Below are 66714 nucleotides of genomic sequence, written 5' to 3' on the forward strand. Positions count from 1 at the left end.
TTACATGGTTGTGTTTCTGTCGAGGTTGAACGTTTCATTTTAGGAGTGTGTAGTTTTATATCCAAACAGTAATGGAGCTGAAGATGGAGTTTAGAGGTGTAGGAAGAGTGTTCTTTGGTGAATAATGATTGTTCTTAGGAGCCTGCTGCCATGTTCTCTGGCAGCTGTCCAGTTGTGGGGAGGGGGGGTGGGAGGTGTTTTGTCTTTTGGTTTTAAGCTCTTGATGTTATGTACATACCCTAATTGCACACAGACCTCTATATCAGATGCTTTTTGCTTTTATTTTGAAACCGACACCTGGAGTCTCTGTAAAACTTTACCTGACAAACCTACCCTTATGATTATGGAGAATGGCTAATCCTTTGAATTTAACGAGCTGGAATGTCAAGGGCCTAAATCATCCTGTTAAAAGGAGGAAAGTGCTCTCACACATAAAACAATTCAAATCAGCAATTACTTTTTTGCAAGAAACACACATCCGTAGCTCAGATAACCTGCGCCTCATGTTGCGGTGGGCGGGGCAGCATTTCCACTCTACCTTTCCGGCTAAAGCCAGGGGAGTCTCTATTCTCATCAACCAAGATGTTCCCTTCGTGCACAACAGTGTGTTATCGGATACAAATGGTCGTTATGTCATTGTCTCAGGGAAGCTATATAACATGCCAGTAGTGCTGGCCAATGTATATGCCCCCAATGTGGATGACGCAGGTTTCTTTGAACGTTTTTTCTCTTCCTTACCGGATCTGACCTCGCATGCACTTATAATGGGCGGAGATTTTAACTGCTGGTTAGACCCTGTGTTGGATCGCTCCTCTTCCAACCCTGGCACAATGAGCAGATCAGCCTCTTTCATTCAGAACTTTCTATCCAAGTACGGAATTTCTGACGTATGGCGTGCCCTCAATCCACACAAAAGAGAATACTCCTTCTTCTCTCAGGTACACCATACGTTTTCGAGAATTGATTATTTTTTAATTGATAACCAATTGCTCCCATCTGTAGGTTCCTGTGACTATCAGAGCATAGTGATATCAGACCACGCCCCTGTCACAATGTCTCTATCTCTACCTGACCTACCTCGAACAAGGAGACACTGGCGTTTTAACTCGACCCTACTGTCTGATGCTGATTTTGTTAAATTTATGGAGAATCAGATAACCTTTTTCTTCAATATGAACACAACGCCTGAAACTTCCAGTCTGGTTGTTTGGGATGCACTCAAAGCGTACCTCAGAGGACAAATTATCTCATACACAGTGAATATGAAAAGGAAGGCTAACAGGGAGCGACAAGATCTCGCCAATCAGATAAAGGAAACTGATTTGCAATATTCTCAAAACAGTAGCTCCAATCTGTTTAAAAAGCGTGTGGAGCTCCAAACCAAATTTGATCTCCTCTCGACCCATCATATTGAATGGCAACTTCTAAAGAGTAAAACTCAATTTTACATCCATAGCGACAAAACTGGCAAAATGCTTTCCAATCAGCTAAAAGGGTTTAAAGCTAAACAGCTCATCACAAAAATTAAAATGGACGATGGCAATATTACATTTGATCATTCTAAGATTAATGACACATTCAGAAACTTCTACTCTCGCCTTTATACTTCTGAACTCCCCGAGGAAGTTTTTCAGATGGAACATTTTCTACACCGTTTAAACATTCCGGTGGTTCCCCCTGACAACAAAAGTAAACTGGACGAGCCTATATCCAAAGAGGAAGTAGCTGCAGCAATTTCTTCACTGCAATCGGGTAAATCCCCTGGTCCAGACGGGTTTCCTGTAGAATTTTTTAAAACATTCTCTGCGTTGCTTTCCCCTAGATTATGCTCACTGCTCTCGGATTCGTTTAAGCAAGGTAACCTTCCAGCATCATTCAACGAAGCCTGTATCACTGTTATCTTAAAGAAAGGTAAAGATCCTGATGAGTGTTCCTCCTACAGACCAATTTCCCTGTTGAATGTGGATGTCAAAATTTTGGCCAAAGTTCTGGCACGCAGATTGGAGTCCACTCTCCCATTAATTGTATCAGAGGATCAAACTGGCTTTGTTCGGCACCGTCACTCCTTCTTTAACACGCGTCGTCTATTCAATATTCTGTACTCGCCTTCAGGCTCACTCTCCGAGTGTGTTCTTTCTCTAGACGCAGAGAAGGCTTTCGACCGGGTCGAATGGAGGTATCTGTTTAAAGCCTTAGAGAAATTTGGTTTTGGCCCAACCTTTATTACGTGGATAAAGCTATTATACCGCTGCCCTTCGGCTTCGATCCGCACCAACTCTCAACTATCAGAACCTTTCATTCTTGAACGGGGCACACGTCAAGGGTGCCCTCTGAGCCCACTACTCTTTGACCTGGCCATAGAGCCGTTAGCAGTCGCACTCCGTAGTTGCAAGGCATTCTCTGGGATTGGGAGATCGGGGGTCGAACACAAAGTGTCTCTTTACGCAGATGACCTTTTGCTCTTTATAGAAAATCTTGACACCTCTTTGCCACCTATAATGTCACTACTCAAGCAGTTTGGTCAAATCTCTGGATATAAGTTGAACCTGCACAAAAGTGAACTTTTCCCTATAAATGAAGCTGCATTAGCACTAGACTATACAAACTTCCCATTCAGAATAGTGGAAAATCAATTTACCTACCTTGGCATTACAGTCACGAAGAAACACAAGTCTCTCTTTAGGGAAAACTTCCTCAGCCTGTTGGATCATGTGAAACAACACCTTACAAGGTGGTCGCCTCTCTCCACAACCCTAGTGGGCCGAATTAACTCTATCAAAATGACTATTCTCCCAAAGTTCCTTTATTTCTTTCAAACCATACCAACGTTTATCCCTAAATCCTTTTTTGACTCATTGGACTCACTTATAACATCCTATATATGGAAGGGCAAGAGACCTCGACTAGGTAAAGTTCATCTCCAAAAATCAAAATACGACGGAGGCCTGGGTCTGCCTAATTTTCGCTTTTATTATTGGGCAGCGAATATACGCTGTCTTACTGCCTGGTCTTACTTTCATTACCAACCTCGTTGCCCACTGGGGGTGGCTACGGAGCTGAAATCGGGCAAAAACATTTCCATCCTAGCTCTGCTTGGATCTTCTCTTCCTCTCTCTTCGAGTAAACCATTGGACAACCCAGTGGTCTGGCACTCCATAAGAGTGTGGGTCCAGTTCAGGAGATACTTTGGTTTTAATGACTTCTCTCTCTCGAGCCCCGTCTGGTCCAACCATCTTTTTCAACCTTCTCTACTTGATCCTGCGTTTCACGAGTGGCACAGACGGGGCATTAAACGTTTTAAGGACCTCTTCATAGAAAACAGTTTTGCTTCATTTGAGCAACTCTCTAAGAAATTTAGCCTACCGAGCACTCACTTCTTTAGATACCTGCAACTTCGTCACTTCCTCCGTAGTCAATTACCAAACTTCCCTGAGACACCTGACACGCATGTTGTTGATGCTCTCCTCAACCTGCATCCCTCACGAAAAGGGCTAATATCGATAATATATGACAGACTGGCAGCTATTAAACAGGCCCCCCTTGACAAAATCAAATCTTCCTGGGAACGGGATCTAAACCTGTCTATTTCGGATGACACTTGGAGTTCAATTTTTAAACTGGTCAATTCAACCTCCCTCTGTGCTCGTCATAGCCTGCTACAGTTCAAAGTAGTGCATAGGGCCCACATATCAAAGGCTAAATTATCCTGCTTCTATCCAGATGTTGATCCCTGTTGTGATAAGTGTAGGACTGCTGAGGCTTCTCTTATCCACATGTTCTGGTCGTGTCCCAGTCTGGAAAAATACTGGAGAGAAGTCTTTCAAACATTGTCTTCAGTCCTTCGTCTGAATTTGGAACCTAATCCTCTGCTGGCTATTTTTGGCACCACAGGAGACGACAACCATCTCACTCCCAGTAAGCGCCGCACAATCTCATTTGCGTCACTTTTGGCCAGGCGGGCCATTTTACTGAAGTGGAGGGATGCTGCTCCGCCCACCCACGCCCAGTGGCTTAGAGACCTTATGGCCTGTCTAAAGCTTGAAAAGATTCGCTATTCAGTCTGCAACTCAACTATTAAGTTTGAAAAGCTGTGGGGGCCCTTTCTGGAATACTTTAGGAACCATCAGTAAACCTAATTGTCCCAGATCTTGGTTATCTTACAATAAAAGCAGACTTGTTTACCTTTTTAGCTTTCCAATAACCTGGCTTCCAGCTCTGTAACTTTCTAACTTTCCGACTCGCTCCAGGCAAGAGACAGTGTGCGGTTTCTTTTTATTTTATTTTTGTTTTCGTTCTGTTTTTTTTTTTTTTTTTTTTTTTTTTTTTTTTTTTTTTTGGGGGGGGGGGGGTTTGTCTTGTTTTGTCTTTCATTGCTCTTTTTCAAAACTGTTTACGCCTTGATTCTACCGATTGAGGATTTGTGTGGGTACAGGAAGTGACCAGTAACTGTAGATGTGTGATGCGAATTATGTGGATCCTCTGTACGTTGGTACCTATATGTATAGTACAAATGATAAAGTGTACCTGTTTATTTCCGCTGATTTACAGTTTGCACACACCCGATGTCTACCTCTGAATACCTGTACTCCCTTGCTGGAAATGTGTAAAAAAACTCAATAAAAATATTCTTGAGAAAAAAAAAAAGACAGTAATTTTTGTGTGTGATATTAACAGGCCTCTGAGGACTGGAGCTGTGCTTGTATAACTGCACAGCCTGGGAACAGAGTCCCTTTTTTAATGCAGCTGCCCTTTAACAGAACTGCCCTCCTGTTTGCCTTGAAGCTCATATTTCTGACGCACGAGTCACTCGTTCAAATGCCACTAGTCGTGCAGAAGAATAACATGGTTGGGTACTAAAGCTGTCATGAAGCAGTAGAAAAAGAAAGGCCTTAAAATTATATGTTGAATATGTACAAAAAACAAAACAAAACAAAAAAAAACATGACAAGGCCCTAATATAGCTTTCTTTCTTTCCGTGAATTTTCAACTAAATATTCCCATGATAATGCCTACAAATAGGGATAACCTCATTTTACGGTTTGATAATCCTATTTTACACTTTTTGGGAGCACGAGGGCAGCATGACAGGCTTATCATTACCAGCAGATGGCTCTACTTCACATAATGGCACAAAAAGTTCAACCTTTTGCAAGTTTTTCTTCTTCCCCATATTCTTCTTCTTTAAATAATGATAGAAAATGTTATCATTGCACTGTAAATGTTTGCTATATGGGACTGACCTTCTGGAATTACATTTCCACCTAAAGTGTAGCTCCATAGAGGTTTATTGGAAAACACTATAAAATCATGTCTGTTTGACAAAAAAAATTGCATCTAACATGCACGTTTAAAACAAAAAAATAAAAAAATGAAATTTTGATAAGGTCAGTGTTAAGTTGTCATTTGAAACCCCCAGAGGACCACTAGGGGAATGTCACAGTTTGAAGCCTTTTTTTTTTATTTATGTAGGCTATTGAATAAACGTCACATGCGTAAATGCCAAGCGTGAAAACTAACAAATAATAATAAACACAAAAACAAAGAAAAAAACAAGAACATACCCCTTTACGCACTGTTCTGCCATTTTACCATCCAGTGATGCAGGAATGTGAAGTGATGCTGAGTGTCCACCTGATACACTGCTCTGCGCCCGGGGGAGGGGGTCTCCACTCTCCACTTTGGCTGCCATAACAGGATTCTCTCAGCTAGTGCATGCACACAGGCGGGCAGGCATCCTCGGAGAGATCTGCCGGCTAGTGCGTGATCATCAGGGGAATCTGAACGCGTTATCCAACCGGTCCTTGCGGTTTGTGTTATTCTCCAAAGGACATAACAAGAGGAAGAAGGCGGATCCGTGCAGGAAAGAGATATCGACACCATCAGCCGCTGCGCCGTGTGAGGCGAGGTCACCGCAAAGTAGCACGGTAAGATGCGGGGAAAACAACAGCATAGAAAAACCAGCCTGGCTACTTACCCATCTGTGTTAAATGCGTAATCAGCGCTGATTTCTGCCTTGAATTTAGCCTACCTCATTTTGAATCCCACTCCTTGCATGCTATGTGTCTTTGATGCTTATACTCTTAATTCGCTTACTATTAGATGAGCGACTGCTTTTCGCTTAACGCACAACATGCCACGACAAATCTCAAGGTTGGGGAAATGAATGCAAAGACGTGTCTGCTTCGTCTATGCAGCCATTCTTGAGCACAGAACAACATGGGCCACATACAGTAAATATGGGTTAGTGGAGCAAATCCATACGCCCTGCGACCACTATGATGCCATGGGATCCTTAGCTGCACCCAATAACGCTTTATAAATGGACTCTACAGCAATCACATACATTGCATCCCCTGTATTTGAAGGGGTATGTTGGGTATGCAGCATCCACTCTGGTCTAGACAGAACACGCGTGGGGGCGAGTACACGTAGTATTCATGTAGACAGGCCTGTGGGCTGCATGCTAAACACTGGATGTTGCACGAGCTTGCAGTGATGTAGGTTGTTTTTTTTAGAGAGTCATAACATGACAGTCATTCTTTGAGCATCTTTCATTCAAACAGATTTTAGCTCTCAAAATACTCTATAGACATCTGCAAAATACACAACAGTTCTTACACCACTTGCCCTGATTTGTACCGATTTAAAGAGGCACTGATAGCAAACCTCTTTAAGGGATTATTGCAGACTAATAGTAATGTGAGAGTGACATAAAGCGTTGCTATAATTGCTTCAGTATATGGGAAACTGGTGGAAAAGACATGTGTTCATGCATGAATTATAAATGCCGACATAACCTCATTCACAATAACTTCACCTTCAGCTCTATTCTGTTTAAATGGCCTCATAAAATCTGAAGTTAATTATAGAATTACCTCAGACTCCACATCTGTGAGCTGAATGTTTGGCCACATAACCCAGATCTCTTTCTCCTGGGGCATACACAAGCTATAGTTAGACACATGCTAATGCAAAGTCTAATTTCCTCATGATGACTCCAGGTCAGAATGATGCTCATCCACACTGGCCTGTTTCAAACTGTAGCTTAGCATGCTACCCTGCATTAACCCTAGCAACATGAATGCTGAACATTGATACCACAACAGCCTGGTTAGAAAAAAACATGAGTCACTGTTGAGTCAATGTGAGCCACTTCCCTTGGTTAAAATGATATCCATCTGCTCAGTGATAATTCTGAGGTTGCCATAGAGGAGCTATCAGATGACGGTCATAAAACATAATTCAGTGCTTCATTGGCGTCATCAGATTGGAGATCTTCTCTGTGTGAAGACATTCTACTGTATGTAGTGTTTAATTTATTTTCCATCCCAGAGTTTGTTTTGAAACAGTTTGGTGAGAGCTCAGTATAGTCACATCCAGTTTGTGACTATAAAACTATGTTGTTAAGAGTTTTTTTTTTTTCAAACAGATGAAGTTGTTTTTTAGAGAGTTATTGCTTCATGCTAAACACAGAGATTTACACAAATGCATACAATGTCATAAAACAAGTCTTTAATCCTTACTGATTCAAATATCATCTTGATTACTCTATTACATCGTGGCTGGCACATACAATAACATGTGGGCTAACCAGAGGTTAATTTAGCTTGGCACATTTTTCATTAGGGGCCTGAATACGTAATTAACCTTTCCTAATTCGCTGATTTTAATTGTCTGATTTCTGTCACTGCTGCCTTCTTCACGAGTTGTTTGTTGTCCTTTGTGCTGCAACGGTTCATGAGTGAAAAACACTGTCTTTCTGTGCAGTGTTGATTATAACAGAGCAGGAAGGATGAAAATGATTGTGTTGCTTGTTATACTGTATGTAGGCGGGCCTGGTCGGGGATGTTTAACACTTTTTTTAAAGTCGTTTTTGTCGCTGAAGAGAGACATGAACTGTTGCTATGAAAAAGCAGAACTTAAGCCTCACATTAGGCGTGCGAGATACAGCTATACTATCAGACGGCCCCATGGATGTTTAACTCTGCTATAGCCTCCAGGTATGTCCACTGCACCACCACAGCCAAGTTTGAAGAGTTTTGGGTTTTTTTTGCACCTTTTAACCTTGACTGGAGGCTAGCCTTCAGTGATATTGATTATAATAACACATCATGTGTTTTTGAAGCTTAGCTACTTGCCATTCCAGCTTGCTAGGTCGGTGTTTCATAAGTAAACCATGACTTGCAGTGTAACTTACTCTGAGGAGAAGCAGTTCTTGAGTTCTCGGGGGGGTAAGGGAAGATAATAGAGTGTTCATTTTGTATGAGAGCTGCAGCATCTAAAATCCAAGAGCTGCGTGAGTAAACACTAACACTGAACGACACAGAAAGCAGCATTCACAAACAGGTCAGACTGAAGTAACAACACTATTCAAACCTTTGCCACTAACACATTTTGAAATGTTCTGATTCTTTGTTTTCGTTTCCAGCACCGATTCTGGTCCCAAGACTTGCATATTGTCCAAAACCAAGTACCTCAACGGAAATAATGTAGATATAATAAAATATATGTAAATCTGATTTCGGTCCAATGTCCATGTTTTCCCATCAACCCTCACTGGATCTGATATTCATTGCTACTTGGTTAAATTGGCTAGCTAGGGTTAAACATCTGAAAAAATGTACACAGAGAATGTCATAACCATTCAGGATCAGCAAAGGAGAATATTTATTCTGGGCTTACAAATGATGACGTGAGATCAACACATAGAGTAATATAGTCCCTGAAATTGATTTAGGATGTATCGGAAGCTATTTCTGGTTCCAATATGAGTATCTGTACATCAAGTATTTTCAGTTTATGATAGATCTGATCTAGGACTGGATTCTACAGTTTAATCTCATTCTCACTGGACTCTAGTGAGAGAAACACTTCCTTCCCCCTTTTGCAGGAGAATGAGTGCTGAAACTGTAATTGCCATGATTAATATCTCTTGTCCCTGATTTCACCTTTTGCTGTGGCCCAGAAGTGTCATTTTCAGAGTCCTCAAACTTGAGGCTGGAGATTACTCTGCTCATCTCCTAATATGAAGGCGTTAAAATAATATTCCTCGGCTATTTCCCTGGGCGATGACCATTTATTTCACGGCATGAAGGTTCTGTCAAGCTCAGTAGACCAGTCAGTTTGGGTTCAGGACTCATGTGAGTAGAGAGTTAGCCTCTATGAAGTTTTAAATTGAACACCCACCAATTCCTCTTCATTTATTTAGCAGAAGACACACTTGTTTAACCTTTCAAGGACTATATTGTCTTTATCTTCTGCTTTAAAAATCCACATTTTGTCTTGTTGTCCAGAGAATTCCCCTGCATGAACCATCACTGATCAAAGAGAATCAAGACATACAGATAGTCGGCGCGTCTGAGCCTGTGTGAAACCAGATTTTCCAGCATGACTTACATAATTCAGTCCCAGTTTGCTCCCCAAATAAAGCATCATGGATGTAGGTTATACTGCGAGCATCTGTGCCAGTAGTTCACTCCATTTCAAATGAAACAGCACATTTGTCATCTCCGGAAACCATGTGCTTCTACTGGTAAGAGGCTCATCAATATTGGATTCATGCAGCAGGAAGTTGGCATGTGAATAGCATGAATAGCTAGCTTCAGCTTCATTGAATTCATGAGATATGAGGAGTATGCATGTAGCACCAATTCATGCAAATATATAAAAAAATATATGTTTAATTCTCATCAAAAGATTTGACTTCATCTCCTTGCAAAGCTAAGCTACAGTAATCAGTGTTGTCTGTTTTCTTATGAATTAATGAGCGAAGCACAGAGCGCTGGGTGATGACTGCACTCCCATAAATCGTTAATGGCCTGCATGATTCTGCTCTTAGTCAATGGACAGAGTGAGCGGCACAGGAAGGAAGCGATATTGCCTTCAATAATCGCATGTCATGAGGATGTTTCAATCTTCTGTGGGCTCACTGTGCAGGGCTGAGAAAAGAAAAATGCTCAGTGGGAATGTATGAAGATGATCTCATGAAATAACTCCAACGAGTTAAATTAATACACTACATTATGGATGCAAAATGATCTGTATGAATATTTTATGTTTTATCCTTTAAAGCCTCAGAGACAAAGTAAAAGTACTTTGAGAGAAAATCATATGCTTATTTTCCCTAAAGAATATTGACATTGATGCCTTAAACAAGTATTGATATTGACAACATTTTACGGTAAACTGTGTGTACAGTAAAAAGAACACAACTCGTATTCATAACCCATTCCTTCTTCCCCCTTCTGTCCCTTTTACAAGCCAGACTTTCATTCTGCTTTAGTTTAATACTTCGACTCTGGAGTACAAATTAGTCATGTGCTGGAAGTCAGGTTTGTATTTAGGTGTGAAAGATCAATACAAAGCAGAGGAAACATCTAAAATGAAGTGAAAACAGGGTGGGACGGGGGTAAATAAAACTTAACAAGAATAAAAACTAAGAACTCTGATCTTGCGGCTGGGAATGACACCACACCAGAGTTAACCACGTTCCAGTTGCAAGGTGAACAAGCAGCAGCGACGGCTCCAGGAGCACCATTGTATTTTTAGCTTAAACCTGACAATAACAACACAATATGTGATATTTTGTGCAAAAGTAACATGACAAGATGTCTACAGATAGGCCTTAAAAGATTGTTTCGGTGTGATTGATTTAATTACACAAAAAGAGGACTAATGAACACAGCTTAAACTTTACTGTCAATGCACATAGCAGCCATGTTGGATCGAATGGAACATACCATTCGCTCCATAGAGGGTGTGATTTCCTTAGTGTTGCACGTTATCTATCAATATATCATTAATATCTTTATATATCTGCCTAGTTAAAAACAATGAGCAGTGAGCTTAGCTGAAATGTGCTCACATCCGCTCAGGAACATTTCCTCCTGTGATTCATCTTTGATTGACACATCCAGTAACAAGATTAACGCTTAGCCAGCCAAAGGTCAAAGTCACACGACCTGGGTAGTAACTGTTTTTTTCCCCCAGTTTATGTCTTTTTCTTGACCTTCTTTGTGTCATCTATTCATTCATCAGTTCCACATATAAGTATAGCAGAGTGACACTTCATTATATTTCTGTTTTAATTACATTATTAACATTACAGTACACAGCCAGTGGAAGCAGTTGTATATTGGTTGTCTGTGGTTCAGCGCAGCCCTGCCTGAGAAAATCACAGAAATTACATCATTATGGTCTTCGTCTCTCACGGGTGTGGAGTTTGAAATACATAGGCGTTAACCTTGCAGATGTTCTGTCAGAGAGTTACATTAGAGTTGGTGGTGCTGGAACTGGTGTTTTTAAAATTGAACCTACACTACAGACTATAAGAACATGTCTGTTGCTGCTGTAGTGATTTATTATCCTTTTTTATGTGGATCTATGGGTCTGATATAAGGCATTACAGATTCAATGATGGTAAAAAAACAAACAAACAAACAAACAAACAAACAATAACATGATGTTGGTGGGGTGCCCATAGGCTAGCGTTTATGTTGCATGCTCCATGTATGGAGGATGTGATCCTCGTAGCAGCGGCTGAGGGTTCAGGTTCGACTGTCTCTCTTTGGCTGTCCTACTGTATCTAATAAAGGCAAATATCGCACAAAAAAAAAAAACACTTGATAATAATAAAAATAATGATGATATACTAATGACAGAAGAAATATGGAGCAGTAAACTGTCTTGAATATCATGGCAGTTAACAGGTTTTTAAAGTTCTTAGGTCAAAATTAAGAAAATATATTTCTAAAGAATAAACATATCTGATTTAAGGTCTTCAATCACACTATAAAATTTGATGTAGCTTTATTGGTAAATTGAACAAATTTTGAATTTGTGAAGTGTAGCGATCATGTCTGGCCCTGGGTCTTTTTTCCACTGTCTTTTATTCCAAGAAGAAGAAAAACTGTTTCCCAACTATGGAAGTGCAACACTACACTGCATAAAGCTGCACTTCTTGAGAGCCTTTAAAGCAGGTTTACAGTTCTGGGGTTATATTGGGGTGCTTTTAATGGCAAACATGTTTATGTTCAGATGCCAAAGACTTTGCATCATTTGGAAAAGTTGAGCATGAGCTCATACAGCTCGGCAGGGAAGGAGAGGTGTTTTCCATACCTTGTTCATTCATTCTCCTCAGACTGAGTGGGCTCGTCCAGCTGGGTCACAGTGACTAATGCACCTCTTCTTCTCCGCTTTCTGCTAAGCAGCGTCACAGCAGCCGAGAGTCTACAATATGGCTTTGTGTGTCACACCTGTGTGCCGGGGGACTCTGAGAGTAAAGGGGCAGAGAAGGCATGCTTTCTTTTTTCAGACTCAGACAAGGAAAAAGAAAAACACCACAGCTAAGTCTTTGTGTGAATATTGACAAATTACTTGTTACATATTTTATCCAACAGTATACAGTCATTCTCTCAGATAGATTTGATTTTCCATGCTGTTTGTGAAAAGCATTCTTCTGATTTACGTACATTACATTTAAAATAGATTACAGTCAAAATGTCTGAAACAGGTATGCAAACTTCTCATGTGTGAGAAGGTTAATTCGGATACCAATTGGTATGGAATTAGTTTTGGATGGCTGCAAATAAATAGCTTGATAATGTTTGTATCCTGCCACAGTGAGTCCTGTAAGTTGAAATGAATGGGTGTTTTTTTCTTTCTTTCTTTCTGCACATTAAAAAAAAACAGCATGCAAACATGTGGCGTGTTCTGAAACAGTCTTTCCATGTCGACACACAATCCGAGCAGTTAATTAAATGCAGTAGTCATTCTCTCAGACATATTGTGCACAGATGCAAACTCCCCCTCATTACTCTTCTCTTTTGTGTGTTCATGCATTTCGAGGGTGCATTCAAGTGAGCGCTACGTCACAGAAAATCTGCTGATCTGGTACTGTTTAATCATGTCACATGTAGAAAAAAAGCTTTTGATTTAAAAAAACACTAACTATTGCTTTATTTTCTAGGTTTCCATGATCCCGCCTCGCTAGATTCCAACCCAAAGCTCTCGGGCACCGTCGACCTTTGCCGCCTTTCCATCCAGTATGGTTTTCGATAACACAGAGAGGATGTAAGTAGAAGAAGAACTGAGGGTGGAAAAACCCCTAAATAAGTGACACAGAGAGAGGAACTAAGTCCACATGGCTGCTATGGACTGACCGGTCAACTGATACCAGATCACACCGGCTTTGCTTGGAAATGTAAGTCTTTAATCAACCCCTCTGACTTCAGACCAGGTCAGCTCTCTTTCAGGGAATGAATTTAAACTCATACAATTTCAAGGAAAATATTTCCTTAAAAAAAAAAAAAAAAAAAGGGATAAAAAAAAAAATATATATACATATATACAGTATATGCATTTGTCTGACAATAGCTATGCAAAGAACAGTGATTCACATGACTTATAATGTGAGATTAAAAATAATAATACATGTGTAGGAGGAGGTGTTTAAAGCTTGTGTATTTGAAGAAGGTAACGTTGCTGAAATCCAACAAACAGAGCAGAGACTTACCACAGACTGTACCGCTCCATTTTTCTTTTACTTTGTGTGCCGTGGATGTCTACCATTATGGCTGTTATCTCTGAACCCACAATCTAGACATTTATCTCCTGCAGCTCCTCTCCTCCTCTCTCCTCGTTTTTCCTCTCATCTCCTCTCTCATCTCTCCTCTCCTCTCTGCTGCCACACTTTACTGACATGTGTTTGTGCTCTCGTTCCATCCTTTTCTCTGGCACTTGAGAAATGGAAGAGATGGCTGTTTCTGGTTTTCTGTTCTTTTTTTTCTTTTTTTCTTTTTATGTTGTCCGCCTTTGTTTCTTCTCTCTCAAAGGAGAGGTTTCTTTATCTTTCTGTCTACAACGCATGCCATCCATTCTGTGCCAAGCTCCAAAATGTGGATCTGTCTTTGAGGCGGTATTGATCTGGGAAGAAACTGAGACATGATTGGAAACAGCTATCTATTTGATATATGTTGTTGTTGTTTGAGAAACCTCTATAACCTGAACATTCTTCACCTTTGTTATGAAGCCAGTTACCAGCCGACAGTACAAAAGGCATCCATGATTTATCTGTGGTTATTATGTCTCACTCGTGTTTAGAAATTAACAAACATGAAGCAATATGGCGCCCACTGTTCCCATCAAAAACACAGAGACATAGGCATTGAATCTGCAAAATGCCATGAAACACGGTGAGACATGGAAGTAAACCTTGTTATCCAGTATGTAAAAGGTTACTTCATGTAACGGTTAGGCTTCAAAATGTTGTAGCTGTACTGGAGGCTGCTTGCTTAACAATGAAAATGAAAAAGAAATCGGTATCTTGTTGTCAATCTTAAAAGGGAAGGTAGGAGAAGCTTGCACCATACCGCATGTCTTTACAAGCATGCATACCATTGTGTATTGCTCTCTTAATAGTGATACAATGGATGATTTATAAAAGAGCTTAACATTAAGGGTGATAGGATAATGCCTCAAGTAACTCTGAACACAATTTTGCGTGAACAGTTTTCCCAGCCTGTATATTGTCGGGTCTTAAATTCAGCTGCTTTTTATTATTTTGGCAAAGTGAAATCTCCCTGCAGGTCACATCTGTGATTTTCAATCTGTCATGATTTTTACTAAGCTTTAAAAGAAACTTCTTTCACCTGGATTAGTCCTGGTTTTTGTGTCTGGTTGGAAAGGGATAAAACATCCGCTTCCCCTGCACAGTTTGGTATAAATTAATGATAAAGATGAGTGAACAGGCTGCAGCTCTGGCAGGAGAAAAAGAGACATTTCTGTGGAGGGTGTTTCTATTTTTCCTCTCAGGTGTTCATGTGAGAGCCAAGGTGAAGGAGATGTTAAACTGAAGCAGAACAGATTCAGATTATCCTGCTGTGAGTCTGCGGTTTTTCAGAGACGTGCAGTTTATAACACCATTTTATTTTACTCCGGGTTTTTAAGCATGTAGTAGACTTACACGCAATGCACGATCATGTAAACAAGCTTATTTCTATCTCGACACACAAACACAAAAGCAAAGTTGATCAGTTTAATTATGCATGTTTGTGCGCAAAGTATTAACATTACCCTCAAGGGTCAAACAACATGTGATGCATTCTGACTTAGCTGTGTATCATGCATGGATGGTATGATTATCTCCCCCTCTCCCAACTTAAGTGAAGCAGAATAATGTAATTCTCTGGTAACAATTATGTCAAGCAGGTGCAGGAGGTTGAAGTCATCACGATGATGCCACTTCTTTCATTAATCAGACTGAAAAGCAGGGCTCTGAAAAGATGGAAGCAAACACTGGTTGGTATGGCAGGTTTATTTGACCAACGATTGTTTCTTTTGTTTAAAATGGGTTTTTACTCTGGATTGACTTTCATATGTGGGTCTGATGCTGTAATATGCTAATTAATCTATTAATATACACCCACTGCCAACTCATTTGGTACACTTTTACAATCCAGTGGGATCCAGGCTCTGCAGTTAGTTCTACTATAAAGGCTTCTATGTTGTAAATGTATGCTGACCCTGGTAATAATAACAGCCCACGCTTTGTTATTTATGTCAAATTGAGCGATGGTCTTCAAATGGGGCGGCTGTGGCATTGGGAATTGGAAGGTCAGGAGTTCGATCCCCAGCTCGTGCAGCCACATGTACAAGACACTTAACCAGAAGTTGCTTGTGCTGCTTCGTCAGCGGCGTTTGAATCTTTATAAATGGGACTAGTTACTTCTGATGGTCTTTAAAAGGAAGCCTCTGGTGTGTGACTGTGTGTAAATAGGTGGGTGTCAAAGCATTTTGAGTAGTCAGAAGATTAGAAAAATGCTTTACAAGCTCATATTGATTCACCAATTGTTTGCATTTTATTAAATATATTAAATAATTGTGTAAAACAAATTGACTGATCTGAACTATTGTTATAGTATATTTGGTTTGTGGTTGTCTGAATGTTAATAGTACAGAGAAAAAGAGTAAAAGATAACTTGATGATGTAGTTACATTTATACCTCTCTGTCAAATTTGATCAAAACCTCAAACAAAGTACAGTTAGGAGGATATTAATCTTAATCACTATTAGCAATATCCATAAATGTAGAATTTTTTATGTTAACATATGAACACAGTTATCACAGAAAGTTTAAATTAGAGACACGGTTCAAATCATTTGTTATCAGTGCCACCATGACTTTGCAGATTTGATCAAAGGACCTGACAGTGAGTGTCTTCAACCCATGAATAAACTTTACTTCACTACACGGGTGATGGTTGTAGTAAAGTTTCCGACTCCTCCATGTCTTAAGATGCTAATTGTTGCTTGCTGGGAGTCCCTCTGTTAGTCAGAGAGCCACACTGCAATACAAACTGCATTGACAAAAAGACCATAATAAGCAATGATTTCCCTTCTCAGCTTTGAAAGAAAAAAAAAATGCAATCTAGACCTCAGCTTTAATTTTCCATTCAATGTAACTTAAAGTGACAGAGCATTGACATATTTTTTCATTTTTCTTCTGTTCTGTCATCTCCTGGCTATATGCTGTGAATATACTGTAGTTGCCAGGAGATGACAGATATGCAGTGGCCCTGTGTTGTGACCCGTACACCCAGCATGCCTTGCAGCATAGAGCTGTAGGATGGCTCTGTGTGAGTGAATGTGACTTGCGCAGAGGGGTAGATTGGGAACAGGTGCCGCCACTGTCAGCTTGTTAACACCGGGAAGAGAATTGGCTCCTCCAACAGAGTGTGGCACATATGCAGCACATAGCCTTTGGCAGTGGAACGTTTGTGCAGGAATTCATATATGTGAAGTGAGAAAAGACAGCGTGTATTTGTGTCGTGTGTGTTTTGCACACATAATTTTCGGACATCAAACGCTTGTAAGAGGCATTTGATTTGTTTTTCTGATGATAACAAGCATGAAAAATAACATCAAGAATTTGGACTGTGAACATTTAATAATGTCAGCATCCTGGGGGTTGTATTTCTACAGAGAGAGGCTGTATAATGTGCAAAAACCCAGAGCCCCTAATTTGTTGTTCTTTCAACATTTTTACATTCATTTTGTTTCGAACACATTGTTAGGACATTATTATTTTATGCTCTATTTTCTACAAAAGCTTTGGGAGATAAACCCCCCTTGTGTTATGTGCAAGAAATTCTCTCAAAGATCACAAATTAGGCCCCTAGATGACCCATTTCTAGAAGAACTAAATTGACACAATGAATTATTCCATCCTGTCTTGTGGCCTCTATAACGAGAAGGGGACTTGATACAGAGGATAAATTAGGACACTCATTTCTGCTTCTTTCGTTTATTCCATCAGAGCCATTTAGGCAGACTTGCCCCATTTGCCCAATTTATTCTGTGATTTCTTACCCTTTTATATGGAGGACATGGAGAAATGAAGTGATAGATGTGATTTTGGAGAAATTGTAAGCTAAATTTTGGAGATAATAGGACACAAGGATAATGTGTCAGAATCTATTTAATTCTGCTTTATTTGAGTGGGTTGACTTTATCATTCCCCCCTTTTTTGGAAAGACACTTGAGGAGCTCTGCCCCAAATAAATCACTAATAGCTGCCAGCAATAAAGTGAGAGGGAAAAGTGAGAATGTGGTTTTGAATAAAATGATGGTTCACTGCAGAGGGAGGGAGAGAGAGAGACAGAGTGATGGAAGGAGAAAAGGGAGAAGCCGCAGTAGAAAAACAAACACCATCTGGCCTTGTTCAGAAAGCCAACAGTATAACCTAAATACATATGCTAATTTTCTAATAACATCTAAACTTGATTAACAATTTTACTTTATCTATTCATTTGGAAAAGAAAAAAAAGAAGCTATTTATGGCTTATAACCATATTTACACAGCAGCCATTTCTCTCTGAGATCTTTCTTAGGGGGGCAATGTTGTTATGTCTTACTACTGTTTTCCATGCCATAGGTTGTAGAAGACAAATTCTTATGGTTTTGGATTGACAAGCAACTACAAAGTAATTCCCTTTGAAAATTTGAAGGATATACCGCAAGTTAAAAGAACATGCAACCCATCAGTGACCAATTAATACAAGCTAACATTAGCATTCAGCTACTTACTTGCTTTGTATTTGTTGATAATGTTTCCCCCATTTGTTAGATAGGCATACATTTCTAGCTACAGTAATGGTGTTAGCCTGGAAGGGATTAAAATCTTCGGAAAAAAAAACTTTGACGGAAAACCCTTATTTGCACAGTAAAAGATACATGTAAAAGAAACAAACAAGAAATACAAAAGAAAGTGCAGTCAGTTATAAAAAAGGCAAGACAATATGATACATGTAAGAAAAATAGAGTGAAAGTAATAGGTAACTATTTAAAATATGGCTTTATGTTTCCTCTCTGTGTTCTCTCTCTGTGTTGTCTTTTAACAGTTTCAAATTCATGGGTTTATAGGTCTTAAAACCTTAAACACATTAATACAACTTTATAACTGCAATTATGCTTCCTACTCTTAGCTTAGTGTCAGAAGAAATCTGCTCCTTTTTGTACTGGTTAATTGGATTTTATATAAGAAAAAATGTCAGAAGGTGTGCATGCCGAATTGTAAGCATTGCAGGCATCACATTAAAGACAACACAGCAGACTGAGATGGCTTCTAACAAACAATACAGCAAGCTAAACTCCACTGCCAAATGTCCACAGGGGATGTGGTTACTGTCACCTGTGGGTTAGAGCCTCTGCTCTCGTTTGATGTCTGAATATCAGGTTATTTGATATGCTGCTGCTCTTTTAAGTCTGCCTGACAGGACAAGAGTGCAAGCAGATTTCCCATAAGGACTGTTACTGCTCGGCAGAGAGACAGACATGCCTCTCAAGGCTCATCAAAGCTGAGCTCTGCTCTCTGTATGCTTCAGCGAGCTTCACATGTATTTCATATTGATTTGGCGCCCTCTAGTGAAAGTGTGAGATATCACAGTGTTAAATGTGTTTTTCTAACAGTTTTTTTTTCATCTGCAGTGACAATGGTGTTATTTCTGGTTGGGATCTCTATTGCTGTGAATAATTCATCTCATGACAACCAGACTGCGGGTAAGTAATTACTTCAAAGAAAGACACAAGGTCACTTTAAGAAAGAACTACATTTTTAACATAGAAAAGAACTTAAGTGTGTCGGTATAAAGTAATTTAATTGAACACGTTTATTTAATCAATACTTGTTTTATATGACCTGCAATTTTAAGGAAAATTTGCCAATGTTAGCCCTGATTGCAAAAACAATGTAAAAAAACAACAACAATAACCTTTGTTGTTGCTGTCTTGCATTGTGAAAGATCAACACATTTATTTCAAGGTCTTATTCCCTTTTGAATAACGTTGAAGCTAGGGGATGGTTAGCTTTGCAACAGGTAGCCCGTCTGATTCTGTGTTATGTAAAAAAAAAAATCTGCTTACCAGAACCTTGAAGGTTATTATCTTGGCAACAACTTTCTTTTTGTTTTCGTTAAAAACAAACAAAAACACCTAAAGAAAATAAATAATAATATGAAACATTTAGAGCTCTGAGATTTAGATTGGATGTCAGTTTCTTTAATGTCCCGAGTCAGGCTACACATATAGCTCCTTCTGCCTGTTTTTAATCTTTTGCTAGCTAAGTTTACCAGCTAAGTGTATCTTCCTTTTGGAATGAACAGATGACAATAAATCAAATCAGTTTGGTTTTCCACAATTCCAAACTATTTCTCTAAATGTGATTTTGTCCTCATCTTTGTTGGAGTTCTAAAAACATGATGTTTGTGTTTTCTATCCAGAGCACCCCACCCATCAGGGTGCGCATGTGTTGCCCTCAACATTGATCATATCTCTGCTGCTTATCATTGTAGTCCTGCTGACCATCTACTGTCTGAGGTAAACAAACACATGGCATTACTCGTTCACTAATTATTCTATGAGCCTGTATTTGAGTCCATCTCTCCTTTCTCTCCTCTCTCTGTGCCGTTTTCCATGGGATGTGAGTGTGAGAGTAAATGAGTTGTCAGGTCAGGGCATCAGGGTGGGGGTGGTTTGGAAATGGGCGGTGAGCACAGGCTTATGGGTAAACAGCTGCACCTCAAGTAAGACTGCAGGTCAGGTCAGGCCACAGACTCTCATTCACTGACCGGCCGGCTCAGATGTCCTCTGCCTAAAGACGACATGAGGAGGAACAGCTTTGTCTCTCTCAGATGGTTGATATTGGTTTTGCTATTTGTTGTTTGTCTACCTTATGTGCTTAACAGCCTCTATACCAGAGATCAGGGTCAGCTCATCCCACCAACCCCCTTTTCAACACAGATATCTGCCCTTTTCCCTTTCTGACCATTTTCCTTTCTCTTCTTCTCTCTCTCTCTTTACTGTAGGTTCAAAAACCACAGGAAAGCTCTGGTTACCTCGGTCGATAAAAAGCTTCCAAATGGCTTCTTGGAGGAACAAGGTACTGTTGTGCACGACTCAATAATACCACCAGTGCATGAAAATATAAAGCAGCCTTTCATTTTTTTTTATGTCTTTTTTAGTTTAATTGCAGATTTACAGTTTTTATGGACTTGGAAAGTTTCACAATTTGAAGTCCAAAGTAGCTGGAAAAGGTTTTGGAAGGTCCTTCGCTTTGTCAAGCATATAGGGAGCCATATAAACCTTCACTTCAAGTAGAAAATAAATAAATAAAGGGAAACGGCAAAATTCTGAGTTGAGACAGTTTCATGCAGCAGCAGCAGCCCCAATGTTTACGACTCAAGAAATCATTTTTGTCATGTACCCACAGAAGTAGGAAATCTTAATGGCCATGAGGCTTGTTTTTGCAGGTGCTATGAGAGCTTGTAATGTTCTCTATTGGGAAACGTTAGCAGTCTGACCACCATATATTCCCTTCAAACACAGGAGAGCAGACAGTGGTCCTCCTCCCTAGATCTCCCTCGCCATCCAAGAGGTACTTCCCCATCCCTCTGGACTCTCTGGAGGAGGAGTACCGGATACGCTCGGCAGATGATGGCAAGCTCTTCAGAGAGGAGTTCAACGTAAGCATGAGAATGTGTGGTGTGGATTCTGCTGTATATCTGACTAACATCTTTGTCCTGCAAGCAGACAGCAAGCACAGAAAAAAAAAAAAACAACAATAAAATGTTTTGTTTGTAGGCTTTGTACCTGTAGCTTTATTTTTATCTCATGAGGATTGGCTTCTCTCTTTATAGTCGCTGCCCTGTTACTACCACCACGGGTCCTTTGAGGAGGCGAGCAGAGAGCACAACAGAGAGAAAAACAGATACCCAAACATTTTACCATGTGAGTGAGGACCTTTATTCTGCAGCAGAAACATTGAAATATAATCTTTAACGTAGGTAGGCTGCAGTTTTATTAAATCCTTAAATGTAAAGGGAAGATGAAAGCTGAAATGGATCAAACGAGCCTTGTCAATTTACAAACAGTGACTTATGCCTTATCTTTTCCACAGATGATCATACGAGAGTGGTGTTGAATCATCTTGACGGACATCTGTATTCGGACTACATAAATGCATCTTACATCGATGTGAGTCTTAGTTGGATTTATGCTTCTAAAGCAGTTGTAATGCAGAGTTTCATTGATGCTGTTTTTCCCACACAGGGCTTTAAAGAGAAGGGTAAATTCATTGCAGCTCAAGGTAAATGCAGCTCAGTTAGGTATTTTGAGTCACTTTATTAGGAGAGGTTCAAATGCTTTTTTCTGTATTTTTCTAACACTTTCCTTAAATGCTTTCTCCAGGCCCAAAGCTTGAGACAGTGGCCGACTTCTGGCGGATGGTCTGGGAACAGAAAACAGCGACTATCGTCATGCTGACAAATCTCAAAGAAAGGAAGGAGGTTCGTCTCTCTGCACCCTATTTTTTCTAATTAGCAACAGGGGTGAACTTTTCTGCAATCTATACAGCTCTAATGCTCCATTAGTGAAACCCTTTTGTATTCTCATGACCCAAAGTCATGGGCATAATTTATTTGACCCCCTATATCCAACTGAGAATCTATACAAAGTGTCACCCAGCAGATTAGTTAGCATTGCATTAAATTTAGCCTCAAAGGGATGATCAATTGAGAGCTCAACAGCAGGTTTGATAGGGCAGAATGGAAGCATTGGGGATCAATGACAGAATAATTGTTGATAAGATCCTGAGAGGCTTCTTGATAATTAGTCTGAGAATCTCGTTAATGAGTTGAAACGTCACAGTGAACATCTTATTGACTGACAGCGAGTCGAACAAAGTCTCTGTGATTGCCTTTGAATTAGGTTGTGAAATACACGCTTCAAATAGGCGTTCGTACACGTACGCATACCATACACACCATAGATACTGGCCCTACATTTATTTCTTTTATAAGTTACTGGAATTTTTTTTTTTTTGTCTGACTCATAGTTCATGTAAAGTCATCACTTTTCTGTTTGAATTTCTCTGCAGGACAAATGTTTTCAGTACTGGCCGGAGAAAGGCTGCTGGATGTACGGGAATGTCAGAGTGGCCATGGAGGATTTCACTGTTCTGGTGGACTACACCATTAGAAAATTTTGCATTCAATATGTAAGTAAAAAATGCAGACCTTTAGATCAGAATATTAACTGATTCAATAATGATAAAGGAGGATTAATATAAGATGCATTTTAAAGCTAATGTGTGTTTCATCCTGCTACACACAAGGCCTGACTTACATCATGCACATTAATTATAATTAAGCTAAATGGAAACATGAATCCCAAAGAATGAGATACAATATGCTTTTATGTAGACATATATGTTCAATAATCACATTCTTTTTCTTAATTGTTCTTAATATGGTTCTTCATTGCTATTAAAACAATATAATCATAACAGCCTGATTCTTATTAAAAATTCACAAGAAGAAAAAGCTACATTGAGGTTGTGTATAAAAGTAATGTATCCCCGGAGAGAATTGGACTGTTTTAGTAAACTGTGAGATGATAGAAAATATCATAAATAAAAACAGCAATTTGAAAACACATTAAAGAACATTAAAGGATGTGTGCAATAAACACAGCATGATGTTTTGTAGGTGTATTTAATGTACGGTAAACACTGTTACAATGTGTTCATCTTTAGAGTATCCGTGTTCCTTTTCCTCTGCGTCTTTGACTGCCGACTTCTAACTCAGTGTGCTGCAAAGCCTTCAGATTGCAAAATTCACTTTGTTCCCTCTCCATTTGAAGCCAGAGCAGTGCAGATATCCTCTCTGACTGTGTGAAAACTACAAGTGAGCTGAAGCTCTGCAGCACAAGCAGACAGACCGGCTGCTTTTGGATTGAGCTCTCTGAACGCACAGCAACCGAGTGTTCAAGAGAGTGAAATGATGATCTCCTGAGAGAGCATTCATGAGATGTGAGAGTGTGACAGAGGAAAACCAGTACACATGTTTAATAATGATATTCTGTCACACATTTTTCTACAAATTGTTCTGTTAGTTTGTGATTTCTCCTCCTGAAGGTAACAGTGTTTTACTTAACTGTACTTTACAACAATACAGACAATACAGACAGCTGATTAACGTGTGTATGTAGAGAGAATATGATCTGTCTGTTCTTCACAGCAGGGCAGTGATGGTCCACGGGCTCCACGCCTGGTCACCCAGCTCCACTTCACCGGCTGGCCAGACTTCGGGGTGCCGTTCTCACCCATCGGCATGCTGAAATTCCTCAAGAAGGTCAAGGCTGTCAATCCATCCTACGCTGGACCCATTGTTGTTCACTGCAGGTAAAAAAAAAAAAAAAAAAATTGACTGCAAGAAGGACGCCAGGAGAGTGCATCTGAGAAAAGACATACCAAAATAGTCAGAGGTGATTGGAAGTCATTGTTCAGGATAAGAAAACACTTCTGTGAAAAGCTGAAATAAAACACATAGGAAAATGAAATATCCTTCAAATTTTTTTAAACATCGAAAGGATTTTACATTTCTTCCTTTATTTACATAGAATTTAATTGAAAAATTTGAGAGACAAAAAGAGCAAACATAAAAGAAAAAATGTGCGGGGAAATCGTCTCATTTGCTGACAAGATGATGTTACCTGCCATCACCTGCACCGTCATATAAGGACTGACAGTGCTCACCTCAGGGCATCCATGACTGCATGCATGCTCAAAAGAAAAATGTGTTTGGCCACGCCATTATTAAAAACGTGTTAAAAGTGTTAAAAATACATTATTGTCCCAGTGTCCTCTTCCACACTGCAAAATCTTCCAATCAGCGTAATGACATATTGTTGACTAAATTTAGAGGATTTCTGAGTTAAATAACAGCAGGAAAGTTTCCATAATAGGATAAATTAATACATACAATATATAACAGTGCACTGCAAATACTCATACTCGTTTGTAATAAATGTTTTCAGTGTCTCCTGTTATGGATAAGTTTCTGCTTTCAGTTATCCAAAGAAATCCTCCTTTCCATCATACAGATTTATTTATCTGTATCCGTCCTTTCTTTCAGTTTTGTATTATTTCTCTGTGTCCTTGCTTTAATTTTTACCAATCATGAATTATAAATTACACAGAAAGCAGGCTTTTCTTATTCACCACATCCTCTCTCTTTACATCAAGGTACATTTTCTTCATCATTCTCTATTATTGTGATTCCAGCAAGCAGAATATTTTAAAATCACAAGTGTATGAGGTGTTTGGTGTCTATGTGCGTATCCTGAGGTTACAATGAAACTGTTTACATCATTTCATGATATTAATTTGATAACACCAAGCATGGCAGTCTCTTTTAGAATGTTAAACAAGGCATAATGTGGCACGTGCATGTGTTAGTCCAGTAAATCACTGGAAGGCATCAACAAAGAAATCTGTAGCCGATTGTAGCGACTCCAGCAACAGGTGCTCAGGGAGAGGGACTGTTGTTCCTGAATGGGGCCCATTGAAGAGGCTTCAACACCCCGCTGTGGAATCTCTGCTCTGTGCTCCCTGAGGTGCCGTCCGCTGAAATGACCCCTGTAAATCTATTAGGAGTGAGCTTGAGCACTTTTGCACATGCTTGAGGCTGTCCATCAGTAACGTCTATGTTAAGAACACAAAGAGACCGTATAGAAACATGTCAGAAAAAGGTTTTTTAAACCATGAAATCACGTCTGGTTTGTGGATTTCAAGTAAAAGCTAAAATGTTTTTTTTTTCTACTCAGGTTTTTTCCCCTAAGAGTTTTTATTTTATTTTGTAGCCACACCTGGTTTTTGTCACTGAGAAGACCTTGTGTCATGTTGTTTGTGTTTCTTCAGTGCCGGGGTTGGGAGGACTGGGACGTTCATTGTCATTGACAGCATGATCGACATGATGCACATGGAACAGAGGTTGGATGTCTTCGGCTTTGTGAGCAGAATACGAGAGCAGCGTTGTCAACTCATCCAGACAGATGTAAGTGTTGACCCTCTCCGACCTGTTCTTCTTTGGACTGACAGCTTCACTCGCTGCTCTGGTCGTGGCATAAACAAGCTACACGTAGGAAATGTAAAAACAACCTTGTCTGTGATGCAAAAAAAAATGCGAGGGAATAGTTTGGCAAACTTTTTTTTTTTTTTTCTTTTTCTTACATTTTACGTCTGTCTTCCTTCTTAGATGCAGTACTCCTTCATCTACCAGGCTCTGTTGGAGTACTATCTGTATGGAGACACTGAGCTAGATGTGTGCTCTCTGGAGGGCCATCTGCAGAGGCTTCACAACACCAGGGCTCCCCACGACAGGCTGGGCCTGGAGGAGGAGTTCAGGGTAGGAAGAAAGAAGCTCGCTCTTGAACATTTTCAGTGTGCAATGAATCGTCCCCATCACCCTGCACCCTGCACGGGTGTGTTTTAATGGGGAACTTGCCCAGGGTGCCACTCCTGGCAATAGTAACATAAATAACAATGCTTTGGATCAACTAAAACGTTATAAAGCAGAACTATCTGCTGCACAGAATTTCTTTGTAGCTAGCTGAATTTTTTTATTTTTTTTTATTGCAAAGAGTCCAAGAATTCCTGAAAAGCAAAATAGAAACTGGATTCTTCTCTACTTCATTCATTTCCCTTTTTGAATTTCTAAAGGTCGTCTGTCTTTGAATCAATCTCTCAGAAAAAAAAGATACCTGCCTAATAGCCTTGTTCTGCTCTGTCTTGATAAAAAAACAAACTTTCTGATCAAACAATCCACTTGTGTATTCCCATATCAGAAGCTGACCAACGTGCGCATAATGAAGGAGAACATGAGAACCGGGAACCTTCCTGCCAACATGAAGAAGAACCGCGTGCTTCAGATCATTCCATGTAAGGACCGCTCGTATACTCTGAACACTTTCATAATACATCACATCCGAGTAACATCAAAGTTTCACACTTGAGGTGGTTTTAAAGATGCCGTACACATATATCTTGCTAATCAGCCCGTGTTTCTGTGTGATCAATGACATTTAAAATCAGTCTTGTATCTTGGCTTAAAAGTTATGGCTGGAGCAGGGAAAAAATCAAGAGTTCAACTATTTTACGATGAAAGCTGAGATAGGCTCTGGCGAGTTTGGTCTTAATAACACAGCTAAAGTTTTACTTAGCTGTTTTTCTTTCCATCAACCTCTTCAAACTTTTATTTTATTAGGAATCACTTGCGGAAAGTTTCATTTCCCTTTTTTCTTTCGCAGATGATTTCAACCGAGTAATACTCTCAGTGAAAAGAGGACAGGAGTTCACCGACTACATCAATGCCTCCTTTATTGATGTAAGTACTCCCTCCTGACCCCCTGTATAGATTTCCCATAAAAGTATATATAAAGCTTATTGTTTCCTTTACAAACAATGCAAAATATTATGTTTGCCGCACTCTCAAGTGTTGTTTACCGGATGATCTGCCCTCCAGGGCTACAGGCAGAAGGACTATTTTATCGCAACCCAGGGCCCCCTGTCTCACACAGTGGAGGACTTCTGGAGGATGGTGTGGGAGTGGAGGTGTCATTCAATCGTTATGCTCACCGAGCTCAAAGAGAGGGAGCAGGTACAGTATGCTGCTCTTGCAAAAGTACAGGCTGGAAAGTAGAGTTGCACTCAAAAAGGAAAATTCCCTTTCATGCAGCTATTTTATTGTCTTATACTTCCTGACAGGCTGTGTGTGTGTGTATTTCATAGTTTATTATTGTTTTTTTGTGGTGCACCTTGAAAATGAAGCAACAAAAAGGACAATAAATCAGTCAAACGAAGCCTAATGGTATTTCCATCTGACGTCTTCCAACAGGAGAAGTGTTTCCAGTATTGGCCATCAGAGGGCAGTGTTACCTTTGGAGACTATAGTGTGGAGCTGACTGGAAATTCACAGTGTGAAACCTTCACTCTCAAAGACATGGTGCTCACCTACAGACCAGTGCGTAACACTTCATTATAACAATTAAAAAGCAGTCAAAAGCGCCTCCATTCTTTCCCGCAGCATTTTTAAACAACACATTTCATTGACAGTTTTTATCTGCATGAAAATAACAAGAATAAGCTCTCCATCTCACCAGGAAAAGAAGTCCCAACACGTCCGACACTTTCACTTCCACGGATGGCCTGAGATCGGAATTCCAGTCGAGGGAAGAGGGATGATTGACATTATTGCCGCTGTGCAGAGGCAGCAGCAGCAATCTGGAAACCGTCCCATAATTGTTCACTGCAGGTGAGGAACAACAGTTTATCAAATGTGTCACATTATTCGCATCTTCGAATGAAAAATGTGAACAGTGAAAACATCCTTCTTTTGTCCAGCCTTGCTTTTAGCTCACCATCTTTCACTTTCACTCTGCTTTACCTACCTGATCAACCAAATCTCTGCAAGTGAAATAGGAAGGAATTTCATTTTTTCTTATGTCTGTTACAATAAATTTTACATTTTGCCTCAGTAGACCCGGTGTTCTCTGCCTAAACCACTTATGTGATCCCTTATAAAGACTTAGCTGTGAAAGCTTTGATCAGAACCTAGCTTCAGGTGAAGTGATTCTAAAGCAGCATGGCCCTGTGGGATTGATCCAATCCACTGATTCACAGTCAATTAAAACCTCTCAAAGTGAAATCTCCTCTGACTCCCACTATGATTAATCTGATAAGATGAGCTAACGACAGGAAATGGTGTCATCACTCTCTTCTATTCCTTCATCACCACTTGTCTAAGAAGGGCTTTTTAAAGCTTTTTCTCTGCCCATGGGAAATGGGGCTAACCCGCTGCAATCCCAAACGTCTCTCTACACTTCTCTGAATCGCACATCACTCTCGCTCTCGCTCCCCGTCTCTTCCTCTCTCTCTCCATCCCGCCATCATTGTAAACATTGACTCAGTCAAACACTGAGCTTCCAAACTGATTAGTGTTAGCGTTTGGATTAGCCTCTCTTTAAGTGGGGATGATTATTAGCACTATTACACAAAGGTCACCTTTTCTCTTGCAAACTTCTTTCACTTAAATGGAAAGAAAGGATTTGCTGCTTTGATTACAAGAGTTTCATTGCAGCAATTTTACAAAAGAAGTGCTGAAAAATGTCATGCTCTCTTCTTCTTCTTCTTCTTCTTCTTCTTCTTCTTCTTCTTCTTCTTCTTCTTCTTCTTCTTCTTCTTCTTCTTCTTCTTCTTCTTCTTCTTCTTCTTCTTCTTCTTCTTCTTCTTCTTCTTCTTCTTCTTCTTCTTCTTCTTCTTCTTCTTCTTCTTCCCAGCTGCATTTCCAAAATTGTCTGTAGCTATTCCAGTTCTGCAACAGATATCAGGATTTCCGAAGACCGTCCACTGTGTGAATTATGTGATGTGCTTGCAGATAGATTTATTTTTTTTCTTCGTGTTTCAGCGCTGGTGCAGGTCGGACCGGCACCTTTATCGCCCTCAGTAACATTCTGGAGAGGGTGAAAGCTGAAGGCCTCCTGGACGTTTTTCAGACAGTCAAGAGTTTACGCATGCAGAGACCACACATGGTTCAGACTGTGGTACGTGGAAAAGAGATGCTGCTGTGCACAAACTGCTGGCTTATTCCTGTTAGTGTTGTTTGGAAACCATCCCTGCACACTTATGCACTCTCACACTTTTTCTTTTGTTTTCCTTCCAGGAGCAATACGACTTCTGCTACAGAGTGGTGCAGGATTTTGTCGACATCTTCTCAGACTACGCCAATTTTAAATAACACAGACTGGTCTGTTTATTGTGTCAAATGAACTTATGCATTTTTTTTTTGTCTGAATGTTATTTTCTAAAGCAAGCTCTTTTTACATTTTGCACATGATTACAGGTCTTAAAAAAACATGTACCATACTGTAATATAAGGGAAAACATCTGTGCTCCAGGAGAGTGTGTCTCAATCAGGAATGTGTGATCTTTGAGTTTCCCACTGTAGAATATAGACATTATAGCTTTGTTGGGTTTTTGATCATGTATAAAAAACACGTTGCCAATGTAGAGCATTAAGGGGGGGTCAATAAAATATTTAAGAGGGATTTAAAAAAAATCTTTATTCTAGCTTTATCTCTATCATGTATATAATATAATACATATTATTTACCATCACTTTCATGTTGTACATTAAACACATTGACTTTTATTTTTGCTTGAATTAGTTCCCGACCACAATGCCTTCGGTTTTGGTCTTGTATTTATGCTGCCCACTCAACATGTTTGCTTGCTGTGAGGAGAATATATTGTGTTTTATAAGTAGGTTAAATGATTAAAGTGTAGTCTGACACATTAATAATATGTATGATCTCCTTTTGGCTCAAACAAAAATCATAGAACTCAAGATACATTTCATTCTGCAATACACTGCAAATGACTTCCCTTCTGTCTGTGAATAACTTAACAGCTGCTGCCTGTTGCAATTTCATTCAACTTCAACAACTTTCTTCTGTTGCCCGTGGCAATATTACTGAGGAGATTGGCGCCTGACGCTGCAAAATGCAATTAGCCCACATCGGAACAGGCAGAGAATGATGTAGTACCACAGGAACCCAAATGTATTGTTCTTACACACGTTGAGCAGCCCAGCTTCACATCATGCTTTAAAGAAATAGCATTTTTATACACGCTAACTTTACACTTGCATGTTTGCATAACATAGTGCCATATTGATTAGAAAGTGTCTTCTAATCTTGACAAACTGGTCACCAAGTGACACAATTTTAATACAGGTAAGCCAGATGTTTATGTTGAATTTAATATACACGTTTTTTTTCCAAGTATATTGTTTTTCCTGTATGGAACGTGTTTGTACAAACACCCTTTCCAATAATATAGGGTTAACAGATGTGCGATACTTTTAGTTTAAATAGGTGTAAGTGTGTAACAGTGTTGGTGAGCAAAAAGCAGAGTTGCACACATTATTGTTTCAAAGAAAGAGTTGAATGAAAGTGTTGCAGTTGGACCTTGTTCATCGTGAGAAACTGAGATGAAAATGTTTGGAATCGTTATTTGATATCAAAAACCAGTGCTCAGCCAAAATATGAAATATGCATGCAAAAGCATACAGACATATTTTGGCTACGATATTCTTAGTTTCATATTTAAACAAGGAAATTCAACATTGCTGCGAAATCAAAGCATATATTTTTGCAAGGCTTCTGCATACTTCTTTTTAGATCTGCAAGACTCAAGTTTGGGTGAAGAACTTTCTACTCTGTTTGTACTTCTTTATTTACCAAGTCATAACAGTTGGTTTATACATAAATAATTGAATGATTTCTTTATTGTACATAAACTCTTGTGCTCCTTGGTTACACAAAGTTTCATGCATTGTTGACTTCATTTTAATGTGTTGTCATGCTAAAAGAAGAAGAATTAGGGGTGCGGACGTTGAGGCCTTTGCAGCTGATGTAAATGCACAAGCATCTTGTTTCAATGATGTTTCTGCCTTTTCAATTTGTACAGATCTGAACTGCTGTTTGTTTGCTGAAAGCTGATTCCAATAAATTATAGATGGAGAGAAATGCCACATTTTACCTCTAATGTCTGTTTTGTCCATATCCACACTGACGCATCCGACGCATCTGTGTAGAAAACACAAACACAAAGACGTTTTGGATATATATATTTCATGCAGTTTGAACCCTCACGGTGATGTCAGCATATGTGAGCACTTAGCTGGCTCCATTAGTTGTATTTTGTGTCCCATTAGTCAGTTAATGTGTCACACCTGCAGAGAGGGGATTATAATCCTGACAGCAGCCTTCTACAACACCTATAAAAATCCCCGTCTGGCTAATGCACCACATGCTAACTAGGCAAATACAGAGGTGAGGCAGTCCGCAATGAAGTTTGTTCAATGTTCATTAAGTTAGAATTACACTTCTTATTAATTACTACTTAAAATGTTGTCTACTTATGTTCCATGATGGTGGGTGAGAGGGGGGACTGTGACTTCATTATTGTTTGTGTTACTAATTTGGCTTCCTCTTCAGTTCTAATGGAGGCAAGCAGCAGAGTGATGATGCAGGTGTTGTTGTTGGCGTTGGTGGTTCAGGTCACCCTGTCCCAGCACTGGTCCTATGGGTGGCTACCAGGGGGGAAGAGGAGTGTAGGAGAGCTGGAGGCGACCATCAGGGTGAGTGATTTTTTTTGTTGTCATATGTTTTAAAGTTTCAGGAAATGGTGTACTTTTGTGAACTTTAAAAATAGCCCCACAGAAATTCTTCTTTAAAAGTGGTCGGTTAAGCCCGTCTCTGTATTTGTTCTACAACCCTGTGTCGTACTCGGTTCAGATTTCATTACCGCGCTGGCTTCACCTTCTGAAATCTATTCTTTTATTGTGTTTAGATGATGGGCACTGGAGGAGTGGTGTCTCTTCCCGAAGAGGCGAGTGCCCAAACCCAGGAGAGACTTAGACCATACAATGTAGTAAGTGCTTACTATACATAATTTATCACCAATGTCTACTTCAATTGTTCAATATTAATGTACACTACACCGCTGTGTGCCATTGTGTTCCAAAGCAGCAATGACAATATACAAAGTGCTCAGTGTCCGTTTTCCCCTTTTTGGCACAATTGAATATTAAAATGTTGGATTTATATATTCTCTAAATGATGGCAAACACCTCAGAGTAATTTGCTCAGACTTGTTTGACATCTTTCGTGTTTGAAAGTTGAATATTTGCTTTTTGATCTATTAAGGACCAAAGTGTTTATTGAGATTGATTTTCATTCCCTTCAGATTAATGAGGATTCCAGTCATTTTGAACGAAAGAAAAGGTTCAAGGATTACTGAAGAGCTATAAAAAAAAAAGAACAAAACAGACTGTATTTGCATCAACACCAGTGATGGATCGCCAAATTCCAACAAATCCTCACATTTACCGCACAGATGTCAGTGTTTGCATGTTTGTCACATTATATCCCATTTGAAATTGTAATAAAAATGTTTGAAAACCCGTACATTTATCAGACATTTTGTGCTTAAGTGTAATTTTCCTGTGTTGAAGTGGTCATTAGGACTGAAAGGATTCCGAATGTTTTAAAGCCCTTCAATAGATGATATCGTCTTTGCTGAGCAGCCACGACCGACAAGCATGATAAACTTGTGACACAACAATCTTAGCATGACAACAGCTGGTGATTAAGCCAATTTATTAGAAATCAATGACTTAATTGAATTTGTTACAGTTTTGGTAATTCCATTTTCTGCTACAGCAGTCATGTGCATGTGCGATGTGGGAAATTAAACCATCTGATTTTTGTGTTCCTACTTGAATGTTGATTACTGAGAGACAGTCTGTTCTGCATGTGAAGTCCACAACAGCTTTACGCTCATTGAGAATCTGAAAAACTGAAAGAGTGCATAACTTTTTCCCCCTCCATTCTCCGTACAGGAAATTGGTGTTCATTATAAAAATTGGAATTTCATATCAGGAAAGGAAAAGAATCAGCAGGGGGCATATGTTTTAAAGAGAACTCATTTTCTGGCAAAGCCCCACAGACGGAGCGCCATACTAATCGCCTGGTGCATTAGGGGCCAGGATTCATGAACTGTGCTGACACCGTGGAGGCCCTGCATTGTTACAGCGCCGTTGTAATGCACACCAATGAACCCCAAACTCCGCTCACACTACTGGGAAAAGGTGAACATTATAAAAGCACATAGAATTAAAGAGAAATTAAACCACATTCCAGTGCACTTCCAGAACAATGCTCGCTCATTTGTGATACTTCACATCGTCCCTTTAATATTCATGCTTATAATTTGCATAACACAATCATTTCCTTTGAAGGGGTTAGACTTCTTTTAAAGCATTCCGCTTTAACTTCTTTTGACAAAAGTTGAAAAAAAAAGAAAAGAAAATGTTGTCCGAGGTATTTTATTTGAAAGTCACTATGAGCTTCCCTTGAATCAATTTATATTTATCTGTATGATGTTTTCAACAAGTTTGCAACATCTTCCTAAAAGATAACTATGCCTTCATAACATTCCCCTATAATATGGTTCTAATTCAATTTGTGTGAGAATAATTAATGTTTACAGATAAAGCATAAAATCCCATGAATTCCCTTTAAATAATCCCAAAGCGTTTGCTGTGAAAGCCAACTTTCTCCCTCCCAGTGTCCTCATCAAGGACCTGCCTAATTGCACGTATATCAGGACAACAGAACCTGCTGGTATCTATGTTTCCAAATTTGATTTAACCTCACTTTCTCCTTCCTGGACCCCCTGGTGGATATTCACTTTGTTTACCTCAAATTAAACTTCATATTGTTTACAGCCTCCTGGTCCCTGAACATTTTATAGCATTTTAGAATTATTTCTTTATTTATTTTTTGTAATGATTGTAGAGTTGGGATTCATTTGAATGTTTCCCTCATCTGCATGAAAATTATATAATTAACTTTTGATTAACCAGCTCAGTTGAGTTGGTTCCCCCATGCACACTGGTGAATAGTACCCACCGCATTTTAATGACTGTTTTCCAATTGAGTGGCGACCTTTTCATCAAAGAGCCACAACTGGGGCTAAACAACGGTAGAAAATAATCAAGGTGAAGACAATAGCAGAGGCCGACAGGCTAGGATGTCATCCTTAAATATAACAACAAAGATGAAAGCAACCTTGCTGCACGTCGTGGCTGTGGCGAGGAGCCAAGTGCTTCTGCTGCTCGATGCTCCATTGTTAAAGCTGTGGAGGTCACGTCCATTGGCTTCAAGAGAGGGAAAGCACAAGAAGGCGAGAATGGCCCATTGTTACATGTCCTTGCTCAGAGGGAATTCCATTATGAAGGGCGATACATTTTTGATACTTTGATTTTTGTGCCATTCATCTGTTTGAAAAACAGAACATATTTGGATAATGGCTTCAGGAAGCGGGGGTCTCCGAGCTCCTCCATCCAAGGCTACTGCACTGCATTAACAGACCTGCCAATCAAGTGCAGCACAGCAGATGTGCATCCTCGCACCGCCCACCTTCAAATAAGCATTCTATCATATGCATAATATAGTTTTCATTTCATCACAATTATGTTCCATGCACTGTGTGTGTGTGTGTGTGTGTGTGTGTGTGTGTGCGTTTCCAATGGGTCATAGGAAACTTTTATTGAAGCGCAGTGTGTAATAATAAAGTCATTTTCCAGGTGCTTGTTGTGGCTCTTATTATGAACAGAATGATAATTTCCCCTAGAGGAATCTGGCACTGCATATCAATTGAAGTTTAGTGTGGGTCTTATTATGTTCCCGCAGGCTATATAGTAGAAGGCAAAGTCATCTTCATAGAGAGTCTAAATGTCAGGGAGGTCTTCAAACACTTTTTTCCTCCCCGTGCCTTACTGAAGAGGGGTCTTTGGAAGTGCTACGTCTTGGAATTGATACAGTGGAGGTGAGGTAAAGACGGAGCATTAATGTAAAGCAGTTGACATGAAATTTAATTGGAAAGAAATATTTAAAAACACACTACGGAAGGGGGTCATAGAAGAGATGAAAATATGACTGCATTCTCAGGTGAAGAGTTTGCTCTCTGCTGCTGGGGCTTTGTCGTCTCCACTCCTGTCCACATGGTGTCACTCTTGAGCTGTGTGTTTTGAGTCTGCTGCCGGCTGCTGTCTCTCAGCAATTCCATCACTTAAGTTACAAAAACTGTTATTCCTCTAAATTTTACAAAGACTTAAATCAATCATCGCTAACTCTGAGAAAATTGTGATTTTTTTTTTCTGCTCTCTGCATATGGAGTTTGTGTTTTTAATAAAAAAGTGTTTTGTACTGTTTTGCAGTTGAGCTTTGCATGGCCTGAAACCACACATATGTGGAAATTTATGTAAAAGCATTTCATCTGAAGTAAGTCATGAATTTCTGAGGTCTTCTTAGTTTGGCATTTTCAAGGGGTTAATTTATTTTATTCTAATTTTTCCTCTTTTTTTGTGACTGAAGTTGAAGTGCAGCGTGCTATACGCTAGCATGTACAGTTCTACAGTGGATTGGCCTTCCTCCTCCATCTCCGTCTTTGGCTGGCAGGGAACCTTCCTGTTGTGATCCGACTTCTCTCCTTTGATCAAAGAACAGTGTTAAAGCACTGGGAGAAGGAGGAGGTATGAAATATGAATGAATACAGCTGTGTTTTGATGGATATGTCTCAAAGTATCCCAGTAAGAGACTGCTAAAGGCCAGGAAATCTGTTTGTGTTGTGGAAATAGGCTCCTTCCTCACTTGTTTCTTTACCAGCTTCATCTTGGGTAGCTTTTCACTTCATATTTTAGAGATCCTTTGTTAGGAAAGAGATCAACCCCTCATCCATGCATTTGTAGGAAACCGTTCTAAGAGGGCCCTAGTTCATAATATATATCATTAATGACACCATTTCCTTTGTTTGGTCTTGAAACCACCTTTTGAACAGCCATGAGACGGGGATATTTATTATTTTTCTGGGGTAGACCGAAAGTTCTCACAGATGGAATGAGATCTTATATGAGGTGATGGAGGCTTTGTCACTAGTTATGTCTGTGATTCCACATCCTTTTTCTGAATCCCCACCGGGAGCTGTGACTCATTTTGAAGATGGAAGTTGATACTGTGGTGTAAAACTCGCACTCCCACCTGAATTAGGAAACTATCAGAGCTCAAACAAATCTGAGATTTTCAGAGAGTTAGATGAACTCATCTCTCACGTTCCACTTCTTTAATAAACACAGATAATAAAAACGAGAAGACGCTCGTAAAAACACAATTATTACGAGGGATTGTAAAATGAAGATTGGCGCCTATAGATGTCTTTAAAACACACTGCGGCTCTCTGTCTTATTAACAATCATTAAAAGACCCTGTGCAGTCATTTAGGACTATATTAACTAAGATAAAGCCTTTGGACCTGTGGCAGGACAATGTCTCTGGACTATACTGCCGGTTCAAAACTTTCTGCCCGGGCTTTATTAGCCTCACTAATAGCTGGGTTCCCCAAATGCCAGGGTCCACCTCTGCTGGGAGGTAGGGGGCTCAGATCCTGTCAGAGAGGGGTCGCATTAACCAACTGTAATCTTTAGGGTACTCCACTCCCGCTGACCTACATCTAACGCCGGTTCCATCCCTCCCGCTTACCCCCGACCGCTCTCCTTTCCCTCCCCAATCTGGTCTACCCATCCCACTCCAGTTATGCCACCCTCGGCTCTCCCTCCCACATCTTACCACCCTTGTGTGATAGTATCCCCCCCACCCGGACCCGCCCCATGCCTGTTCCAGCCTGGTCCGGCTGGCCACAGCGAGGAGCATGCCTTATCCTGTGGTAACGGCAATTAGCAGCGTACAGCAAGCTGTGGAGAAGACCGGATCCCTGTCCATGTTTCAACCCTGGATCACGAATCTCCAGCACAACTTCAAGGCAAAGCATGCAATTAGCTACAATAATGATAATGTGTTGTAGGGGAACAAAGAGAGGCTAAAACAGACTACTGGTGTGAGGCAGAGTGGGGTGCTAATAGTAGGGGGGTTATTTGAATACCCCGGTGCAGATAGGAGACCAAATCAGACTGATTATCAAACGTATGATGAATTATATTTTTCCTCTAATTATCCGTGCCTTTTATGTGCAAACCAACTGAGTGAATTTTGCATTCTAGACATCTCTGGTCAGTGGTCTTTGTGCATCACACTGGGGTTACATCTTTTATTTCCTCCAAGAAACATACAAGGAGTTGCTCATGTGGCTAAGCTGATGGAAAAGGGAAGCGATGCACTGACAATATTTCTTAGTTGACTTAATTAGATACTTTGAGAAATATTTGGCAGCGATACAGTGATGGGGGAAAAAAAGAGAAAGTGTGTGGTTTTGATGTTTGACTATCGCAGATGTGTTGACACAGAGTCAAAACACGCTGGAAACAAAACCGCAAAAACCCAGACCACAAATAAGAAACATTTCACGTCAAGGTTGTGAGTAGATACAGTAGAGAATCAGACTCACTGGAACACAAAAAGTGCAGCGCCTATTCTCTCCGCTGTGAGCAGAGACCATTCCTGGAGTCTTACATCCAGAGGTTTTATAGAGGATATTTCGCTGGGTGTTGTGCAAAACGAAGCGTGTCCCCAGAGCAGCAGCAACTTCACCTTGGCGGAGTAATGCTGTGATATTCTGTTTATTCTTCACTCACTTCATTTTACTCAGAGGAAATCCTCTGGAGATGGCTTATCTTGGAGCTGGAACAGGTGCACTCTAATTTACTCCTATTGCTTGGGGAGCCCAGGGGCCCCTGTAGAGAAGAAAGTAGCGATGTAGCACACTCCACTGTAAAACACAAACAGCCAGAGAAAGAGCATTTAATCGAAAGAGAAGAAAACTGTGAGCTTTGAGTGCAGCCGTATCATTTGAATGCAGAATTTTTTCTGTTTTTGTTGTTGTTGTTTTTCCTGAGGAAAAAAAAAAAAAAGGACCCTTCATTACATTTAACTTTCATTTGTTCGACACTGTTAACTTTGCTTGAAACTGTCATGCTACACTTGGCAAAGCAGCAGATGACGTGTGGGACCTGTTGTATTACCCCTGCATAATAAAACACTTCTTCAACAGTCCATCCCGAAAAAGCTCCAGCATTTAGGCCTAAAAAATGATTTATGGCATCTCTGATATGTGCCACTTAAGCTTAAAGTGTACATACATTTGACTGCTATTGCCTATTTGTTTCTGTAATGCTGCAGAATTTCTGCCAAGAAAAAAAATAAAGTTTGTTTCATCTTTCACCCTCATCCCTGCATCCACTGCGAGAGAGCTAAGCTTTCAACTTTGAATTTACTCTCCAATTCCTTTTTCTAAAGAGCACTATGGTTTTGAAGAGTGGAGCTGGTATGTTATTTGTTCGGTATATTATAAGTCTGAATTCAGTCAGTATTTTTGTTTTGTGTTGTTCGTCTCTGGGGAATTATGCAATCAAAGCAGATGCCTCAAGCAGTCTAGAAAGCGCCCCTTGTGAATAAGAGAAAATCTTGTACACAGCATTTTTTTGTATGTGTGTATGAAGAAGGGGGGGCATGACAACAAAGCAAATATATGGCATTGTTCTCTGAATATTATCCCTGTATTCTGCACCTTTTTTTGGTTTAGGCATTAAACCATCACACCTGTACTTATTTAAAAAAAAGAAAATCATTCCATTTGACTCCATTCAAATTCAGATTCCACACCACTGGTGTGCTGATAACCAAAGTTTGTGTTCTACTTTGACTGATGCAATGGCGGTTCAACTGTCTTTGGCTGGATCTCTATTATGGAAAATAAGGTTTGAAGACTATGTTGGTGGTAGACTTTCACAATCTGTAAATAGACATTTCTCACTCAGAAAAAAAGAGAGCAAACAAACACCAGAGAGACAAAGGTTTTTTTTTTTTTGCAGAAAAAATGAGTAAACACATAAAGAGAGCCATACAAGGACAACAAGAGAAAAATCATATACACTTTTAATGAGTGTGCCTGCCCCGAGCTTCTGTTTTTAATCACCTTTCCGTGTGACATAATTTGCTGCAAGATTGTATATGCTTGAGGGACTTTCAGTTCTTGTCAACTCAAGAGCATTTGAACCAATCAATACCTGTCTATCCTGTGGCACACTCATAGTTGGCCATTAGGAAAGAGCTGCTTAAAGTAAGCTCAGCCAATACCATTAGCCCTAGCCTAAGGGCAGTTCCATGCCTTAGTCAGGGTAGGCACCTGCCCCCGTCACCCCCACCTCACCCCCTTAACCCCCCTCCGCCCCTCCCCCCACCATTAAGAACGTCCCCTGAGACATCATTTGGACACATCGGCCAAAGAGCACTTCTTTATTCCCTCTCTTTTCTTTCCCCGGCTCCACCGAAAATCAATACATCTCCCCTTTTTCTTATTTTCACAATTTTGCCTCAATATTATTCTCTCTTTCTGCCAGAAACCAGTGGACTATCCTTTTTTTCGTCTTTTCATCTACAATTTCCTGTGACTAATGTCTCCACACCTAGTGTTTTTGGAGGAAAAGAATTGGATAATAATTTAATTATCTTGTCAAGTTGATAGCAAAAAGACAAAAAGAGAGGTCCCGGTGTGTGCTGAGAATTTGAAAAACTGTGAGGTCATCCTGCATCTATTTCTCCTTTTTTAACCTTATAGATTTCTACTTTTTCCCTTTTTTGCTTTACCAACTCAGCTTATTTTGGAGTTGCGCTTATACCAAGTCATTGGTTTTTGACACTCAATAAGGGAGACATCAGCGCTCAAATATCTCCACAGTAATGAGTGAACTTCCTCTGTGTCAGTGTTTTTCTGCCTCGACCATGTCATAACACCAAACCCCAGAGAACAGAGCGCCGTTCACAGTAATGCTTCCTGACTGTTTCTAATTTTATTGCAAGGCGATGACTCCACACAGTGCAAAGTTTCCGAACAAGTGACACCATATAACGTCCTATGAAGGGCCTGGGTCAATCACTTATTGCCCTCCCACACCCTCTTCTTCCAACAGAAACCGCAAAATTGAGGTTCAGCCCCTAAATCTTGGCCTGTGCTGTTTACGTTAATAACTCTGAAGAGTGATAGCTGGTTCCGCAGCACTGGCGATTTCTGTGGCCGCCTATATCGATCGGGGGTCCTAATGAGCAGCCGCGGAGCTGTGGCTAATGGTGTTGTGTCTGGTGTCCGTAGTAAACGCCCACGTTGAGATTATCATTCCCAGGGGGGGCTAAGAAAGGTTTTGCCAGCCCAAGCCCTCAGGGTGCGAGCGACACACTTCAGGGGTCAAGGTAAACTATCAAATGAACAGCCGGGCCTTTTCTTTCCTTTGCTTTGTGGTCTATACAATCCACTGCTACAGTGCAGCTTCAATCTCTATACAAATCTATATAATCAAACCAGAAAACAGGCATCTATAATATCCGTCCTCTTTCTTAATCTTGAAGGACAGAAAATGACAAGTTTCGTTAGCTGGAAATAACTAAACTAAATTGGCTGTTCCAAATGTCGCAGCTGTTGAATTTGGAAAACAGCTTTTACTTTTTCTTCTTGATTGTCTGCACGGAACAACTTTGACTGAGCTTCAACGTTTTCCTGAAAACTCTTTTGGGGAATTTATTGAGTCCAGGCTGTCTGAGTGTGAATGTTGAGTCTGAATTATTTAATGTCATGTTAGCCTCATGTTTGCCTGGAAATGCTATTCATGGCTATGCCCCCCTTAAAGAGGATATATGTCGGGTGTCAACGGGGCAAACTTGGTTGAACAAAGTTAATTTCTTGTTCTGGTACTGCAGCACATACACACCAAGGGATTTGACTCGAGAAACACACCACCCTGTTGCAGCCTTACTTCGTCACTTCAGCTCTTTGCTAATTCCTCCACAGTAGTTGTAAAAAGCTATTACCCAGGCATTGAAAGAGACTTCACTAAACTGCCTAACTGTTATTAAGAGACCTCAATGAGACCTGGCTTGACAGACTGATAATGGCTTATTTGACTTCAGAGATTGCCCTGGCACAAACACTCTAGCCCCCTTCAAGCACCCATGGCAGCCATTGTCCTCTGCTATGCTGCGGCCGTTCTGCCGATCTTGAGTGACATCCAACAAGTTCAGCAGATTCACAATGTAAGTGCACACCAGACAGTACATGAAGTCTTCAAAGAAAGGATTGGAAAAAGTCTCATTGTGATGGAGGGAGTAGTTGCTGCCTTCATAAACCTGCCTGGGAAATGAAACCCTGCTGTCAGCTCACACATAGGGAAGGCAAACTCTTTCTGACGATTAAGTTACGATAAAACGGCAGCAGAAAAATGCGTCGTTACCGCCACAAACCACCTCTGTGTTCCAGCAGACGATTCCTCCATGGATTATCCTTGATGCTATTCAGCTCAGGGTGTGCACGGAGCATTAGCAGGGCACAGTAATGAAGTCAACCCAATGCACAACACCTCTAGGAGTCATGCCCTGTTTGGAGTCACACTTCCATGTCCTGGCAAATGCTGAGCATGTAAAACAGAACTGTCAATTATTCAACATGAACAGGAGGATGTATGGAGTGACACGGGGGGTGGACAGGGGCCGACTAAGCCTCGGGCAGATAGGGGGTACCACTTTGATGTGAGTGTGTGGGCCTGCAGAGTTGAGCAAGGTGCACTGGGTAATCTGCTAGAACACCCCACCGCCACCATCCCCAACCCCACCCATCCACCCATCCATCCATCCTTCGCACATTTCTCTCTTTTCCTTTTCCCTCCCTCCCAACGCCAAGCCTCTCTGCAGCCTTTATGTCCTGCTTCGTTTTTCCCCTCTGACATGCACTCACACGCTCTCGCTCTCTATCTTGCTTCAACCATGCTTCACACATACATAAACAAACCCACACACACACACACACACACACGTGAACACACACACGTGAACACACACACACAGCGACATGAAAGCCTTTGTCTGTTAACCAAACAAGAGCTGGCAGCACTTGTTACAGATAATAAAGTTGTGAATGGTTGATTTTTTGGAGGAATCGTGTTGTTGCAGTGTCACAGGAACTGCATTACTCATTTATACAATGAACACTAAAAGTTCTCCTCTCCTGAGCCTCCTCTCGTAGTCATACAATAGCAAGCTTAATTACATTAAGTTCTAAGAAGAGGCAAGTTAATGGATGACATTTTGCTACACCATGAGTGCTCCTTCCAATAACAATAGAAACCCAAATAAGACCTAATTAATATGCATAGCAGAGCCAATGAACTTAATTGTCAAGTTGCTTTTATCAACCTGTCAAAGGATTGACAATTAAAACAGCCTCCGTTAAAACTTTAATGAGAAGCAAGTAGGAGAGAGGGATGATGAGGGAACAAAAAGACACCAGCTTCATCCGTCATGAAAGACGCTACAAGACAACTACCCATTATTTTTTCCTATCAGGATAAAACTATGCAAATCATATTATGCATTTTTAAATAATGAGTCAATGAGTAATATTTAATTTATCACCTATACTCTTAGAATGAATATTTAACGCTGTTTTTAAGCTGATGAATTCATTAGACAATTTAGTGGTGAGCTTTAACAGCAAGTTCTTTTTTTTTTTTCTTTTTTACGACTCAGAATGTCCTTCGGTTTTTGTCCCGAAATCCAGAACAAGAAGATGGCAAGTTCAACAAGTAAACTTCATGAAACCATCTCAAGAAAGCTCCATCTTCTTGGATTGTTCGTGAGCTGATCTGATGACTTACCTGGACCTGAGCTGTGAAAAAAAGCAGTGATTTTGAGTCAAGTTTTCATCCCCAACATTGACACCAGCATGTCTGAGCTCCAGAGGGGGCTGGAAAACTGCTGACTCACTCCCAGTGCGCTGGTTGTTGTTCTCCCTTACAGATGTGACCGTTAATAGGCCTGCATCCATAATCATTAGTGTGTCTCAGTGCACAGGTACCCGATGGGCCCCGTGCGTCTGCCATTTGGTCTCGGTTCACTGTGCTCGCCTGCAGATGTGAGCGAGACACACACCTGCTCTGGGGCTCTCAAACAGACCGCCGCCATCCGTCACAGCTCACGCTACGCTCGCTCTGTCGGAACAAGGCCTTGGTTCTGGTCCAACGGCCCTCAGACTGTAGGTCAGCGGCGATCTCTCGTGATGAACCCACCCTACCATGAATCATATCCTCTGGTCTCCTCATACCTGCTCCCCTCCATCCAACCCAAACCCTCATTGGCCCCGTTCAGGGTTTGCTTTCCCCCTCACAAGCACTGGAGCGCGCTGAGGTAGCTCAGGTGAGCCAGGTAAAGACAGCGCCTTAAAGAGAGACATAAACTAATGATCATGTTTTCCCACATCACACTCTCCCCCCCTGCCCATAAGCCGCAGTGCACTTCATAAAAAATGAAAAAAGGAAAACTTCCGTGTGGGTCTTTCACGGGCATCAGGCCACGCTTCACACTACATTTGTTGATGTGTGCATGCATGTGCACGTCTCATGCCAGCCCGCCTCCCATCAAGTCCTAATGAGGCCAGCTGGCTCTGCGCTCGGACCAAACCAAACTGGAGAGACGGCACAGTCCTGGCTCTTTCCGTCTTGTACACCCCACCTCCCCCGATGCCTACCGCCCACCCTCCTCCTCCCTCCTTCCCCTCACTCTCCTACAGATATCTTGGAGACTCATGGACGGCTGAGCACACACGGCAGATTTGGAAATGGACAGTGTGTTTGTTAAAATCTTCTGTCTCCCAGATCCCCTTGGCCGGGGCCTGAATTAGAAAGTCCACAGCTCCAGCCCCCAGACCTGCCTCTGTGGTTGCTTACAGTGTTTCCTGCATCTACAACAGCAGCGGTGGTGTTGAGGTCTGCTGCTGAAAAGCGGAAAGGAGGAGATATACCCCGAGGCACAGTCAAGGGAATATTGCTCTTGACTATGAAAACAGAAAACACAGCCAGTGTTACATATACCTACAGTAACTACAATAAAAACTCAGACAGATAAAACAGATCCCAGACAACACGTCATAATGTACTTTTTTAAAAGAAAAATAATCAAACACAAACATCAGTAGCCATAGTCTCTTAAAGTTGCATAAAGGTTTCTCCTCTAAAACTGACTTTATATGTACATTTATGCACATTGTGCTACAGCCTGTTTACTTTGTGCTGTTGTTCACTTCCTTTATTTGATTCTTCAAGCTTTTTGCTCTCAGCAAATCATACTGCACATTTCTTCACTTACAGAAAATCTTTTCTTTTCATTTATTGTCCTTTTTGTTTTATTTATTTTTTTTTTTTACATATTTTTCTTTCATAATTTTATTGTTTAATGTAAGTTTATTTAAAAGGGCACTTGTTTTGTTTTCTTGCTTTCTTTTCTTCTTATTTGGTCATTGCTTTTAGTGTTTGTCACCAGGGCAACTAAACATATTCCTTGCATGTGCAAACTTTCCTGGCAATAAACCAGATTTTAATTCATATTTCAACTTTAGTGTCCATTATCTCCAAGCTGCTGTCTTTTTAAATTTTTTATTATCAGGGAGATAATTTCTTATTAGGCTCCAGCAGTTAATTTCACTGCAGACTAATTAGAGGCATTTCACGTTATTAACAAGCATTATTGTTGATAGGGGCCGCAGAGGTCTGCAGAGAGACTCGTATTGTCCAGGCTGTTACTTGGCATGCACTTGTGTCCATGTGGGTGAGTAATTCCAGCTCCCTTTGCAATGTCTCCTTGACAACTAACGATAATATACCTCCTCTCAGTAACACAAGGAGTCATGCACAGCAGTTGTTACATGAACAGCAACATGTGCATGCATTAGCAGCTACACAAACACACATGTGGTTGCTCTCACACATGCATAATGTGGCCACATATGCATAAGCATGTGTGCATCAAAACTGATTTGTGTAAAAATGCACATAAACAATGCAAAAAAAACACACAAAAAACAGACTCCTGGCTGTCCCCTTTTATCCAATCAGCATCCAGATCTTGTTCACTGCAGACTGCATGTGAGTTTCTTGCCCAGGAAGAGAGACCGGACCAGGGGGAACACCTTAACAGGTAGCCCTGGGGTGCTTAGCAGAGTTCGAGCAGCCAAGGGGAGAGAGTGGCTCTGGGAAGCCCTACCACCACTATCCTCTCTGTCCACTGATTATGAAGCAGGTCCCAGACGGGTGCCTTTAGGAACCCCCCAGGCTACTCACAGTCTCCCTCTCCTCTGTTACAGGATCTGTCGCTGGGGGATTCGACTGAAGTGTGAAGAGGGGTGTATTTGGGAGACGTGCAGAGAATTCCAAATATGTTCGTGCTTATTTCATTTGTTCTGTTCATCTTAACTTTTCCTCTGGTAACAGATTAGATTTTTTTTTAATCCACTTTAATATCTGCAAGGAAATGATTTCAGATCATTTCGATTTGAGCTGTGTATTCCCCAGATAATTCAGTCAGTTGTATATCAGTTGTTGAAATAGTCCATCTCCAAATCAAAGACGTCCTGTTTTGTATGTGTTACAAGAGGAAAGAGAGGAAAAGGTCTCAACACTTGGACTCAACTTTAACCCTGTCTTGAGTTATGATGGCGTCCCAAGTTTGAAAAAGCCCTCTGGCTTCAACTCTCTTTCTGACATGTTGTGCATGTCTGTTTGTGTGTGTGTGCTAACTCCTTGCAAAGTCCAAAAAAAGAACGAAAAAAATCATAACTAATGAGCCCATTTAGCGCCCAGCACCTGACTTTGGCCCGTGATCTCCGGGAGACATTAGAGGCAATTTGCCATCGACTTCAGGGCTCGTGTCCCAAACGTTATCAATGAGCTTGTCAGGTAGAGACCTAACCTCCCTTTGTTTCCTCCTCCACCCCTCCCTCTGCTTCGGTCCCCCAGCCTGCTCCCTGGGCCCCTGAAGAGGAACCAGCGGCATGATGTCACACACCTGTTTGGCTGGAGGCTGCGGCCCGGCGATGCTCGCAGCCATGGGTGTCGCGTTGGCACCCCTCGCTCCCCCCTTGTCGCTGCCTGCTACGCCCCGTGGATGTGTCAAAATGGCAGATGATGGTTGGGGTGTGTGCAGCTGCTTGGGAAGAGGAGTGCCAAGGGCGCTCATTTCCTGCGGTGAGTTTTAATTTGCTTTACCCGCTTCTTCTTCTTCTCTAACCCCCCCAACACACACAACCAGACACACACACACACACACACACACACACACACATTCATCTCCTCCTATAAACATAGATCTTCAACACCTACACACATTTGCAATAAACACACACATACTGTATACAAATCTGCCACCACCCAAGAGGGGCCAACAAAAACCCCACATGCCCAAATAGAGGTGAGTGCAGGTGTGGGAACAGGATGGTGCCAGACTTTCTTTCTGACTTTTGCAAGCACACTTTTCTTGAAACTTGAATAAAACTCCAAACAAAAATGTGTGCCGAAATGATCTAACTGGTTCATGTACAAATCACTTCTCAAAGGCGTTCAGCTGGGTAAAAAGAGACAAGCAACAAAAACCTGCTGATAGAAAATGCGGCTAGCATTGCAACAGTATGCAAGGGGTCTATGTCTCTTGACATCTGCTGTGCAGTTGTCACCGCTAACTTAAATCCCCATTGATCAGACAGCTAGAGTGAATTTGTGTTGATGTTTTTTTTCTAACTCCCACTTTGCGAACAAACCCATTTTCACACGGGGCACACGCGTATACCTGACAGTTACACCCAAACAAGCCTCGCTGTTTACTCGAGAACAAACACATAGACGCCAACCAGCAAATCTATTCTCAATACACACATCACCCCAGACGTAAAGAGATTCAATTTTTGCCTACCGGGAGTGTTTCCATTTTTTTACGCAACAATTTTTTGCTTTCTCTCCTGTGTCAAGACAGCTAGCTTTGATGTTAGCATCTAATATACAGGGCTAAAAAACTATAGTTTGCTGTGAGCTGACAGATAAAACAGTGCAAGACGCCATTACCCTGCAAAGCGGAATAATGAGGAGACCTGAACACACAGAAGACAGGAGCCCAGTTGAATTACCGTGGTCTCTCATCCAAGGTGGGAGCTTTTTGACAGCTTTCCAGGCAGCACAACACATTACCATACTGACGCTGCTCTGTAGTGCCAAAGAAAAGCTTTGATGAAAACATAACTGGGAAACTGGGAAATCTTTATATGTGTGTGAGTGCGTTTGTGTGTGTGGATGCATGTGCGTGCGTGTGCATGCTCCTGTATGTGTGTGTGTGTGTGTGTGTATGCAGGCATGTACTTATGTGTATGTGTCTTCTATGTGTGTGTTTGTGCATGCCTGTCAGTGCATGTATGTGTGCGACAACAAAGCCCGGACAACAATGGGAAACCAAGCAGTGTCAAGCTGCAACTTTATGTTCTCTAATTACTAAGTGGATACTGTATTCTTGAGTGTGCTCCTATTGGCTGAGATACAAGGGCTTATTTTTTGATTTATATTCATGTTGATGATTCAGTCGAATTATCAAAGTATCAAACCCGACTGACAATATGTCTAAAAGAAAATCCTTCAAGTGGAGAGTAATGCTGCCAAATTTATTCTGCCGTTTCATTAATGTTGCTAGCTAGTTAGTTATCCATATTCTAACAGAGTAGGCTTGATGTTAGATCTTTGGCAAGGACACCCTGTACTGAGTTTTGGCACGGTACTGTGCCGCAGTATGCTGCTGACTCTGGGTCTTAACGACAGGCTAAACGAAGCGGGCGTTACGGCCCCCTGGATAGGTCATTACTCGTCCGTGGCCAAGAGCTAAACTGGAGCAGGGCTTTTTAAAGAGGGGAGCAGGTGTGTTTCACCATAGGGGCTGGAGCCGGCCCAAGACCAAACAGCCTTAACGGTCTTTATCTCCTTCATAATGAGGCCACGCTCTCCACACACCCCAACTCTGCCCACATGGGCTAATGCTGGAGGTATGGAGACCCAACCCTCCCCCCGGTTAAATGGTGACACTTTCAAAATGACCCATGCCCCGAGCAATGGAGGAACAGTGGCATGTCATAAAGAGTCTATAGACACAAATTGGTTGTGCACTAATGTGTGTTTCTTAAGAATTTCCCCCAGATTAATCTCAAGAAGTGGTTTTCCTTCCATCAGTCACCTTGTCTTTTTTTTTTAAGTAACATTTTGAATATTGTTGTGAACTTGATCATGCTCTCTCCAAATTATCCATCCCTCAGGAATGAAAGCAACAGTGGCATGTCAAGGCACACATAAGATGGGTGCTGACGTGTGTTTCCTAAGAATCTAAATGAATGAAAAGTCATACTGTATGTATCTACAAAAATTCCATGAATAAGGAGACAGTAGAGTGGTCTTATGAAAGAGAAATTACACGCAACAGAATATGTTATATAGAAATGGGAGACACCGGGTCATCTTTCAATATCAAGTGAAAGCTGGTTATATATGTGGATACCTATACGGAAATGCAAAAACGCTCAAGTGTGGTGGGACTTTGTTTGGAAAAATTCTATTTGTATTTTTGTCACACTGAAGCAGACAGAACATTTTTCAGGAGGGGATACAACATGTGTGGATTTCAGGAAGCAAACCGCTGGCATATTTTCTGGCACAGCACAGTGATACTCTGAAGAACCTTCTGGTTAGAGTTTCACAAGACACTTAAAAGCATTCTTGGACCTGCACCTGCAATCTACCACATTATATTTAGGAAATGTCGATTTTCAGGCAGAAGGCGCTTATAAATAATGTTTGTTTGACATATTGATCTCTTCTTGTTCGATAGCCATGACTAGGAGCTGCACATTTCCTGAAGCCCCCAAAATACATAAGTGGATTGTAAAATTACATCAAAGTTTTGGAAATCTTCACTTTTTGTTTGCATCTACAGAAAGATTGTTAAAAAGTGGACCAAGTAGGTAAGGCCTCTGCAGACAGAGACACCTTATGATGTTGTCTTATCTCAGCAAACTTCATTAATTTCTGTTTGACTTTTCTTTTCTCCAGTCTGTTTAATTAATCCTGTGGAAGAGCTTTATCTCTCCCACATTGTACTTAGTTCTTAATATAAAAAGACAAATCAAAGCTTACACCTGCAGAGGAAATTAAGATGTTTCTCAGCCTCTATGCTGTGTTATATTGTCAGATGTCTAAAAACTCAAATTGAAAATCAAAAATCAATTAATGACAGTTGCCTCAAAAAAAAAAAAAAAAGAACCTTTCAGAAAGTGAGTACTGAGTTGAACTTTTCTTGTGGTAAAATAAATGTTTTAAATAGGTTTGAGATGTAGAGGGGTTTCCTGAAAAAGACCCTAAGCCCTAAGCAATAGAGGAACAGTGGCATGTCAAAAACAACACCAACAAGAAGCATCTAATGTGAGTTCTTGAGATTTCCAACGCTTTTCCCAAAATACACTCACATTTGTAAAAAAAAATAAACAAGTGATGTAGTTGAATTGTCTTGATTAAAAGTCAAATTTTCATCCAACTCTGAACTGCACGAGGCCGCTGCAAATCAAAAGCACCAGGGACAGGGGCATTCATTAGTTTATACAAACAAATGGTACTCGTAAGAACTTCACCAAGTCATTCATAGAAAAGTGGGTTCCAACATGCAATCAAATACATTTTAGTTTGTAAAAAATGTATTTATTTTTTTTTTTATTTTTTTTTAAGGGAAAGTAGTTCAATAGCTCTGGGATCTGGTAAAAAGGCCTGTGCAACTAAAAATTGAGGGACAATGGCATGTCATGCATATATTGACACAACTTGTTGGGGTACATGTGTGATTTTTAACATCTTAGACAAGTTAATATAAAATGCAATACAATTACTTTTTGTATTCAAGCCTTGACTTTGGTTAAAAGTACAACGTTTAAAAAACTCTGAACCACATCAGGCCTCCTTTCCGTGTGTGTGTGTGTGTGTGTGTGTGTGTGTGTGCGGCTGCCTGTGTTAGTGTGTCTGAGTGGTATTGTCCCTCTCCTCTTTCACCTGTCTGAGTAGGTTCTCTAGAACGGTCCCTGCGTTCCCCACAGTCTTCTCAGCCCTGTCAACCGAGTTGAACTTGATCAACATCAAACAGCATAGCATTCAAAAGTATTAGTGTTCTCTGTTGATGGGCCCTCTTGCTATCACAAATCAGTCCCCAAGCTACTTCATTATTTATCTCTAATTCATCAGTGTTGTCTCCTCGCACACGGGCAGTAATGCACACACATATACTGAGTGCCAACACACACACACACACACACACACTCACACTCTCACATGCAGAGGACACATAGTGCACATCAGCACATTAATCTCTGCTTACCTTCAACAGAGCTTTTGTTTTTCTGATCCTCTGTGTCCTCACCGTTTAACTAAAAAATACAAATTCAATGTTTTTCTTCTTTTTTTCTCTCTACCTTTTCCCCAGGTTAGTGCACAGTTTAAAAAAATATTCCTGAGGAGTGATTAGACTCATGCTTGTACTTTTAAAATGCTGATTATTGCACGGACCCGACAGGCCTTGTGTTTTTCTGCGAGCATTCTGGGCATGTGAGTCCGAAAGTAGCCCCCATGGTGCCGTGGCCTCTGACCTAGCGTGGGCGATCCCACCAGATGTGGAGTGTGTGCTGGGACAGTGGCGAGGGGCAGCTCGGTCTCACGCGGGGAGGCCCTGTCTCCCCAAACTGCCACAGAGAGCATGGCCAGAGGGGTTCTGTCAGCACCGTTATCAATCATACTCCCTCCCTGTCTCTCTCTCTTTCTCTTTTTCTCCCACTTTTCCTTTTCTCTCCTTCTCTCTTTCACACTGTTTTCTTTTGCCACTGTCTCTCACTTTGCCTTATTCTCTATTCTACTCTCCACTTTTGTTTTTCTCTCACTTTTTTTTTTCGTCTTAGATATCCTCTTTTCCACTTAAGCTCACCAGCTCTTTGGTTTTTAGTCACACACTGTACCCAACCCCCGCCCCCTCCCTTTCCCCCCCTCACTTATACACACTTTAACCTTCCTAGCGTGAGTTTTTTTTTCTCTTATTCACCCTCTAATCTGTTTCACCCCTGCCTTTCTTAAGTTTCAGCACACGCTTTCACTCAAAAAAAATGTTTTTTATTTGTCCTTTAGATTGGCAAAGCAGATGCTCCAGATGAACGCAATACCTTGTTCCAAGTCCAAAAGGAATACATTCACCGTGATTTATCATACCCAGGGAATCTGATTTAAAGTGCAGAGGAAATGGAGAGGTGGACAAAAAGAGCAAATAAAAAGGACAAAAATCAGCATCAGCGAAAAATATATGGAGGACACCCAGAGGAAACCTTGCAAAGATTAAGTTTGAATATAACTTTTTTTCTGTGAGTCGTGATGCGGTGTAATAGGAGACGGAGGCAGGGGTCACAGTTTGAGGAATAGATGCCAGTTGTCCTCGCCATCCGGTGCGAGGTGTTCTCTGACACATGGCACTTTGAAGGCCCCGGTCCCTCCTATCACTGCGATCCTTTACATCTGCAATCAGGGCAAATGGGTTACAGCCAGCACAACAGACAACAACTAAATAAACAACATACCTGGGGTGGATCCCCTCCAATTCCGGACTGCCAGTCTGGCTTTGGTGCATTTTTAAAACATCACTAGGTAATTGAACTCGAACGTTCACACTGACACATTTGCATGGGGTAAAGGGGGGTTGGTGTTAGCAATGGAGCAGCTGGTATGCACCAGTACGACTCCGGCTCAACCAGTCCTTCTGACTTCATATGTAGCACTTAATTGGTTCCCAAGGCAAGAATGAAATATTTAGCTCGCACGTCCTTTAAAATGCGATTGATTTTGATCTGACAGCTGTGCCTGTCCCGCGCGAGGGAGTGAGTGAGAGAAAGTGAGAGAGAGGAGAGAGAGAGAGAGAGAGGAGAGGGTGAGGGCTGTCTGGGCGCGCTGCCTGAGAATAGCGCGACAACACCCACTCAAGCGCACACAAACACCAGTATATGGCCACTGAATGTAAAGGATCACTCATGGATACCATATGCTTTCAACTAAAGCCTCCTTTTAAACCCCCCTATTTAACCTCTAAGATAGAAAAAGCTTTGAGCTTTGGACCATCATGAGTGAAAGCTGTTTTTTTTTTTAATCTGTGAAGCTTCAAAGCACAAATGCGCAATGTATAGTGTACATGTGTAATCTCATATTTAAACTTAAAGATGGTTCACTGTCATGTATATTGTCAAAACTACCAGGCTTAATTTAGCATGCACAAGATGTGTTTATTTTAAAAGGCACCTATTAACTTAGAGGAGATTAGGTTACTCACACTTTGCAGAAACCATGCAGAAAAAAATAGGTGCAGATTTCCTTTTCTGTTTCATTCACATGGCTTAACACTATTTTCACTTGACAATGAGCTCGAAATAAGAAATAAATACATTATTAATGAGACTAATAAACTTTCCTAGACTAGATCATACGTAGAAGGACCTTTGTTTTTGTAGATGCAAATTTGAAACATTTTACATTTTTATTCGCATGACTCTCACATGACTCTTAACTCTTAAGATTATGGAGCACTGAAAACCTTTTAAAAAAAAATACATTTAAACACATTATAATATTTCATTTTCATTCCATGTCCATTTAAATTTCTCAACATCATGACCACAAATTTAAAAAAAAAAAAAAAAAAACTTGGCAGAAACATTGCCGACCAATGTAGACATTTTTTCACTTTCATTTTGGTTTTATAAATGTGACGTAACACCTAAATATTATACTAAAGAGCGGGGAAAAAAAGGAATAAACACGTACTCTTGAATAATACTTTTCAACTTAAATAGACTCAGTCACATGTGGCAGGATCCTTCTCTGTGTAGGTGCAGATTCTAAAGCTCCGACTAAAGTGAGGCAGATATCCAATCAAATTGGATTAATGTCACTAATTATATGACAGAAATGAGCGTTGAGAGGCAATGGTGTGGTCACGCCATAACATGATAGAAATGCATTAAAGGGAAACCTGCACGGGATCCATGGCGGGGAACCTCCCCCCTGTCAAATTGACTAAGCTGCAAATTACGTACAAACGGATATATCCTTTATATAACAGCAGTGATTTTCTCCACTTTATCCTACCTGTCAGGCTCAGAACATCACAGGCTAATTCTTTATTAAGTGAAAGGGCATCGGGGACCAGATGATCCAATTTAAGTACATTGGGCAGAATAGAAGACTAATTAAAACCCATATTTTTACATTATTAATTTTGGAACTTCACTTTTAATGAATGTGAAAAGACAGGCCTTCCATTTATACACACATACTCTTTGGGCTGCTCGACAGGGGAATAAGAGTTACGAGTATACTGCAGGGGCTGAGGAGAATTTTTAAGCATCCATGACAGACTTAATATCAAAGTTTAGACAAAGGTGTGTATGGCTAACTTCTGCATCACAAACATGGCTGTTAATTGAGTACATAGGTTTAGAGGCTTTCGCTTTATTTTGGGTCCGCTGTGAGGCTTGAGACAAAAAAGTAATCAGGACGAGTGTTGCCGGGGGTGCAACCTTGTCATTTAGCCCTCATTCCTCCTCTCAGTACCTGGAGAAAGAAAGAGTGAGCGAGAGGAAGGAAGAGAGGAAGAGAGACATTTAATGATGTGCCCCATTTCCAGTCACCTCTGCTCAAAAGCAGTCCACATTTTTAGCACCGTCACTCTTAATTGTCCATCATGCCCTCTAATCAGATCTTTAGGAACGTGACCCGGATTTAGAGCAAACTTTAAGAAAATCGGATTCTGTCTGCATGTTCTTCATCCAAATTGTAGCTAAAAGTCCAATGCATCTTTACCCACACTCTATGATAACAAATGAAAGTGTTTGCAATCCATATTACAAGATAAAAAATAAAAAAAAACTGAATGAGAAGCAACAGTTTGAAAAAAAAAAAAAAAACAGTTGGAAAACGAGGAAGGTGGGTCTTGTGTTTACCCTTCGTAAAACACGATTCTCTCTATGCACTCTTCATTCCCCACAGGCGTTCGCATCCTCACATCCACAAATAGGCACAAGTCAGAGGGCAGTGAGTTTGTAAAATTGAGTCAAATATACAAAACAGCAATATTTAATGACGTTTCTTTTTTCACACCAAGTGACCCCTGCATGGAAACCGATCTTTTTTTTTTTTTCTTTTTCCTCCGGTTTCAGGAAACTCTTGGAAGGCAAAAGCAACATCCTGAGTTGGTGAGGAGACAGGAGAGGTGCTGACATGCCGACAGGCAGGGGATCCTGGGAAAAGCCACAGACAGGAAGAGCCTGACTGACTTTGACCCCCGGGGTCAAGGCTGGGGGCTCGGCAACTGAAAGATGTTTCCAAGCCACACTCAGACTATCAGAGAGTTTTACAGGAAATAGCTCAGAAATACTGTATGCTGTGAAAATGTGGGAGATCTTTTTTATTGCTTGCTCTTTTGTTTTGCTCTCTGTGACATAAAATGCATTTTGGCCCTGAGCTATATTTGACTTATTTGTTTGAGGGTTACCGTATGTAATTGAGTTGAGCTCAATTCTCAAGTCCATTTCTCATCTGTATAATGTGGAAAACAGTATTTGTTCAGAGTGTGGATGTGCCGTGACTAATAGAATTACAGATAATGGGAAATGTGGAGATTTAGACTGGGACAAAAATACAGTGTTACTCTCCTGCTCCAATTTCTGACATGTGTTTTGAATTGAGTTAACTTTCTCTACTTTTTAAGGCTTAGTGTGGTTGGTCTCTGAAGGCCTTTTACAGTTAAACCAAATTGGGTGAGAAGAGATTGTCCTTTCCCCAGCTTTGCAGAAGGAACCATAAATCAAGGCATCCATCGTTTGTCACACCTCTGTCTCCCAGCTCGTGGCGCAGGCCCACCACGTTCCAACTCGGAGTTTTTACCGGCACAAATGTATCCATCAACCCCACCGAGTGGCCACCAGCCGCCAAGCCTCCTCAGCGATCGATGGGTGCGATGTACCCTCCCTCTCAGCCTGCGCGCCGCTCTCTCTGCGTGGGAAGGGGTAAGAGGAACCTCATTTTAGCTGGTTTTAGCCTCGGGCCACTACTGTGATTTTACCCCATGCTCCTGGCCTGACGTCATTAAAGATGCATGATGATGGATACCATGAAGTCAACCTCTCCGAGGGGGTTTTGAGGTGAAAAAAAAAAAAAAACCTTGCTTGTTTTTTAGATCACACTAAGAATAAATCAAGACTGTTTAAATGTAGAGGTTGCAACTGGATGCATGTGACTAATCTTTCAATGCACATCAGAAGAGAGAGGAGGCAGGTATTTAAAGGTGATGAGGCACGTTTTGACCAGTTGGTGGTGCTCCTGTCACAGTGAATTCAGCAGCTCAGCTCTCACTGTGATTCAAATAAATACACTCTGCTGTTTCCAGACCCGGGCTGGAGAAACACAAGACAATGGTGCAAATTTAGATTTGAAATCAAGACATGCTTGAGAAATTGTTTCTTTCTCCCCCTTTTTTTTTTTTTTTTTGCAACACAAACTTGTATTTGCTGTTTCTAATTTTAGACTCCTTTACTTCCATTTTCATAATCTGATCCCCATCTTTCTCCTCCCACTACATGCACATGTTTATGAGATGATGGAGGATATTCATGAGGCTTTGCTGCACCATATTCTGAAGAATTAAGAACAAGCGTATCCATATTCATATGAATGCAAAGTTTTTTATTTTCATTCTGGAATTTCAGTCTCGTCTTAAAAAGTTAATATTTCTCAGTGTGCTGCACAGCAAAAGGAAACATAACCTTGAATTTGCTTCTTGAGGTGTGAGTGCCTAAGTTCAATGCACAAATCTGATAAAAGTGTGTGTGAAGTGTGTGTGTAAGTACTTCCGTGGTTGCTGGGCGTGTGTGGAGTCTTGTGAAGAATCAGTGCGTCTCCAAAGGGAATGACAGGGAGACATTTGACAGCTGTGCTCCTTAGGTTAAAAGGTCATGTCAAGTCCTGGATGAGCCCAAGGTAAAATGCTTCACAGGGCCTGTACCGGTCAATGGGTATCGTTTGCCTCGATAGCAAACAGGGTTTTGTCGGTAATGGGACCTCAGTCAGATGTCAGCGCCTGGAAGAAAAGTCAAATACCATGAGGCCACATTTATAGCCTCCCAAAACAAAGGAGAAAGTGGAAAGATTGAACTTTTAAACTCCCCAATTTATAGCTTAAAGGTGTCATATGCATGGGGTAACTCTCCAGGCAGAGTCCATTATCAGTCAACACCTCTCTGTTTCTCCTCTCCCACTTTCTCCTCGACTTTCTCCCTCCTCTCTTGTGCATTTCGGCTCCAACTGCAGTTTCCAGCGTCAGCCTTAACCGGCACACGGTCCATGCCGTTCCCTGCTGGGGGAGTAGATTCCAGCCCCCTCACTGGAAGACCCTGAAATAAGGCCTTTATCAGCCAACCCCACACAGTATCAGGGGGCCCCCCGGCTCCTACAGAAGCCTCTGATGTGAAGGAGAGATGGACGGAGCTCTGTGGTCCTCTGGTCGAGCACCAGAACAGGATTCAGCCTATTGTAGCATTCAAATTAAGCAGGCATCAAAAGGGAAGAGGAAGCTGTTGTTGATGTATTGTCTCGTGTTATTTTAACCGGCTTAACTCAAGCCTCTTCATGGTGGAGTGTTGTGGCGCTGGATGCCGATGATGATAAGTGCTGGATTCTCTGTTAAGACTGCTAAGCTGCTGTGCTGGCTGAACAGGGGGGCTCTGGCTTGCTTGGCTGTCGTGGCTGATTTTGGCTGTGGTTGAACCGTTTCAATAGGTTACCACGGATTTATCCACTCAAAACCGCTGACTTGGCTGTCCGTGTACAGCCTCTTCATGTCACCAGGGGGACCTCTGTTTATTTCATAATGCTGACATTTTTTAGAGGAGATTTGATGAAAAATTAAAGTTCAACACAACAACGCAGAAACTTTTTCTTTTTTTGTTTGTTAGTGAGACACTTTTTTTTATTCTGCAGCCTCTCATTCAACATCCTAAAGTCCCTGAAACTTCTTCTTTCTATCATTGAATTAAAAAACCGTTCCGCTTTTAAAGTGTCTTGACTATTTACAGTGTTATAAAACCGAACTAAATGCTTTCTGGGCTTTCATATTCCAACCAAACGCAAACCTCTTTTTAATAATGACACCAATAACACGTAAATAGCTGCCATAAACACACATGTGAGAGGAAATATGTTTACCATAGAGGTGAATTGCAGTGTTTTATTCACTGGCCGGGTAAATAATCCCCCTGTAAAGACAGTTCAGTCAGCTCAGAGTACTTGTGAATAGCTCTCTCCATTCTGCGCTGAAAGCTGTCTATTTAATTTCTCTCGTCTGTCCTCAGAGCTGTAGCTATTAAGTGCCTTCATATGTCAAGCCACTGACACCTCCTCCATTCTCTTCAGCTTGTTTAAGCGTGCCCCTGCATTGTTGCCCGCCGTGCTTGACGTGTTAATAGCTTAATAACGTAATCTGGCAAATAATGACACCTCATCACAAAGACCGAGGCCAAATGTTTACAAGGAGAACCGTAATGTATGATGACAGTAATCTGAATAAAAATGAATTTACAGGCATCGTCTCATTTGCAGTAAATTTTCACTTCTTCCATGCACAACTGATGCTCCGCGGACACCTTTTTTTCCTTTTTTGCTCTCTAGCTGTCTCATTACCCGGGCCTTTCAAGTGGTGGGAGAAAGGGAGAAAAGAGATGGAGAAAGGGGTGAGAGTGTGAGAGAAAGAAGTGGGTGAGAGAAAGGGGGTAAAAGGGAAGGAGACAGAGAGGGCAAGGAGGAGAGAGGCACTGATAGAGCTTGTTATTTTCAAAGCCCATCTCCTCTCTATTGTTTGGAGCAGGAATAAGGAAAAAAGGGAGAAGTTCACACCGATTTCAAAAAGTCTCACTTCCTTTTTGACAGATGTGGTGTCAGCTTTGCTGTTTAATTAAAAGGAAATGAAGGTGATGATTGCAACACAGACGTGATCTGATATGATAATGTATTTACAATCATCAAGATGATCGTCATTAAGGATGTGTCAAGGACGAATTCATTGTGGGATTTGGGGTCCTGAGCTGTCAAGTGTATTTTTCTGAGGCGGCGGTGAGATTGTCAGGAGGATGCCGCGACTATGACAGTCACAATTAATAATTTGCTAAAAGAATGTGATTGAGTTTTATACACAGTTTTGTCGTGGCCACTTCGAAAGCCCAGGACGTTCACAGCAGTTTGTGTGTGAGTGAGAGAGAGAGCAAGAGAGAGAGAGAGAGAGAGAGAGAGAGAGAGAGAAAAAAGGCCCAGGCAAAACTGAAACAAGAGACAAAAATACCCTTGATACATATGCTGTATGGGATTCTATTATTAAATGACTTTGAATTGTTTTATGCACGCTAGCTTGCATTTTTCATACGAGGTGCATATGGAAGGTTCATCAAAACAAATTGTTCGAATTTGACAATTACTACAACAATCACCGCCGTCTTTGGCTGCACCTGTTTGAGAATGAATAATTTGAAGTCATTTTAATTGCTTATGTGACAGCTAATCATCAAGGCATTAATTTATTTATCGGGCTTCATTTGAACTTCCTCCTTAGTGATAACATATCCAGCCTGACTCTCTAGAGTAACAAGATACTGATTAAACTGTAGCATCCTCCTTCAGTATTATGCAGATGCCGGGGAGTGTGGGGAGAGGGTAGAGAGGCATGATCCGAGTGAAGTCGAGATTGAACCATGCATTGGTCACAAAATGCAGAAAATAATAACTTGTTGATTTTAATCACAATATTTGAAGCTATTTTTTTTTTTACTGTCAGTATCCAGCTGTCGTGTTTAATTGTGATTATCGTCAGTGCAAAGATTTCAAATGTGCCTTTAATGCTGTTTTTATCAGGTGACCCAAAATCTAACATTCCTAAACACTGGATTGTGTTCCCCAAATCAAAAGACAAACTCGACAGTGTCGAGTTATGTGACGGCACACACAAAGTGAGCAACATCTGCCCCAAAACTCTCAGAGAAGCGAAGCATTAGCCTGAATGTTTCTAGCTGCTGGTGGCTCATCTGCAGTTGGTGGTGTGCCGGGATTGGTGCGATGGCTATGGGGAAATCAGCCACTGTTCTCTCTCTCTGGGTCCCAAGCATGGCCATTAACTGACTGCCAGCAGCTCTGGGAAGAGGAACAACAGATGCCAGCAACTGAAAAGCCTCCAGCTCTTCAGCTAAACCAATCCCAACTGAGTCGGGACGGGCCTCTGTAGATTTTTGGACATACAGCGAACAAATGTGGACATGAAAGGGGGAAGAGGAGGGCTGTTCTGGAGGTAAAGATTTGTTAACCCTCTTGAACTTGACAAGAGACGGGACCGAGGCACAGATTAGCCCTCTCAAAGCTGGCTTTTTTGCAAAAGGTTGCTGTGTGAATATGTGAATGTTTGGTGTTAAGTGGCGTTCGAGTGTGCACATATGTTTGTGGGTTTGTGTGAGCTTGTGTTCAAACAACTTTGCCTGTTTGCACATTCTATATGCAGACACGTACATGCATTATGGCGACGGCACATTAAATGGCACATAATTACAGCAGTGAAACCATTTAATTACATTGTAATTACATTTTACTTCTCTGCCATTATCATACCCGTTCTAAAGGAAGAGATTTCCTTTCTTCATGGGTATCATTGCAACCATTTGGCTGAGCTCCACCTCGGTTTAACTTTCATGTCTTCCCCGAAAGAAGGAAGAAATCGTAGAGGAAAAGTCCCCACGTTTAAATGCTTCCAAAACTCGTCTTCTGGCTGGAAATATGTAATGAGGCCAAAGTATTAAGGTGTTAATGCTACCTCTGGGTGCAGAGGTCCTGTGCTTCAACATTACATTACACTTAAGCAATGACACATGAGAGAAGTCCAATGATTTTGACCACATCAAGCTGCGCAGCGACAAGGAAAACTGGGAAATGACGGGATGGTGAAGTAGGAAGTGGAGGTGGGAGATCAGGGTGGGGGAAGCAAGAAAGCACAAAGCCTGGGTAAACACAGCTAGGTCTGCATCTGGAACCAACTAAAAAGATGCTTAATAATGCAGAGCCGTGCAGGCGGGCCCTGTGCAGCTGTTGTGTGCGCAGGACCATGAAAGACTCTCCATCTGACAGCTGGCTCCATCTAGCTGGCTCCATCACCCTCTCCCTCTCTCTCTCCCTTTCTCTTGCTTCTCTCTCTCCTCTGTGGTCCAGAGTGGCAAGGAGACAGCAGATTAGGGATTAACCAATCCCTGCCATCCTCATCTGTCCCATCTGCCTGCCAGCGAGCCAGGCTTCTGATTCCAGGGAGAGATGGGACATTACTGGGGAAAGGGGGAGGGAAAAAAAGGACGCGGGACAACAGAGGAGACAAAGAAGGACTGAAATGTGGAAGCAGGGAGAAGTGGGACAATGAAACTGTAACAGAAAAGTGGATGTTGGAATGTTGCGATGAGCGAGTCGCGTGTCGGACACATGAAGAACGCAGGACATGACTGAGATAGACAGAAACACACTCCTTGGCAGATTGGGGAATAAAAGATGAGAGACCTCACCCTTTCGGTGAACTTCAGGCTACTTTAACAATTTCAGTCAGTGCCATGATACATGCCACGAGTCTGTGATCACATAAAACATTCAGAGAACCTGCCACTCTGCATATTCAACAGCTTTCCGATGTAACCGCTGTATCTTAATCTGTGACTTTTCTCGCTACAGGCAGCACGTGAATGTACATTTGTGGGGGGGTTTTTCTGTGCAGAAATTTCACCTGAACAAAGCTGGCAACCCTTTATCGTTGCTAAAAATACACCCTTGTATTTTGTCTCGCTATCAAAGAGACCACTTGTCTTTTTAATAATCTGCCAGCTCACATTTGGCTGAGACCAGAAAGCGCACTCAGAGAAATAATTGCTGTTATCTGTTAGAGTCAATAAAACCTCTACAATCGCACTATTTGAGATAGGAGTGCGCTCCTTTGCCATGTGTTCCCCCCCAAACAAAGTCTCTCTAAATGATTTAGATATACGCTCGCTAAGTATCTGCTTATACATTATGAGTGTAATAAGCTCCAGGCAATTGGAGGCTATTGGAAACATCAGTCATTGAACTAAATAACACGGAAACAAACTCTACACAAAATGCAAATTTGCTTTTGAGCTGAAACAATTCAGATATCAACATTATGGGCTCTTCATTTTCTGCACATTTTGCAAGCTTCCCTCTATCTATTTTTCCCACATTGAGCTGTAAATGTATTCACTGTATATTTTCAAGTGTTAAGTGAACAATTTCAGGTCGCAGCAGCATTATGGCTTTTGTTTCATATTATAACAATAACGATTCAAACTTAAGGGACCAAGTTCTGCTCAGCAACAGGGGAATAAAAGAAGAAGAAAAAAAAAAAGTTAGCTCCTTTTTCCTCTAGAAAGGCACCCGGTAGCTTAACAGGCCCTCTGCTCCAGTACCTGGTTCCCTCTGTGCACACCTTTAAATCACACCCAGGATAGTTGCCTTGTCAAAGCTCTCTCAGTGAGCCAGGCATCTGAGAAACATTAAAACACTTCCTCATGCAAGCCAGAGCCTCCCACAGGGCAGCGAACGGGAGCAGAGCCTTTCTCTCAGGCCCAGCATCCGGGGAGGATACTGCTCAGTACCGCTTGGAAAGTCCCAGCTCGGACAGCGGTGGTTAATATTTTAATAGCCTACGGCTGAGGCAGTTATCATCCAAGAGTATTCTTGTTGGTGGATTTAAAAAACCTACTCTCCCTCTCCCTCTCTCTCCGTAGCTATCTTTCTCTCTCTCTCTCTCTCTCTCTCTCTCTCTCTCTCTCTCTCTCTATTTCTCTCTCTCTTTCTCACAGTTAAAAACCCGATTTGAGTTTTTAATTATTCTTTTTTGAATTCCCCAACCAGCTCTCCTCTGTTCTTTTTCATTTGTGCTGTGCAGTTTTTCCAAGATTCGCACCCAGGGAATCCCTGACAGTGTCCTACTTAACTTTTCACTTTCTTTCCTGTGATTTGTTCTTTTTTTTTTTTTTTCTTTCCAACCAGTTGAGGGACTATTACTGATCAATCCACAGCTTCTCTCCAAACACCTGCGTTTATATTGATCAGTCGTCTGCTTTCCCTCTCTTTGAACTTAAGGGAAGACTTGTCAGCATTACAGGTAAAAGTGATCAAATCCCCTTATGAAGCCACTACTCTGTGAAATCCTTTACATGGGAACAATGTTTGCCCGCAAGTGCTACACTGTGGAGTTAAACGGGCAGCAAACAAATCCCTCTGTTGAACTTTGCAATGTTGGAAATTTTGCAACTTTTGTTGCGTCTACTTATCTACATTTGAACAGTGTTTCTTTAATTTCACACAGCTCAGAAACAGGAGGAAAGCAAAGCAAAATGAGGGGAATAAAAAACAGCTGTGTGCATGTTTGTGTCTTAGTGCTTACCTTGGCATGTGTGCATATTTGCATATGTATGCATTTGAACATTTGTGTCCATGCAAATGCAGGTCTACAGGTCTTTTTTTTTTATGCGTGTGTGTGATTGCATTTGTGTGTGTGGCTGCTCTGAGCCAGCCGTCAGCACAGCCTGCAGGGAAGAGGGGCCGGGGTTACGGCATCAGCTGCAAGCAGGAATGAGAATGGCTGAGAGTCAGACAGACACTGCCGTGGGTTATTATGTTTGAGTCAGACCAAACACTCCTGGGAGCACCGAAAATATTGCTGTTACAGTTGTAACATTATCACAACAGAATAAATAAGAGCGGACCCGGGACACCCAAGGCTTTTTAAAAAAGGAATATATGCATGGGCTTAAAAACTGATCAGGAATAATTAATTAAATAAATCTCATCACAGCACTCCTCTGCACACTTAATTGAAGTGCGCTAAACGTGCCGAGTGCTTTCAAAATTGAGAGGACGGGTCAATCCGAACCTCTGCACCTCCATAATGAAAGAGAAAAAGGAAGATAATAGCACACATAACCTCAAGCAATTAAAGGCCTCTAGAATGTGGTGAACAAGCTTTGCCCTCTTGGACACTGTTGACCCACAGTGCCCAACACGGCCCCATGGGAAATAAGCACTTATTAAAAATGGAGGAACGGCCACAATCCCACCGAGGCTGTAATATGCTATAGAGTAATTTAATTCTACTTACATGTATCACTTCAGCTTCCGAGCAGAGTATGAAGCAATTCAGCATTTCATTTGACAAAATATGACCTGTCGAGAGGCTGAATAATAACACAGCTGGATCAGATGTGTGGGACATGTGATACAGTGGCTCCAGAATAGGAACTTGCCGTTCATTGAGATAGTATCTCAGCATAATTGTCGTTTCCTGTGCTATCTTGAAACACGCTGCATTTTACAATATAAAGCCAGACATAAAAAAAGCCTCATCTACTTAAGGGATTATTTTGAAAGTCTCTCTTTACCCTCCAACAGACTGATGAAACATACTTCCACGCTTGATTTGATCATCCTTCATAAAGGAGAAGAAGAAAGTCTATACAGCGGAATCACAAGTCCTGGCATGGGTTTGGGAATATTGGTTGTACCCTTCTCCAGAGTCAGGGAAAATCCCCTGGTGTGGTTGCTCTTTCTTTGTGCTGTGCAGCTTCATCGCAAATAAACATACTGTCTGTTATTGTTTTCCCACATGAACGTCAGAGTTAAAAAAGTAGATATTTTTTTCTTTTGCTCTTCAAAATGAAATACAGGTCAGTGTCCTACATAAGTTTGCTGCAGTTTGGAAAACATTTCTGCAGCATATTTAAAGTGTGAGTTGTTGGTAAATTTTGAAATTCACTTTAAAGCTTGAGTCACCTTTAAACTAAAACCTGCTTCAAAAATACCTCTTTGTGTTGTAATTAATGATCACTGTTATAGATGTAAGTATGATGGTGGGAAAAAAAAAAAAATCTCAAATGCATCCATGAATAAAACAACTGCTGTAGGGGAACAATTTGGGACGTCTGATTCTCTCTGTGGGTATCGAGATGAATAAAAAAAAAAAAAGAAAAAAAAAAGGCCCTTCTTGAGCATGCATGTGTGGTTGTCTTTGGGAGAGCGGCCATGCCTCGTGGACAGATAAAGGAGTGATAGGACATCGGGGGATAGGGCAAGGACACGTGGCGGCCCGCCCCTGGTCATTGGCGACAAGAGCAGGGGGACGTTAAACACACACACTGGGCTGACTCCACACTTTGATTTAGCGCTTTTGCCTAATGTTACAAAGGGGGGTTACTGAGGCCCGCTGGAGATGGGATCAGCAGATCTCTCTGACTGTCGTCATAAAGAAGCCCTCGGAGGGCTCAAACCTCAACTCAGATCTCATTCACGAGCCAGTTTAATGCATGTGTGTGTGAGAGGGAGAGGGGGAAAGAGGGGTGGTCCGTAGACCATAGAGAACAATACACAAAGGGCATTTAATGATTCCATATTGATGCTGTGTAAATGGCTTAATTTGTCTGAAGACACAGCAAAGGCAGTGCTGTGCTGCAAACTGTATTGACTCAAAACTCGTGATTTAATACATATTAATATTAGATGAATGACTCATTAATGGATGCATCAGACAAATCAAAGACAAATACTTTGCCATAAATAGAGGCCTTTTTAAGAATTTATGGAATATTGGATTATTTTTCCAAACATTGCTGTGGTGCTATACAGATCCAACTTCCCCTGAAATAAAACCCCTAACGCTCTACATGCAGGTAAATAACCTCCTCTTTTTTTTCCGGCTAGTTACTCTCGCTGTGGGCTGGGAGCTGATCTCTGCTCCAGACACTTTCAAGTCTACTTAATGTAGCCTACACGGGGCTTCACAGGCTGTTTCATGCTCTTATGGAAAACAGGCCTTTGAAATCCCTCAGCAGCCCAATCTTAATCTCATTTGTGAATATGAGCCGAGCCACGACAGGACCAGGAACATCCTCGTCTTCCTAAAGCACCGTTTCATTTGTCAGGAGATTTGGGGCGGTTGACACCAGAGGAGTGATTTAATTGATTTTAATCACACACCTGAGATAGGGAGAGCGAGGGGGCTGCCCTTAACGATTATTCAGAGGGCCCATCCCGTGCCGTATCTCTGCTCTCAGCCCTCTGTTTGTTTTGATACATCAGCATTTTGATGGATAGGACTTAGATTATGAACTCACAAAGCAGTCACGAATTTTAAATGTGACCTTGGACCTGCACATGCGAAATAGGACTAATAAAACTATTGTTCGTCAGAGACATTTGTGTCCAAATCCTGCACGCTTTGCTGAAAAAGCTTCTCCAGATAAGCAGCGTGCAGTATGGATTTTCAATTTCCAAGTGTCTCTGTCATCCTCCTGACAATGTTGACTTATTATCAGCAGTTGTGTGCCTACTCAATGTTTAACGGACACACACTGTGAAAATGTTCCACAGGCAGCTCTCAACTTTGTCCGCTTAAAGATGAATCTTTCCCTTTTGCCTCCTCAGGAAGTTGGAGCTTTCTCCTCCTTTCCCTCAGCGAGCCACAGTAATTTGTTATGAAAATCAAGACCAAAAGCAGAGGGAAAAGCAGGACCACGTTGTTGCAAGCCATTAGATGGGAAAACTGTTTGGTGAACATTATAATGCAAACCAACGCAGGGAAAAAAAGGAGTGGAAGACAGCCTGGGGAGAGAGATTTAAATATGTAATAAACTAATATTTCATTTATTTCCCTCACATGGGAACCTGACCATTTAGCTGAAGCATATTCAGATCAGAACCCTCTCCTTAATGAGTGAAGCCAGCAATTAAGCACATCTCAGCAAATATTTGAAAATAGATCTGAAGTAGCCATTCTAAATATTTTAAGATACAAGTCACTGTTAGCATCTTATTTTGGTTAGTTTAGCATGTCGATTAGCGGGACCTCTGTATCATCTGTGTCATTCTCTTAATCGGGGTTTAATTTCACTATTGCAACAAAAATAAAAAGTGAAGTAAAAGTTATAATGCTGCATTTTGCTCTCTTTTTCCTGCTTTCTTTTTGCCCTCATTCCTTCATTCACAGCATGCCCCCCCCCCCCACCCCCCCCCTTACAGACGCTCTGTGTTTTATTATCTGATTTTCTTTCCTGTCTTTTCTGCTCCGTGTAGAATACAATGGCATTCATTCTTGATGAGGTTGCTGTCACTTTTAATTTCTGTTAGTTCGGGCAAAATGAATGACAGTCGGCCTTGTAATAAATATAACATGCGGCGCATTAATTTTTCAGAGAACAAGAATGGGAGGCTCCCGTTAGTTGCTATATCCTTTTCAAATGTTTAGATTTATGGCGTGCTCAATGAGTGCATCTTTTTCCAACTTTGCAGCAGAAATATATTTCCATCTCATTAATGGGCAATTAAGGAAAAAGGGAGTATACAGTCAAAATCTCCATACTAAAGGACATGGCTTTGATGACTTTTCAGGGCTGTATGTGCGTGTGTGTGTGTGTTTGTGTACACATGTAGGTGCATGTATATCTAAATTTTGGTGCATATGCGGAATATTTGCAGTATTTCTTTCATGTAAATACATATTTTGCTTCTGAAGCAGACCGCATTTGGGCAATGTTTGTACACACAAGTCCATCACGATTTGCAGGGTGTGTTTCTGTGTGTGTGTGTGTGTGTGTGTGTGTGTGTGTGTGTGTGTGTTCCCACCTCCCCAGATAGACTCTAATTACTGTTGACTCTTATCCCTGAGTTTGCACTGTTCCTGCTGTCTGGATATCATCATTGACAGGTCCGCTCAGCTAACCCTCAGACGGTCGGAGGAAAGCCTCGGCATCACCTCAGTTT

At 41.1% G+C, this 66714-nt stretch overlaps 2 protein-coding genes and 1 long non-coding RNA gene across 4 annotated transcripts; 2 read left to right on the plus strand and 1 right to left on the minus strand.

Moving 5' to 3' along the window:
- The first annotated feature begins 5576 nt into the window (after nt 1-5576).
- Nucleotides 5577-30937, plus strand: LOC306836205 (receptor-type tyrosine-protein phosphatase epsilon-like). 2 transcript variants are annotated; one of them, XM_079363188.1, is made up of 21 exons: nt 5577-5924; nt 12968-13201; nt 18986-19057; nt 19777-19873; nt 20362-20435; nt 20882-21018; nt 21193-21283; nt 21453-21529; nt 21605-21641; nt 21743-21840; nt 22431-22550; nt 23572-23735; nt 25254-25389; nt 25591-25740; nt 26180-26273; nt 26642-26718; nt 26857-26991; nt 27229-27354; nt 27494-27645; nt 28798-28933; nt 29053-30937. In XM_079363188.1, exons 3-21 carry the CDS (start codon nt 18991-18993, stop codon nt 29125-29127), a joined length of 2043 nt encoding a protein of 680 aa, XP_079219314.1. In that variant the 5' UTR covers nt 5577-5924; nt 12968-13201; nt 18986-18990; the 3' UTR covers nt 29128-30937. The 2 variants fall into 2 exon arrangements, with proteins under 2 accessions (XP_079219314.1, XP_079219315.1); XM_079363189.1 differs by lacking the exons at nt 5577-5924; nt 12968-13201 and adding an exon at nt 15687-15775.
- Nucleotides 9765-13696, minus strand: LOC306836213. Its single transcript, XR_013780748.1, has 3 exons — nt 13514-13696; nt 12118-12271; nt 9765-9938 (listed from the first exon to the last, which is right to left on the minus strand). It is a non-coding gene; the product is annotated as an uncharacterized lncRNA (long non-coding RNA).
- A 106-nt stretch (nt 30938-31043) lies between the features above and the next one.
- On the plus strand, nt 31044-32543 carry gnrh3 (gonadotropin-releasing hormone 3). The gene is made up of 4 exons (XM_079363197.1): nt 31044-31225; nt 31391-31533; nt 31746-31826; nt 32142-32543. The coding sequence occupies exons 2-4, from the start codon at nt 31396-31398 to the stop codon at nt 32193-32195; spliced, it is 273 nt and encodes a 90-aa protein (XP_079219323.1). The 5' UTR covers nt 31044-31225; nt 31391-31395; the 3' UTR covers nt 32196-32543.
- The last annotated feature ends 34171 nt before the right edge of the window (nt 32544-66714 follow it).

Source organism: Symphodus melops (assembly GCF_947650265.1).
Source record: "Symphodus melops genome assembly, chromosome: 15".
In the NCBI taxonomy this organism is placed as follows: Eukaryota; Metazoa; Chordata; class Actinopteri; order Labriformes; family Labridae; genus Symphodus; species Symphodus melops.

Coding starts and splice junctions, on each gene's coding strand:
- gnrh3 (XM_079363197.1), top strand. CDS start 31,396: ATGGAGGCAAGCAGCAGAGTGATGATGCAGGTGTTGTTGTTGGCGTTG. Junction 31,534..31,745: donor AGCTGGAGGCGACCATCAGG/GTGAGTGATTTT, acceptor TATTGTGTTTAG/ATGATGGGCACTGGAGGAGT. Junction 31,827..32,141: donor GACTTAGACCATACAATGTA/GTAAGTGCTTAC, acceptor CATTCCCTTCAG/ATTAATGAGGATTCCAGTCA.
- LOC306836205 (XM_079363188.1), top strand. CDS start 18,991: ATGGTGTTATTTCTGGTTGGGATCTCTATTGCTGTGAATAATTCATCT. Junction 21,841..22,430: donor ATCTCAAAGAAAGGAAGGAG/GTTCGTCTCTCT, acceptor ATTTCTCTGCAG/GACAAATGTTTTCAGTACTG. Junction 25,390..25,590: donor GTCAACTCATCCAGACAGAT/GTAAGTGTTGAC, acceptor CTTCCTTCTTAG/ATGCAGTACTCCTTCATCTA.